A 71185-nucleotide genomic window follows, 5' to 3' on the forward strand; every position below is an offset into this window, starting at 1 on the left:
GGTCATCCACTTGAGGGAAATTTTCTACTGTCCTAAAAACCTCTGCACTTGGAGGCTCAGCAACGTCTACAAGAAGAAGGTTGTGTAGTAGACATCAATTATATCTACTATATGATTCACGCTCGACCTTTCGGTCTCAGTGTTCCGAGGCCATATCTGCATATGCTAGGCTCGTCAAGTTTAACCTCAGTATTCTGCGTGTGCAAAACTGGCTTGCACCTATTGTAGATGGACGTAGAGCTTATTACACCTGATCATCACGTGGTGTCTGGGCACGACGAACTTTGGCAATGGTGCATACTCAGGGAGAACACTTTTATCTTGAAATTTAGTGAGAGATCATCTTATAATGCTACCGTCAATTAAAGCAAGATAAGATGCATAAAAGATAAACATCAAATGCAATCAATATAAGTGATATGATATGGCCATCATCATCTTGTGCTTGTGATCTCCATCTCCGAAGCACCGTCATGATCACCATCGTCACCGACGTGACACCTTGGTATCCATCGTAGCATCGTTGTCGTCTCGCCAATCTTATGCTTCTACGACTATCGCTACCGCTTAGTGATAAAGTAAAGCATTACAGGGCGATTGCATTGCATACAATAAAGCGACAACCATATGGCTCCTGCCAGTTGCCGATAACTCGGTTACAAAACATGATCATCTCATACAATAAAATTTAGCATCATGCTTTGACCATATCACATCACAACATGCCCTGCAAAAACAAGTTAGACGTCCTCTACTTTGTTGTTGCAAGTTTTACGTGGCTGCTACGGACAGAGCAAGAACCGTTCTTACCTATGCATCAAAACCACAACGATAGTTTGTCACGTTGGTGCTGTTTTAACCTTTGCAAGGACCGGGCGTAGCCACACTCGGTTCAACTAAAGTTGGAGAAACTGACACACGCCAGCCACCTGTGTGCAAAGCACGTCGGTAGAACCAGTCTCGCGTAAGCGTACGCGTAATGTCGGTCCGGGCCGCTTCATCCAACAATACCGCCGAACCAAAGTATGACATGCTAGTAAGCAGCATGACTTATATCGCCCACAACTCACTTGTGTTCTACTCGTGCATATGACATCTACGCATAAAACCTGGCTCGGATGCCACTGTTGGAGAAGGAGTAATTTCAAAAAAAATCCTACGCACACGCAAGATCATGGTGATGCATAGCAACAAGAGGGGAGAGTGTTGTCCATGTACCCTCGTAGACCGAAAGCGGAAGCGTTAGCACAACGCGGTTGATGTAGTCGTACGTCTTCACGATCCGACAGATCAAGTACCGAACGCACGGCACCTCCGAGTTCAGCACACGTTCAGCCCGATGACGTCCCTCGAACTCCGATCCAGCGGAGTGTTGAGGGAGAGTTTCGTCAGCACGACGGCGTGGTGACGACGACGATGTTCTACCAACGCAGGGCTTCGCCTAAGCACCGCTACAGTATTATCAAGGTGGACTATGGTGGAGGGGGCACCGCACACAGCTAAAAGATCAAATCAATTGTTATGTCTATGGGGTGTCCCCCTGCCCCCGTATATGAAGGAGCAAGGGGGGAGGTGCGGCCGGCCAGGAGGAGGCGCGCCAGGAGGAGTCCTACTCCCACCGGGAGTAGGACTCCCTCCCTTCCTTGTTGGATTAGGAGAATGGGGGAAAGAGGAAGGAGAGAGGAAGGAAAGGGGGGGGCGCCGCCCCATTCTCCTTGTCCTATTCGGACTAGAGGGGGAGGGGCGCGCGGCCCTGCCCTAGCCGCCTCTCCTCTTCTCCACTAAGGCCCACTAAGCCCCCAGGGGGTTTCGGTAACCCCTCGGTACTCCGGTAAAATCCCGATTTCACCCGGAACATTTCCGATATCCGAATATAGGCTTCCAATATATCAATCTTCATGTCTCGATCATTTCGAGACTCCTCATCATGTCCATGATCACATCCAGGACTCCGAACAACCTTCGGTACATCAAAACTCATAATATAACCGTCATCGAAACTTTAAGCGTGCGGACCCTATGGGTTCGAGAACTATGTAGACATGACCGAGACACGTCTCCGGTCAATAACCAATAGCGGAACCTGGATGCTCATATTGGTTCCCACATATTCTACGAAGATCTTTATCGGTCAGACCGTATAACAACATACGTTGTTCCCTTTGTCATCGGTATGTTACTTGCCCGAGATTCGATCGTCGGTATCTCAATACCTAGTTCAATCTCGTTACCGGCAAGTCTCTTTACTCGTTAGGTAATACATCATCCCGCAACTAACTCATTAGTTGCAATGCTTGCAAGGCTTAAGTGATGTGCATTACCGAGTGGGCCCAGAGATACCTCTCTGACAATCGGAGTGACAAATCCTAATCTCGAAATACGCCAACCCAACAAGTACCTTCGGAGACACCTGTAGAACACCTTTATAATCACCCAGTTACGTTGTGACGTTCGGTAGCACACAAAGTGTTCCTCCGGTAAACGCGAGTTGCATAATCTCATAGTCATAGGAACACGTATAAGTCATGAAGAAAGCAATAACAACATACTAAACGATCGAGTGCTAAGCTAACGGAATGGGTCAAGTCAATCACATCATTCTCCTAATGATGTGATCCCGTTAATCAAATGACAACTCATGTCTATGGTTAAGAAACATAACCATCTTTGATCAACGAGCTAGTCAAGTAGAGACATACTAGTGACACTCTGTTTGTCTATGTATTCACACAAGTATTATGTTTCCAGTTAATACAATTCTAGCATGAACAATAAACATTTATCATGATATAAGGAAATAAATAATAACTTTATTATTGCCTCTAGGACATATTTCCTTCAGCGGCGTCTTCCACAGCCAGAATCGCAACCACGACGACGCGGCGTCTTCCATGGCCAGGACCGCAGCCACAGCGACGCGACGTCTTTCATGGCCAGGACCGCAACCACGTCGACCGCAAGAGAACGATGAGGGGAGCAGCGGCGGCAAATTTCTCAAGAAAGTGAAGAGAGATTGGTTCGGCAGCGATGGGGGGTGGTGGAGACGAAGGGTGGGATGTGTGTTTGTGGGTCTATTTTCTTTCTTTCTTTGGGCTGTTTTTTTGAGCGGTGATGGGAGGAGCGGTGGTGGTTTTTCTGATTTTTTTAATCATGCATACGAAGGGTGGAGGAAGAGATGGATCGATAGGAGGGGAGGTCGAACCATCACAACGACTGCAGATCCCCTTTTAATAGTAGAGATTTAACATTTGTGTTTAAAACCAAATCCAATCCTTCTTTTTCCCAACAAACTAATTATAAATATTACTTCATACGATCCAAATTAATTGACGCTAGTCAACTTTGCACTAGACAAAGCGTCAATTAGTTTGCATTGGAGGGGGTATTATTTTTCTTTGCAGGGTTCCTAAGTAGACACTGGGTGAAAAAAAGACGTGACTTATCATTGTCAAGAGTGCGATTCCATATTCCAGATGGACGGAACTGAAAAGCTATAAAAGGCCGGGGCTCCAGTATACAGGTCTTGTCAGATCGGACAAGGGCTTCAAAAGAGATCGTAGGAGAATATCTCCACATGGCCCGGCTAGTCCCAGCAATCCTTCGCCACTTTCCGGTCAAACGGCGTGACATATGGCCTCCGGGATCGACACACCACGAGTTGCGACCACTGGGCACAAAGTTAAGCCGCCCATTGACCGCCCCGCACACGCCGTTTCGGTGCATGAAAACCCATACCGGACTGGCTCTGTTTCTTGCACAATCCTATTTACAACACTGATGCATTCAAGAGTCGAAGCAAAAAATCAAAATTAAATCCATGCATTCCATTCTCAATACTATTTTCTTTGGGAGAAAGCCGATCGGGCTGCTGCTGCTGCCGCCGTTGGCATGTGCTAAAGCAGCAGTAGTCCAGTACGAGTACTAGCTTGCCCAAAATGGCCCGTCAACCTTTCCAGCTGCTCCTGCGACCGGTCCACACCACACACACGCGAAGAGACGAAAGAATGGCAGGGCACTTCTGCCGCAACAACGCTCACAAACACCCCAAGATCAGTACTCTAGATCAGTGCTCGTTGCCGATTCGCCCCGCCAAATGTCAATCAAGCGTCAAATTAACCACGCAAAGCCACCGCCAATCGATGCATTACAATCATCAGCTACCACGAGTTCCAACGAAGTCAATTAATTAAAACGGCCCGGGCCGGCGAAGCGCACGGCGGGAGATCACCGACGAACGCGCCCCGGCGGTTAGCTAAAGCTACGGCTTGGTGGGCTGGGGGCCGGCGGCGGCGTCCGCCTCGGCGAGCGCCGTCTCCAGGGCGGCGATCTCCTCCTTGGTGCTCGCGATCTTCCTCTCCAGCTCTGCCTTCTCCGCCTCCCGCCTGGCGCGCGCCTCCTCTGTCGCCTCCTCGCCGGCGCCGGCGAATCTTGTTGGGCGGCCGCACGGCGACCCTCCGGCCGCCGCGTCGCTGCCGTCTTCTCCGCCGGCCGCCGGGACCGCCGGGAATTTTCCCGTGGAGACCGACATGGTTGAGTAGCGCTAGGGTGTGTGGGTGCGCGGCGAGCGAGAAGAAGGTGGTAGTGCTGTGTGGCGTTTGCTGTTTCGCAAGGGATGTCGCGGCCGCGGGGTTGCCAGGTTTTCAGCTTCCACCGTGTATTTGTAGACTCTAGTGTAGGCGCTTCCGCTTCTTCTTTGGCCGCCTGTGCCGCCTTGTGATCCTCTTTAACAGATGGTCCTCATTTTTTGGTGCCGCTGGTTAGGGTTCATCATGCTGGACGCGCTGATCATGGTTAAATTTTGAATGCAGGTATGGAGTCACCTAATTTCAGTGTTGAAATGCTATTTGGATGAGAGATTGCTTGGTTTGACAATTTGAACATAAAAATTAGCTTAAAATTACATAATAGACTATACTAAACGTTATCTCGCAAAAAAAGACTATACTAAACGCTAACGTGGGCTTTGCCATTCCGTTCTTCACTTGTGGGACCTTTTTTTTTCTCTACCAGGTTATTGCGGCCGGCCTTGGGTTTTAACTATGTTGTGAACATGTGGTGTTGTTTGTTTTCGTTCATATATCATGCCGAGGTGCAGCTAGAGACGGGATTTATTCTCATAGGATAGGGGAATTGTTCGGTGCGTGGTTGTGGCGTCCTTGCAGATTTCGGTTTCGGTGTCAGCGGGTGGTCGCTCTTGTGAGCCCCTTGGGTTCCACTTTGAAACAGTGAAATTGTTGCAATAACGTTACATCGGTCGGCATGCAAAGGTCTCCCTCACGCAACTCAACTCCCTCCCACACTGTCTCGTTTAGATTTTTTTTTGCGCTTGCCCAGTGCTATATTATAAAGAGCTTACTATCATTTTTTAAGTTTGTTCAATCAAAAGATGTTCATGGATTTTAAAAATCTTGAAATTTTAAGAAGTTTCAAATTAAAAAATGTGTTTAATTTTTTTGGAAAAATAAAAAATAGTCATGGGTTCTAACGCCCTAAGACCGGAGCTTCAGACGCCTTTCATGTTTTCCGAGTTTCGTCATGTGAGTCGTTGGTTTGTTGCATTCATCATTGCATCATGTGCATTGCATCATATCATCATGCCATCATGCCCATTTCACTTGTTATGCCATGTGTTGCATTGTACCCCTTGTTTCCTCTCTCAACCTATCAATGCACTATCACCTCCTCCTTCCTTCTTCTTTCTTTCTTTTTTTGGCAAGTGACATTTTTATTCCTCCATAAATGTTCAATATTTTTCCTATCTATTTTAGACCATGTCCTCAACCCCTCTGCCAAATCTGATCCCATTTGGGACTTGTTTTGGTTGGATTTAAAGATGGCTCAAGTTTGAATTTAATCCAAACATGAATTATTTTTGTAAAAATTCCCAAAGCATTTTTTAAAAACCTTCATAAATCCAGGACCTCAGATTTATCCTTATATCATTCTACTTATCTGCCAAACCCTCCGAGCATTTCTGAAAGGATCGATATGGTTGACTAGAGGGGGGTGAATAGGCAACTACCAATTTTTAATTTTTCTTAATCAAATTAAACTTTGCATCAAGGTAGGTTGTCTAGATGTGCAACTAGGTGAGCAACCTATATGATGCAATACCAACAAGCAAACAAGCAAGCAAGAGAAGTAACACTAAAGAGCTTGCACAAGTAAAGGTAAGAGATAACCAAGAGTGGATCCGGTGAAGACGAGGATGTGTTACCGAAGTTCCTTCCCTTTGAGGGGAAGTACGTCTCCGTTGGAGCGGTGTGGAGGCACGATGCTCCCCAAGAAGCCACTAGGGCCACCGTATTCTCCTCACGCCCTCACACAATGCGAGATGCCGTGATTCCACTATTGGTGCCCTTGAAGGCGGCGACCGAACCTTTACAAACAAGGTTGGGGCAATCTCCACAACTTAATCGGAGGCTCCCAACAAAACCACGAAGCTTCACCACAATGGACTATGGCTCCGTGGTGACCTCAACCGTCTAGGGTGCTCAAACACCCAAGAGTAACAAGATCCGCTAGGGATGAGTGGAGGAATCGAAAATCCCTTGGTGGAAGTGTAGATCGGGGCCTTCTCAACCACTCCCGAGCAAATCAACAAGTTTGATTGGCTAGAGAGATAGATCGGGCGAAAATGGAGCTTGGAGCATTTAATGGAGCTTGAGCAATAAATGGTGCTTGGGGGAGGAAGAGGTAGGTCAAAGAGAAGAGGGGACTCCCTTTTATAGTGGGGGCAACAATCCAACCGTTGCCCCCCCCCCCACCAATCAGCCCCGCACAGGGCGGTACTACCGCTGAGGGGGCGGTACTACGGCCAGGACAGCGGTACTGCCGTGCCAGCCAGCGGCACTGCCGCGCTTAGGAGACTAGGGGGAATAGGACCCACACGCGGTACTACCGTGGTGGTAGGGGCGGTACTACCGCTCCTGGAACGGTACTACCGCCTCTACAACCGCAACTAGTGCCGCAAAACCCGACACGAGAAAAAGACCCCTCGAGTCGAGGCGGTAGGAGCCACACAGCCCAGCGGTACTACGGCAGTGGGGTCACGAGCGATACTACCGCCGTGGAGCGGTACTGCCGCTTGTGACCCTTCGGTCGTACTACCGCTGGCAGTGCGGTACTACCGCTGGGGCACATAAGAGAGAGAGAGAGAGAGAGAGAATCTCTCCAAAGATGCTGAGAACGAGGCGGAGGTGCCAGGCACCCCGGCGGTACTACTGCTGTGGAGCCACGGGCGGTACTACCGCTGTGGAGCGGTACTGCCGCTTGTGGCTCCTCAGCGGTACTACCGCTGGGTTGCGCGGTACTACCGCTTGGACCCAGACAGGACAAGGAAGAGAGGAGAGAACTCTACAATGGAATGGAAAAGCTCGGAGGGTGAGGAGCTGATGTGTACGTGATGATTCCACCCATGCAATACCCCAGCGGACCCCCTCTTGATAGTACGGTGCCCTCTACGCAACTAGTCCACCGAGAAAGAAACGAAAGAACTACACCGTCTTGAAATACACTCCGAGGGGAAGAAAGCGTCTCGTGCCAGGGGAGAATCTGTGAATTATTCAAAGCACAAGATTAGTCCGCAAACATGTTGTCATCAATCATCAAAACTACCTTGAGAGAGATATGCCGTAACAATCTCCCCCTTTTTGGTGGATTGATGACAACTAGGGATTTGCGCAAGGAAAAGAAATAAACGAAGAAAACTAAGAACTACAAAATATAGACGGGCTCCCCCAGAATGTGTGCACCTAGATAGGGCAAGACACACACATTCGGATCAACACTTCCCCTATATTTTATAGTCCAACAATACTAAGCACAAGATATATGAGAGAAGAGAATAAACAGGACAAGCATGCATCTCATAATGAACTACAGTACTCTGAATAGACATAAGTAATAAGGTAGCGATAGGGAGCATATGTCTCACACCATATGTCTAGAACTTAGGTCTTACAGGCACCAAACCAAACCAAATAAAGACACCGAGAGAACACACAAGAAACCACAAGACGACTCAAAGCACGACAACAACACAAATCCCTAAACTCTCTCCCCTTTGGCAGCGAGACACCAAAAAGGGGAAAGAGTGACGCTACGACTCTAGGTGATGGGAAGAAGAAGATCTCGAACATCACATCTCTACATCTTCATCGTGGGTCGAAAACTACTCGGCATCGGAGTCGGTCCAAGGGCAATGCTGATGAATTCATTCCTCCTCTTCAGTGATCTGACCCTCAGACTCACTGGCAACTGTTGCTCCCATCTGACGCATGAGCTCCTTGCGGCGCGTCCTGGCATGCTTCTCCGCCACATGAGTCATGTACTGACCATGAGACTCCATGCAGAAAAGCTTTTTCATCTTGCGTTTAAGCTTCTGTGCCCACGGCGGTTCTGTACTAGAGGGCCCAAAGTCCTCATGATCATCAGTAGCAGCCCCACCCTCGGTCCCCATGGCAGCAGCAGCAGACGGATTGTAACGCCCGGATAATCTTGCTACAGAAATCCCACGCTAATCATGCCATGTCATCCCGATTACTGTTGCTAAACGCCCGTTAGTTCAAACCGCGTCAACTTCAAGTTTAAAATTAAAATTAATGTCGGCAATAAAAGTTTTCAAAATTTGAAACAAAAATGTTCGGTGGTTGCCAAATATTACACCGGTAATTATGGTGAGGTAAACACCTTTTTATAAAATGCCTAAATACTTTTAGATGAATTAAACAGGAAAGAAATAATAAAAGAAAGTACAAAAGGGGAAAACAAAAGAAAAGGAAAAGAGAGAGAAATCCCCCCCCTCCCTGGGCCGTGGCCCAACTGGGCCAACCCAACCGGCCCAGCCGGCCACCCCACCAGGCCGGCCCACCTCCCCTCCTACTATCCCTCCCACCGTGACCTAACCCATCCCACGATCCCCACTTCCTCTCCCCACGTCTCCCTCATCCTCCCACTCCGCCGCCACACACACGCACGCACGCACACTCGGTGGTGCGGGCACCCGAGCCGCCGCACCCCTGAGGCCGCCGCCCGCCGGCGCCGGGAACCGCCACCCACTCGCCCCCCCCTCGCTCTTCCCCCTCCTCCCCGATCCAGATCGGATCGGGGGAACGGACCCTGCGGCGACGACTGCGCCGCCCCCACGCCGCCTGGGCCGCGCCGGCACGCTCCCCCGCCGGACTGCCTCCCGCTCCGCCGCTCGTCCCCGTCGTTCCCCCCCGAACTTCTCCGAGCCCGCTGCCAGTTTCCCGGCACCCGACGTGAGGCCCTCCCTCCTTCTCCTATGCCCCACCCCGTACTGCATCACCGTGCACGCCGCTCGGGGCCGCGCCTCGCGCCCCGCCCGCTGCGCCGTTGCTGCCTTTCCCCGCACGCGCCGTCCCGCGTGCTCCGCTGGCCTCCTTGTCGCGAGCCTCGTGCGCCTCCCCCCCTGGTTGTTGCTGCTCCGGCGCGGCTCCGCCCGCGCCACCGCGCAGCCACGGCGCTCCCCGCCTCTGCTGCTCCTTCCCCGTGCGACGCGCTATCGCCTCTCCCCCTCCTGTGCCTTGTCCGCCTTGGCCTCGCCACCACTGCCTGCAGCTACTGCTGCTCCGCTGCCGTGTGCCATCTACCGCGATGGCCCGCCGCGCTACTGGTCTCGCCGCTCGTTGCCGCCCGAACGGCCTCCGGTGGCCGCCCGCGCATCGCCGCGGCCTCGCCCCGCTGCCTCACGAGCGGGCTCGACCCCGTACGGGTTGCGCCCGCTGCCCGCCCGCCTGTCGCCCGCTATTGGCCCCTGTGCCTATGGCGAACGGGGCCCACCCTGAGAACGAAAAAAAAGAGAAAAGGAATTAAAAATAAATAATAAATAAAATTATTAAGTTAATTAATTAATTAAAGGATTAATTAACTTAATTAATCTTGCTTAATTAACCTAATTAATTAACTAAACTAATCAAACCTGTTTAGTTAGCCTGAGACTATGACAGGTGGGTCCCACTGGACCCACAGACCAGCTTGACTTTGGTCAGCTGGGTTTGACCTGCTGACGTCATGGTGATGTCATGCTGACATCACCTTTCACTGTTCTGGATAATGTTCATTTTAAATAATTAAATAAATTTCAAAAATGCCTAAAACTTTGATAAATCATAGAAAATAAACCGTAGCTCAGATGAAAAAACTTTGTACATGAAAGTTGCTCAGAACGACGAGGCGAATCCGGATACGCAGCCCGTTTATCCACCACACATCCCTAGCATAGCAAACACGAAACTTTCCCCCTCCGGTTCACCGGTCCGAAAACACGAAACACCGGGGATACTTTCCCGGATGTCATCCCCCTTCACCGGTATCGCCTACTACCGCGTTAGGGCACCTCTAACGCCGTTACTTGTCATGTCATGCATCACTATGCATATGCTTGCATTATATTTATTGTTTCTTCCCCCTTTTCTCTCGCTAGACACCGGGACCGACGCCGCTGCTACCAAGTACGACTACGGAGTTGACGACCCCTCTCTCTTGCCAGAGCAACCAGGCAAGCCCCCCCCTTTGATCACCAGATATTGCCTACTCTTCTCTATACTGCTTGCATTAGAGTAGTGTAGCATGTTACTGCTTCCCGTTAATCCTATATTGATGCATAGCCTGTCCTTGCTACTACTGTTGTTACCTTTACCCGCAATCCTAATGCTTAGTATAGGATGCTAGTTTATCATCAGTGGCCCTACATTCTTGTCCGTCTGCCATGCTATACTATCGGGCCGTGATCACTCGGGAGGTGATCACGGGTATATACTATATACTTTATACATGATACATGTGGTGATTAAAGACGGGTCGGCTCGTAGGAGCACCCGCGAGTGGATCTTTGAGGCGGAGCGACAGGGCAGGTTCCGACCACCTAGGAGAGAGGTGGGCCTGGCCCTGGTCGGCGTTCGCGGATACTTAACACGCTTAACGAGTTCTGGGTATTTGATCTGAGTCTGGCCATTTGGTCTATACGCACTAACCATCTACGCGGGAGTAGTTATGGGTATCCCGGCGTCGTGGTATCAGCCGAAGCCTTCGTGACGTCAGCGACTGAGTGGCGCGCGCCGGATTGGAACGTAAGCCTGCTCTTGTATTAAGGGGGCTAGTTCTGCTTCCGGCCGCGTTCGCAACGTGCAGGTGTGCTAAGGGCGATGGGCCCAGACCCCTGTGCGCTTAGGTTTAGACCGGCGTGCTGACCTCTCTGTTGGTCTAGGTGGGGCTGCGACGTGTTGATCTTCCGAGGCCGGGCATGACCCAGGAAAGTGTGTCCGGCCAAATGGGATCGAGCGTGTTGGGGTATGTGGTGCACCCCTGCAGGGAAGTTAATCTATTCGAATAGCCGTGATCTTCGGTAACAGGACGACTTGGAGTTGTATCTTGACCTTATGACAACTAGAACCGGATACTTAATAAAACACACCCTTCCAAGTGCCAGATACAACCGGTGGTCGCTCTCTCACAGGGCGACGAGGGGAGGATCATCGGTTAGGATTATGCTATACGATGCTGCTTGGAGGACTTCAGTCTACTCTCTTCTACATGCTGCAAGACGGAGGCTGCCAGAAGCGTAGTCTTCGAAAGGACTAGCTATCCCCCTCTTATTCCGGCTTTCTGCAGTCCAGCCCACATATAATAGCCTTATTCCAGTTGATACCAATGCATACATATGTAGTGTAGCTCCTTGCTTGCGAGTACTTTGGATGAGTACTCACGGTTGCTTTCTCCCCCTTTTTCCCCCTTTCCTTTCTTCCTGTTTGTCGCAACCAGATGTTGGAGCCCAGGAGCCAGACGCCACCGTCGACGACGACTCCTACTACACCGGAGGTGCCTACTACTACGTGATGCCCGCTAACGACGACCAGGAGTAGTTAGGAGGATCCCAGGCAGGAGGCCTGCGCCTCTTTCGATCTGTATCCCAGTTTGTGCTAGCCTTCTTAAGGCAAACTTGTTTAACTTATGTCTGTACTCAGATATTGTTGCTTCCGCTGACTCGTCTATGATCGAGCTCTTGTATTCGAGCCCTCGAGGCCCCTGGCTTGTAATATGATGCTTGTATGACTTATTTTATTTGTAGAGTTGTGTTGTGATATCTTCCCGTGAGTCCTTGATCTTGATCGTACACATTTGCGTGCATGATTAGTGTACGGTCAAATCGGGGGCGTCACAAGTTGGTATCAGAGCCGACTGCCTGTAGGAACCCCCTTCCACGCTCCTTTGCCGAAGTCGAGTCTAGACATTGCAAAAACTTTTACTAACTTGTCTGTGTGCCTTACGGGCCCACGTCGCCATCGGGTGGTACTAGGATCTTTTACTCCTCGACCTTTACTCTGGGACTCTGAACTCTCTTCTACTCGGGTTAAACGAATTTACTAACTCTGACACTAGGATCCCATTACGACATTCACCCCAAAGTTGGATAAGCCCTAGTTATTCTTTAGAATTGTATTTGAACATTATCCACATTGTCATTTGACTCCTGTGAAAACATCTATGTTTCCAGATGGAACCCACGAGGCAGGTCGTGCGCCACACGACGGCCATTGGTGCCTCAGGATCACCTGCTGTGTTGGTTGAGATGATGACCTATCTGGGTTATCGCTGGCACCCTGAGTACACCGTCTATGAGGAGTATCAGGACTTCAACCAGGAGCAGTACCGTGCCATCGTCCACCTCTACTCTCGGGAGTATGACTCCACTACCGTGCTGCACACTGCTCATGGTGTTGGAGTTACTATCGATATGGCGGTCCACGATGCTGCTTATGCTGCTCTGACACGTCTTCGTGGAGAGTATCAGGAGTTGGATACCTCCCCCTTCAGGCACATTGCTATCGCATCCGATGTTGGTGCGGAGGGTTACTACACTGCTGCCTACTCCACTGTCACCCGAGAGCCCTTCTACCATCAGAACCTGGTTCTGCATGCTGATGGGCTGGATCGAGCTAACCGAGCTCTTCGCCACGGGTTGTACACCACTCGTCAGCACCTCTACCGTGCTCTGACGATGTTGCACCCCTTCGTCGGATCTGGGGAGCTGTCGCGTTCTGCTATCTACCCAGCCAGGACCGTGATGCCCCAGGGCGTCGGCTGGCCAGATGTGGGAGGCTACTCTCCTGCATTGGGTCCTCTCCTGCCACCTGCGCATCGGGTTCCGCACCAGAGTATCCGTGGGCCCCAGGCTACTCGCGTGGAGGTCTTCCCTTCGCGTCACTGCCAGCTGTCGGGCTACACCTACCTCCGCAGTACAGCATGGGACTGACGTAGACTTGCTTATTAGTGTTAGCTGCATTCGCCGCGAGCCTGTGTGCCGCCTATGATGACTTAGCCTATGTACCGAACTCCGCGTAACGAACTCTATGCTGATCTCTTTTGTAAGATATGCCGACTACTATGTAGTATCTATCATGCTACGTTCGTTGTGCATGTTTCATCATGAATGATTCTTGTTTTTACGATTCCTCAATGCTGAACTACCCCTGTTAAATATTAGCAGGATGGTTAGACCAGGTGGTCGTGGTCGTGGTGGCAACGCCCCACCACCACCTGAGTACATGGCTGGGATGATGCAACAGTTTGAGCTGAATCGTCAGTTCATGGAGAATATTATGGCTCAGTTTCCCCGCCCCAATATGAACCATCAGCCAACCCAAGTGACCCTGCAGGATTTCATGCGCCTGAACCCAACTGTGTACCGCAGCTCAACTCAGCCTCTGGATGCTGATGACTGGCTCCGTGACATCACCTATGAGATGGAGTCTGCTGATGTAGCCCCTGCCAGCTATGTCACCTTTGCTTCCTTCTTCCTGAAAGGACCCACAGCTCAGTGGTGGGATAGCCACAGGCGTACTCTGCCAGCTGGAACAATCATCACCTGGCCAGACTTCCAAACTGCCTTCCGTGCTCGCTTCATTCCTCAGGGAGTTATGGACCGGAAGAAGCGTGAGTTCCGCAACCTCACCCAAGGCAATAAAACTGTGGAAGCTTACCAGCGGGAGTTTCTGGACTTGTCCCGCTATGCTGAAGAGGACATTGCAACCGATGCACGCAGACAGGAGAAGTTCCATGATGGCCTTCAAGCTGACATCAAGCTCGCACTTTTAGTGCATGACTTTGCTGATTTCGCCACCCTGGTGAACAAGGCCATCAATGTCGAAACTGGTCTGCAAGAATACCAGGGCTCTCACAGGAGCAACCGTGACACGGGCTCATCTTCGGGCCCACCTTCACAGAAGCGTAAGATATGGATTCCCAACAGTATGTACCAGCCAAATGCACCTGCCCCAAGGCAGACGTATGCTGCACCTCGTCTGCCTGCTCCTCCAACTAGGCACACAAGAATTCCAGCTCCACCGCCACAAGCTCCTGTTCCCACTCCCAATAATGGTCTCTGCTACAAGTGTGGACAACCAGGTCACCGAGCTAGGGATTGCAATCAGAACCAGAATCAACTGGCCCTCCCAGCAACTGGCCGTGGAAGCAACCAGCCTCGTAACAACAGTGCCAAGTCTTATGGTCGTGTTCATGCCAACCATGTTGATCTCAATGAAGTTCTAGACCAGCCTGCTACCCTGATGGGTACACTCCTCGTAAATTCAGTACCAGCATCTGTTTTATTTGATACGGGAGCATCACATTCTTTCATATCAGCTGAGTTTGCATTCATGCATGGCATTAAATACGAAGAGATGAACACTGCGATTGTGGTACACACCCCTGCGGGCCAGTGTCAAACCTCTATGGTTAGTCACAACGTTCCCGTTGAAATTGAAGGACTGGAATTCCTTGCCTCCCCCATCGTACTAAAATCCTGTAGCATCGACCTCATTCTGGGAATGGATTGGTTGAAAGCGCATACTGCTTCTATAGTTTGCGCCACTAAGGTCGTCCATCTGCTACACCCTTCTGACGAAATAATAGCTTACCAAGCTCATCTAGTTCAGAACGCCGAGGCACGACTTTATGCCTTGAACGCGTTGAACGCTGCACCACTCGAGGGCATTGAAAACATTCCCGTCGTTCGTGAATTCCAAGACGTCTTCCCAGAAGAACTTCCAGGGATTCCTCCTGCTAGAGCTGTCGAATTCATCATCGACTTGAAACCCGGCACTACCCCTATAGCTAAACGACCCTACAAGATGCCGCCGCATGAACTCATTGAGCTTAAGGAGGAAATCGACAAATCTCTTGTCAAAGGTTTCATTCGCCCAAGTTGCTCTCCTTGGGGAGCACCTTCTCTCTTTGTTAAGACGAAGGACGGGACAAACCGATTGGTCCAAGACTACCGTCCTATAAACCAAGCTACCATTCAGAATAAATACCCTCTCCCTCGGATCAATGATCTTTATGATCAACTGGCTGGCTCATCAGTGTTCTCCAAACTCGACTTGAGGTTGGGTTACCACCAGATCCGTGTTCGTGAGGAGGACATCCCAAAAACCGCCTTCGTGACTCGGTATGGATCATACGAGTACACCGTCATGTCATTCGGCTTAACGAATGCTCCAGCCACCTTCTCTCGTCTGATGAATTATATATTCATGGATTACCTCGACAAGTTTGTCGTGGTTTATCTGGACGATATCCTTGATTTTCCAAGAACGAGGAAGAACATGCTGGACATCTGCGTCTTGTGCTGGAGAAGCTTCGAGAACATCAACTGTATGCCAAGTATTCCAAGTGTGAATTCTGGCTCCCCGAAGTAACCTATCTTGGGCATGTCATCTCCAAGGATGGTATTGCCGTCAACCCTGAACGAGTTCAGGCTATTCTCGATTGGACTCCTCCGAAGAACGTCAAGCAAGTCCGAAGTTTTCTCGGTCTCGCCAGCTATTGCCGTCGATTCGTCGAGAACTTCTCCAAGATTGCCAGGCCCCTGACTAGTCTGTTGCATAAGGGTGTCAAGTTTGACTGGACAGACAAGTGTCAGGAAAGTTTCCAGGCGCTCAAAGACAAGTTGACTTCTGCCCCCGTACTTGCTCCACCTGATACTAAGAAGGACTTCGTCATTTACTGCGATGCTTCCCGCCAAGGATTAGGCTGTGTCCTAATGCAAGAGCGCAGAGTGATTGCTTATGCCTCTCGTCAATTGCGCCCTCACGAAGAAAACTACCCAGTTCATGACCTCGAGCTTGCTGCTGTCATTCATGCACTGAAGCAGTGGCGACATTACCTTCTCGGTAATCGTTGCGAGATCTTCACCGACCATCAAAGTCTGAAGTATCTGTTTACTCAGCCAGATTTGAACCTACGCCAGCAAAGATGGATGGAGACTATTGCAGACTTTGACGTGGGTATATCCTATACCCCCGGCAAGGCTAATGTAATGGCTGATGCCTTGAGCCGCAAGTCTTACTGCAAACACCTCCAGGTCCACAAAGTTCAGCCCTCGCTTACCGAAGAATTTAGAAGGCTGAACCTCCATATTGTTCCCCCGGGATCACTCGCTCCCCCTCCCGAAGGTTTCCCCAAACAGAACCTCCATGTTGTTTCCAAGGGTTCTCTCAATACCCTGGTTGCGAAATCAGATCTTGTGGACACCATCAAATGGATACAGAAGTGTGACGATGAAGTCCTCAAGATTAAGCGCGACCTCAAAAGAGGAAAGCCCTCATTCTTCGCTATCGCCGACGATGGCGCCTTGTATTTCAAAGGCCGCCTAGTGGTACCATGTTCGAAGAAAAACCTGGATAAGACTAAAAGGGTTATGCAAGAAGCTCATGATACGCCTCTGTCCATCCATCCTGGTAGTACAAAGATGTACCAGGATATTCGTCAAAGATTCTGGTGGTCTAATATGAAGCAGGATATTGCTCGTTATGTTGCTGAGTGTGACGTTTGTCGCCGAATCAAAGCAGAGCATCAAAGGCCTGCTGGAACTCTGCAACCTATCTCTATTCCTGAATGGAAATGGGACCATGTTGAAATGGACTTCGTCACTGGATTTCCCAAATCGCAGAAAGGTAATGATGCTATTCTTGTCGTCATTGACCGGCTTTCCAAAGTCGCCCATTTTCTGGCGGTCAAAGAGACAATCACTGCTAGTCAGCTTGCTACTCTCTACATGGCCAGAATTGTTTCACTTCACGGTATTCCACTGGTTATCAGTTCAGACCGTGGCAGCTTATTCACTTCAAGGTTTTGGGAGAGTTTCCAAGGAGCTATGGGAACTCATCTGTCGTTCAGTACTGCATTTCATCCTCAGTCGCAAGGACAGGTTGAACGTGTCAACCAAGTTCTCGAAGACATGCTTCGAGCTTGTGTAATATCATTCGGCAAGAAATGGGAGGAATCTCTTCCATATGCCGAGTTCTCTTATAATAATAGCTATCAAGCTAGTCTGAAGATGTCCCCCTTCGAAGTGCTATATGGACGAAAGTGTCGAACCCCTCTGAACTGGTCAGAAACTGGGGAATGTCCACTCTTCGGTCCGGATATTATCCAAGAGGCCGAAGAACAAGTTCGCATTATTCGCGAGAATCTCAAGACTGCTCAGTCACGTCAGAAAAGTCAGTATGACCGTCATCACCAAGACATGGTCTATCAACCTGGCGAAAAGGCTTATCTTCGAGTTACACCAATGAAGGGTGCACACCGCTTCGGGATCAAAGGAAAGCTAGCTCCCCGCTATATTGGTCCTTTCACTATTCTCGAAAGGCGTGGAAAGGTGGCATATCAACTGGAGCCTCCGCCGAACCTTTCTCAGGTTCACGATGTGTTCCACGTGTCGCAACTTCGACGCTGCTTCAAGGACCCAATCCGAGCAGTGGATCATGAAGTGCTTGAATTGCAACAAGACCTCTCCTATAAAGAGCATCCGGTCCGCATTCTCGACCAAGCTGAACGCCGCACCCGTCAGAAGGCGATCAAGTTCCTCAAGGTCCAGTGGTCGAATCACTCTGAAGACGAAGCCACCTGGGAACGCGAGGATCGTCTTCGCGATGAATACCCTGCACTGTTTCCTTCTACCTCCTAAATCTCGGGACGAGATTTCTTGTAGTGGAGGAGATTTGTAACGCCCGGATAATCTTGCTACAGAAATCCCACGCTAATCATGCCATGTCATCCCGATTACTATTGCTAAACGCCTGTTAGTTCAAACCGCGTCAACTTCAAGTTTAAAATTAAAATTAATGTCGGCAATAAAAGTTTTCAAAATTTGAAACAAAAATGTTCGGTGGTTGCCAAATATTACACCGGTAATTATGGTGAGGTAAACACCTTTTTATAAAATGCCTAAATACTTTTAGATGAATTAAACAGGAAAGAAATAATAAAAGAAAATACAAAAGGGGAAAACAAAAGAAAAGGAAAAGAGAGAGAAAGCCCCCCCTCCCTGGGCCGTGGCCCAACTGGGCCAACCCAACCGGCCTAGCCGGCCACCCCACCAGGCCGGCCCACCTCCCCTCCTACTATCCCTCCCACCGTGACCTAACCCATCCCACGATCCCCACTTCCTCTCCCCACGTCTCCCTCATCCTCCCACTCCGCCGCCACACACACGCACGCACGCACACTCGGTGGTGCGGGCACCCGAGCCGCCGCACCCCTGAGGCCGCCGCCCGCCGGCGCCGGGAACCGCCACCCACTCGCGCCCCCCCTCGCTCTTCCCCCTCCTCCCTGATCCAGATCGGATCGGGGGAACGGACCCTGCGGCGACGACTGCGCCGCCCCCACGCCGCCTGGGCCGCGCCGGCATGCTCCCCCGCCGGACTGCCTCCCGCTCTGCCGCTCGTCCCCGTCGTCCCCCCCCCCCCGAACTTCTCCGAGCCCGCTGCCAGTTTCCCGGCACCCGACGTGAGGCCCTCCCTCCTTCTCCTATGCCCCACCCCGTACTGCATCACCATGCACGCCGCTCGGGGCCGCGCCTCGCACCCCGCCCGCTGCGCCGTTGCTGCCTTACCCCGCACGCGCCGTCCCGCGTGCTCCGCTGGCCTCCTTGTCGCGAGCCTCGTGCGCCTCCCCCCCTGCTTGTTGCTGCTCCGGCGCGGCTCCGCCCGCGCCACCGCGCAGCCACGGCGCTCCCCGCCTCTGCTGCTCCTTCCCCGTGCGACGCGCTATCGCCTCTCCCCCTCCTGTGCCTTGTCCGCCTTGGCCTCGCCACCACTGCCTGCAGCTACTGCTGCTCCGCTGCCGTGTGCCATCTACCGCGATGGCCCGCCGCGCTACTGGTCTCGCCGCTCGTTGCCGCCCGAAAGGCCTCCGGTGGCCGCCCGCGCATCGCCGCGGCCTCGCCCCGCTGCCTCACGAGCGGGCTCGACCCCGTACGGGTTGCGCCCGCTGCCCGCCTGCCTGTCGCCCGCTATTGGCCCCTGTGCCTATGGCGAACGGGGCCCACCCTGAGAACGAAAAAAAAGAGAAAAGGAATTAAAAATAAATAATAAATAAAATTATTAAGTTAATTAATTAATTAAAGGATTAATTAACTTAATTAATCTTGCTTAATTAACCTAATTAATTAACTAAACTAATCAAACCTGTTTAGTTAGCCTGAGACTATGACAGGTGGGTCCCACTGGACCCACAGACCAGCTTGACTTTGGTCAGCTGGGTTTGACCTGCTGACGTCATGGTGATGTCATGCTGACATCACCTTTCACTGTTCTGGATAATGTTCATTTTAAATAATTAAATAAATTTCAAAAATGCCTAAAACTTTGATAAATCATAGAAAATAAACCGTAGCTCAGATGAAAAAACTTTGTACATGAAAGTTGCTCAGAACGACGAGGCGAATCCGGATACGCAGCCCGTTTATCCACCACACATCCCTAGCATAGCAAACACGCAACTTTCCCCCTCCGGTTCACCGGTCCGAAAACGCGAAACACCGGGGATACTTTCCCGGATGTCATCCCCCTTCACCGGTATCGCCTACTACCGCGTTAGGGCACCTCTAACGCCGTTACTTGTCATGTCATGCATCACTATGCATATGCTTGCATTATATTTATTGTTTCTTCCCCCTCTTCTCTCGCTAGACACCGGGACCGACGCCGCTGCTACCCAGTACGACTACGGAGTTGACGACCCCTCTCTCTTGCCAGAGCAACCAGGCAAGCCCCCCCCCCTTTGATCACCAGATATTGCCTACTCTTCTCTATACTGCTTGCATTAGAGTAGTGTAGCATGTTACTGCTTCCCGTTAATCCTATATTGATGCATAGCCTGTCCTTGCTACTACTGTTGTTACCTTTACCCGCAATCCTAATGCTTAGTATAGGATGCTAGTTTATCATCAGTGGCCCTACATTCTTGTCCGTCTGCCATGCTATACTATCGGGCCGTGATCACTCGGGAGGTGATCACGGGTATATACTATATACTTTATACATGATACATGTGGTGATTAAAGACGGGTCGGCTCGTAGGAGCACCCGCGAGTGGATCTTTGAGGCGGAGCGACAGGGCAGGTTCCAACCACCTAGGAGAGAGGTGGGCCTGGCCCTGGTCGGCGTTCGCGGATACTTAACACGCTTAACGAGTTCTAGGTATTTGATCTGAGTCTGGCCATTTGGTCTATACGCACTAACCATCTACGCGGGAGTAGTTATGGGTATCCCGGCGTCGTGGTATCAGCCGAAGCCTTCGTGACGTCAGCGACTGAGTGGCGCGCGCCGGATTGGAACGTAAGCCTGCTCTTGTATTAAGGGGGCTAGTTCTGCTTCCGGCCACGTTCGCAACGTGCAGGTGTGCTAAGGGCGATGGGCCCAGACCCCTGTGCGCTTAGGTTTAGACCGGCGTGCTGACCTCTCTGTTGGTCTAGGTGGGGCTGCGACGTGTTGATCTTCCGAGGCCGGGCATGACCCAGGAAAGTGTGTCCGGCCAAATGGGATCGAGCGTGTTGGGGTATGTGGTGCACCCCTGCAGGGAAGTTAATCTATTCGAATAGCCGTGATCTTCGGTAACAGGACGACTTGGAGTTGTATCTTGACCTTATGACAACTAGAACCGAATACTTAATAAAACACACCCTTCCAAGTGCCAGATACAACCGGTGGTCGCTCTCTCACAGGGCGACGAGGGGAGGATCATCGGTTAGGATTATGCCATACGATGCTGCTTGGAGGACTTCAGTCTACTCTCTTCTACATGCTGCAAGACGGAGGCTGCCAGAAGCGTAGTCTTCGAAAGGACTAGCTATCCCCCTCTTATTCCGGCTTTCTGCAGTCCAGCCCACATATAATAGCCTTATTCCAGTTGATACCAATGCATACATATGTAGTGTAGCTCCTTGCTTGCGAGTACTTTGGATGAGTACTCACGGTTGCTTTCTCCCCCTTTTTCCCCCTTTCCTTTCTTCCTGGTTGTCGCAACCAGATGTTGGAGCCCAGGAGCCAGACGCCACCGTCGACGACGACTCCTACTACACCGGAGGTGCCTACTACTACGTGATGCCCGCTGACGACGACCAGGAGTAGTTAGGAGGATCCCAGGCAGGAGGCCTGCGCCTCTTTCGATCTGTATCCCAGTTTGTGCTAGCCTTCTTAAGGCAAACTTGTTTAACTTATGTCTGTACTCAGATATTGTTGCTTCCGCTGACTCGTCTATGATCGAGCTCTTGTATTCGAGCCCTCGAGGCCCCTGGCTTGTAATATGATGCTTGTATGACTTATTTTATTTGTAGAGTTGTGTTGTGATATCTTCCCATGAGTCCTTGATCTTGATCGTACACATTTGCGTGCATGATTAGTGTACGGTCAAATCGGGGGCGTCACACGGATCCCCCATGGCAGCAGCAGCAGACGGACCCCTGTGTGAGGTGCTAGGGTGGTCCAATTGTCCTTCTTCTTCAGACGCTTGATCTCATGAGAAACCAAGTCTCCAGTTTCTAGCAACACTCTGGGATAAGTCTGTGCCCATGCCCTCTCAATGAGCCTCATGATGAATGGACCATATATAGGGCACTTGCGCTCAGACACGGCAGAGAGAAGTTCAAACCACATGACATGAGAAATATCCAGGCTCTCTCCAGTGCTTGCTTCCTTCTCATGCTGACAGAAAAGGAGCATGTCCACGAGGTAAGAGTGGACCATATCCAGATTCCTGATCCGAGGGAAGAGAGTCTCACGGAAGATGCGATGAAGAATGTCCAGATATGGAGACAGCTCATAGGTCTTCTTCTCAGTTACTGGGTGAACTTTCACAGTGCATTAGGGCCAAAGGGCTTGCTTGTGGGTGGACGTTGCATTGCGGTGAGGGCGGAAACCGACAGGAGTCCCAAGCCTGTGATCCACCACATCAAGTAACTCCATGAAAGCCTTTCACTTGACGGAAAGCAGCTTGCCATTGGTCATCCATGTCAGAGTCCTGTCGACATCCGTCCCAAGATGGACGGTGGCATAGAATTGAGCCACCAAATCCGCATCGAAATCCTTGTTGAATTGCATGATCCTGAGAATGTTCAGCTGAGTGCACATCTGAAGGGCTTCGCCAAAGTACTCCGGGTCCTTCTCCATAGCATCAGTGTCAATGGAGCGAACATCAACAAAAAGATTCTTCTTGGCCTTGATCACATCAAAGTAGATGGCAAACTGAAAACGGTTCCAGAACGGGCGGTTGACCAAAGTGGGTTCTTGGTCCACCGCATAGGGGTTGCGGCGACGCTTCTCCCAAAACTCCTTGTTGGTCATCTCAGTCACAGTCTTCCCCTTTGTCTTGTTGGCGGATCGCTTCGATTGCTGAGGAGGTGGAGGAACACTTGCATATGCACTTGCTGAAGGCGGTTGGGTGCTCGAGGAACCACCGGCTGGCTCTGAGGTGTGGTAGCATTTGGATGTAGCACGCCCGGGGTTGATACGGCGACCTTGCTGCTCGGAATGGTCATCACCTGGAGCCAAACACAAGAACACGCAAAACAACCAGAAATAACGAGCATAAGCCACAACAAAAATGATCAAGGTAAAGCAGGAATATGATGGAATTTGACATGCAGCGGTAGTACCGTGACATGCCCGCGGTAGTACCGCCTCAAGCGGTAGTACCGCCCCAAAGAGAGCGGTATTACCGCTCGAGGTCAAGCAGTAGTACCGCTCCAACGAGAGCGGTAGTACTGCTTGAGGAGAAGAAACAGCAGTTTCCTACCGCACGAGGCGGAGAAACAGCGGTTTCCTACTACAGTGGTCAGATCCGGCACTACCAGCCTACCAAGTTCAAAAATATTCCTACCAAACTCTAATCGAGATAGTCTAGTTGCCTTCTCCAACCAACTCAAGCGTAGATTTAGCCAAAAATCTAGAGATGCAACCACCATTGCCCCTAAGAAACAAGATCTGAAAATGAGACAAAAGAAAAGAAGGAACGGGGGCAATACCGGCATCCATGGCAAGAGAACGAGGTGGGGATCGACTCCACCAAAGGAAATGGAGAGGGACGCCCCGGAGACGGAGATCCGCCGGAGCCCTCCTGCGGCGAGTGGAGGCTGGAGAGAGGAAGAGGAAAGAGGGGGCGAAGTGAATGGGTATGGGGGAGAAGAAACCTCCCCCTGCCCCGACTTAACCCCCTGGTCCCGTCCCTCAGCGGTAGTACCGTGCTGGGGGGGCGGTAGTACCGCGCACCACCAGCGGTAGTACCGCCCAGCACGCCACGGCAACCAAACAAACAAGGCTTTTGCTCGAAGGAAAGACAAAAACGGCAAGAAAAAGAGCACACCAGCAAACGATCAAGACACACCTCTTCAAAAGAGGGCGGTGGCCGAGGCCACCTATGTTTGAGTCAAGAGGTATGGCACCGCGAAGATTTTAACCTTGGGCCCATGACCAAAACTCGTCTTTGAAGCACAAGTACCATCAACAATGGCTAAAGTGAAAGACTTGATCAATTTATGCATTATGGGGGGAGGGAGAGTTCATTGAGAGAACAACACTCCCCCTATGTCCATGCCTACACCTAAACTAGACAACAAAATGAGCGTGGTGGGGTGTGCAAGGGTTCAAGCCACATTGCTCGAATCAATGATATTTAGCTCATGCCTTAACTCGCGAAATCTTGCTTCATCCAAGGGCTTCGTGAAAATATCTGCAAGGTTGTGATGAGTGTTGACATAGTTGAGCTCGATCTCTCCTCGCCTAATGTGATCCCGGATGAAGTGATACCGAATCTCAATATGCTTCGTCTTGAAGTGTTGCACCGGGTTGAGAGAGATCTTGATGGCACTTTCATTGTCACACCAAAGAGGCACTTTGTCACAAGTGACACCATAATCCTTTAAAGTTTGCCTCATCCATAGGAGTTGTGCACAACAACTACCGGCGGCAACATACTCCGCCTCAGTAGATGAGAGAGACACACAACTTTGCTTTTTGGAAGACCAACTTACCAAAGAGCAATTAAGGAATTGGCACCCTCCGGAAGTGGACTTCCTATCCACTTTGTCCCCCGCCCAATCGGAATCCGAGTACCCTACAAGCTTGAAGTTTGATCCTCTTGGGTACCATAAGCCAAAGTTTGGGGTATGAGCCAAATATCGAAAGATTCGTTTAACCACCACATAGTGACTTTCCTTAGGTGCGGCTTGAAACTGTGCACAAATTCCCACACTCAATATGATGTCCGGTCTAGATGCACAAAGGTAAAGCAAGAATCCAATCATGGAACGATATACCTTTTGATCCACCACTTTACCATTGGGATCTAAGTCAAGTTGGCACTTGGTGGGCATTGGAGTGGAAGCCGGCTTGACATCACTTAGCTTGAATCTCTTGAGCATGTCTTGAGTGTATTTGGATTGATTGATGAAGGTTCCTTCTCTTCTTTGCTTCACTTCGAAATCTAGAAAGAACTTCAACTCTCCCATGGAGGACATCTCGAACTTTGAGGTCATGAGAGCGGCAAATTCTTCATTGAAAGCTTTGTTAGGAGAACCAAAGATAATATCATCAACATATAATTGGCACACAAACAACTCCCCTTTGACCTTCTTAGTAAAAAGAGTGGGGTCGATTAGCCCAACTTCAAAACCACGGTCTTGTAACAACTCGGTAAGGTGGTCATACCACGCATGTGGGGCTTGTTTAAGGCCATAGAGTGCCTTATCGATTTGATACACATGATCGGGAAAGTAGGGATCCTCGAACCCGGGGGGTTGCTTGACGTAAACCAATTCATTAATAGAACCATTAAGAAAAGCACTCTTCACATCCATTTGTTGTAACTTAAAGTTATGATGAGAAGCATATGCAATCAACATGTGAATGGATTCAAGACGAGCAACGGGAGCAAAGGTTTCACCATAGTCGATACCCTCGACTTGGGAGTAGCCTTGTGCTACCAAACGAGCCTTGTTGCGAATGATAATCCCATGGGCATCTTGCTTGTTCTTAAATATCCACTTGGTTCCTATGACATTGTGATTCTCGGTTGGTCTTGGCACCAATCTCCACACTTTGTTGCGCTCAAAGTTGTTGAGTTCTTCATGCATGGCATTGAGCCAATCCGGATCTTCTAGCGCTTCATAGACCTTGTGGGGTTCCGCACAAGAGACAAACGCGTGATGCTCACAATAATTTGCTAATTGTCTACGAGTGCTTACCCCCTTTCTTAAGCTTCCAAGCACATTCGTCATGAGATGATCCTTGGTGGAGAGCTTGGAAGCAACCTTGGCGGCACGACGCTCTAATTCCTCCTCGGGGGAGAGACGAGGAGTGGTCACTTGATCATCTTGAGCGTCGTCTTGGGCTTGTTCTTGTTCTTGAACTTGCTCAGAGGAGAGAACTTGACCTTGGGCATCACTTGATGTGTCAACACCGTCTTGAGCGTGATCTTGCCCTTGGTCATGTTCTTGAAGATGAGGGCCTTCATGTTGAACCTCGGAAGCGTGTGGGACTTGGGTTGGTGATGGCTCCACTTGAGTGGAGCTTTGTCCTTCTCCTTCGGCCAAAAGGGGTTCCTCAATGGGTAGGATAAAGCCAACACCCATTCTTCTTATGGCTTGGGGAGGAATTTCATCACCTACATCACAAGTGCCACTTTGCTCCACTTGGGAGCCGTTATTCTCATCAAACTCCACGTTACACGTCTCCTCAATAAGTCCCATGGATTTATTGGGGACACGGTAAGCATGAGAGTTTGTAGCATAGCCAACAAATATGCCCTCATAAGCTCTAGTCTCAAATTTAGACAACCAAACACCTTTCTTGAGAATGAAACACTTACACCCGAATACCTGGAAGTACTTGAGGTTGGGCTTGTTACCGGTGAGTATCTCGTATGGAGTCTTGTTCAAGCCCTTGCAGAGGTAGAGCCGATTGGATGCATGACACGCGGTGTTGATGGCTTCGGCCCAAAAGTTGTACAAAGACTTGAAATCCGCCATCATGGTCCTTGCCGCATCCATCAACGTACGGTTCTTCCTCTCTGCAACACCGTTCTGTTGAGGGGTGTAGGGTGCAGAATATTGATGCTTGATTCCCTCATCACTAAGAAACTCATCCAAGGTGTAATTCTTGAACTCGGTGCCGTTGTCACTTCTTATTGTCAAGATCTTTGCATTGTGTTGACGTTGTGCTTCATTTGCAAAGTCAATGATGGTTTGTTGGGTCTCGCTCTTCCTCTTGAAGAAAAACACCCACGTGTACCTTGAGTAGTCATCCACAATCACCAAGCAATACTTCCTACCTCCAAGACTATCGAAGGATGGAGGCCCAAAGAGATCCATGTGAAGGAGCTCCAAAGGCCTCTTTGAATAAATGATAGTCGTGGGAGGGTGAGCCTTCTCATGTAGCTTTCCTTCGATACAGGCACTGCAAGCACGATCTTTAGCAAAACTAGCATTCGTTAGTCCACGGACATGGTCCCCCTTGAGGAGACTTTGCAAAGATCTCATATTGACATGGGCTAAACGGCGATGCCAAAGCCATCCCACATCAATAGCCATTAGGCATGTCGCGGTCTTAGTGGGTCGCTCCGAAAAGTTAATCACATATAGACCGTTCTCGACATGCCCAACAAAAGCTACTTTAAGAGTCTTGCTCCACAAGAGGGCCACGGTATCGATATCAAAGAAAGTGGCAAAGCCCATGATTGCAAGTTGACGAACGGAAAGTAAATTGTATGCAAGGGACTCAACAAGCATGACCTTCTCGATCGTGAGATCATGAGAGATGACCACCTTGCCAAGTCCCAATACCTTAGAAGATGAGGCATCGCCCCACTCGACATTGGTGGGCATAGATGGAACCTTGTGCACGTCCACCACCCAGTCCTTGCTTCCAGTCATATGATTTGTAGCTCCGCTATCGAGCAACCATGATCCCCCACCGGAAGCAAACACCTACAAGAGATCAATGCTTGGTTTTAGGTACCCATTTTGTAATGGATCCTTTGATGTTAGTGACAAGGGTTTTTGGAACCCAAATAGACCATTCAATGTATTCATGAGGAGAACCAACAAATTTGGCATAAACATGCCCATCACTAGCACGGCATAACACATAAGAAGGATTAAAATCGCCGGCTTTATTGGGAGGGGTGACATTGCCCTTCTTGACATTGTTCTTCTTATTCTCCTCGGAGGCACTCTCTCCCTCCTTCACAAAGGTTTGCATGAGAGGAGGAGGTCGTTTGGTCTTGTCATTCTTCTTCTTGTTCTTGGAGTCGGGCACGTACCCAACCCCTTCCTTGGCCACAACTCCCTTTTGGTTGATCAAGAGATCGTTGAGGTTCTTATTGCCTTGTATGCAAGTCGCAAGACCTCTCTCAAGTTGCCCCTTTAGCTTAGCGTTCTCCTCAATGAGATGCACATGCTCACAACACGGGTTAGTAGCATTTGCATTATCAATTAACATCATACAAGGGAAAGTGGCTTTTTCCTTGGTTAGCTTTACTTGAAGTTGATCATGAGACTCTTTGAGGCTAGCATGAGCACCCTTCAAGACCTTGTGAGCCTTGTCAAGTAGATCAAACTCCTCTTTGAGTCTAGCAAGATCAACCTCAAGTTCGGCCTTCTCGGAGTTTAGCACATGAGAAACTATGAGGACATGATCATAATCTTTCTTTAACTTAACATGATCAACGTTGTGTGACTCCTCAAGAGCCAAACGAAGACCACGCTCTTCCTCAAGAGCATTGGAAAGATCCGAAATCTCATCGGCATAGTCACGACTATGCCCTTCCATCTTAGTGACGGTGTCTTCGTGAGCCTCGATCATGTCATTGGCTTCACCAAGTTGTTCCAAGAGAGCAACAAAGTGCTTCTTGGACTTTCCCTTGAGTTTTCCCATAAAGGCCTCAAACTCGTTAGCCTGCACATTAGCTCCCTCAAGTTCATTAATGCTATCCATCGGAGAAGGATGATTAATGATGGTAGTTTTGATATTGGGGGTTACCTTGTTGGTGGCTTTAGCCATGAGGCACTTGGCGGTGATGCTCTTATTGGGTGAGTCGAAGAGAGACACCCGTGAAGTCGTCGCAATGGCAACGGAGTCCATGGCAATCGACTCATCATCTTCATCATCGTCATCATCCTCATTGTACTCTTCTTGTACAACCAATGCCTTGGAAGGAGTCTTCTTGGTGAAGTTGTTCTTGTTGGGGAACGACTTGGCCTTGTCCTTTCGGATGAGCTTGCCACCATTGTTTTCCCTCTTCTCATACGGGCATTCCGCAACAAAATGACTCACATTGCCGCAATTGTAGCAAGTCCTTACACGTTGCTTGCCCCTCGTGCCACTTGAGTTGTTTTTGCTAAAGTTTGGCCTCGAGTTTTTCTTGCTCCAAAATTGCCTTGAAGCAAGTGCCATGTGTTCATGATATGCATACTTCGTGTCTTCGGGGTTGCTCTCCTCTTCTTCCTCTTCTTCTTCTTCAACGGTGAGCTTGGCCTTCAATGCAAGGTTAGGCTTCTTTGCCTGCTGAGAAAGGAGCACCGCATTGTCGGCGGTCTTGTCCAAAATGTTCATGGCCACAAACTCATCCAACACTTCGCTTGAGGTCAAAGTGTGGAAGTCCGGTCTTTGACGAATGACGGAGGACATGGCCTTGTGATGGGGCATCATTGCCTTGAGGAATTTGCGCTTGATCCAATTGTCATCCATGTCCTTGCTCCCGTGATCTCGTAGTGAGACCGCGAGTTTGGTTACTCTCCGATAAAGCTCACGAGGTTCTTCATCTTCTTTCATTGCAAACTCATCGGCCCCATCTTGTACCACTTCATAGTTGGAGCGTTGAATGCTTGCGCTTCCCCGGTAGAGAGAGACAACACAATGCCATGCATCTTTGGCAAAGGCGAAGGGACAAAGATGAGGTAGGTCTTCGGGTGGAATTGCATCTTGAATGATGAAGAGAGCATTCTCATTGAATTGATTGTCCGCGGCTTCTCGAGAAGTGAAGTTGCTTGGATCATGTGGATAGAAACCTTCTTCAATTATTCTCCAAAGGTTAGTGTTCACATGATTTAAATGACATTTAAAGCGGTAAACCCAAGAATCAAAATCCTCATTTTTCACAATCTTAGGGGGAGGACCGGCATGATTCAAATGAGTGGAAGGAACCGGTCCACCATAAACAAGTGGTGGTTCCACATGGGCAAAGATGCCGGTGCCATTCTTACCACTAGAAGAAGGAGCCTTTTCACTACTAGCTTCCCCCTTGTCGGGGATAGCATCCGTCACCTTGTTGGCGGGGTCACCCACTTCCAACGGTGCGGTGGATAGTTTAAGCCCCTCAAGAAATTTAGTAAACATGCTTTCAACTTCAGGCGTCATGGAGGTTTTCAATGTCTCCAAGGCCACATTGAACTCCTCACGAGAGATCGAGGTTCCCCCATCTCCCGTAGACGAGATCGGATTCACACCGGAGTGTTCCTCCACACCATCTACGGTATCAACCATACTCTTTGGACGGTAAAGTCCTTAATAAAGAGACGAGGCTCTGATACCAATTGAAAGGATCGATATGGTTGACTAGAGGGGGGTTGAATAGGCAACTACCAATTTTTAACTTATCTTAATCAAATTAAACTTTGCATCAAGGTAGGTTGTCTAGATGTGCAACTAGGTGAGCAACCTATATGATGCAATACCAACAAGCAAACAAGCAAGCAAGAGAAGTAACACTAAAGAGCTTGCACAAGTAAAGGTAAGAGATAACCAAGAGTGGATCCGGTGAAGACGAGGATGTGTTACCGAAGTTCCTTCCCTTTGAGGGGAAGTACGTCTCCGTTGGAGCGGTGTGGAGGCACGATGCTCCCCAAGAAGCCACTAGGGCCACCGTATTCTCCTCACGCCCTCACACAATGCGAGATGCCGTGATTCCACTATTGGTGCCCTTGAAGGCGGCGACCGAACCTTTACAAACAAGGTTGGGGCAATCTCCACAACTTAATCGGAGGCTCCCAACAAAACCACGAAGCTTCACCACAATGGACTATGGTTCCGTGGTGACCTCAACCGTCTAGGGTGCTCAAACACCCAAGAGTAACAAGATCCGCTAGGGATGAGTGGGGGAATCGAAAATCCCTTGGTGGAAGTGTAGATCGGGGCCTTCTCAACCACTCCCGAGCAAATCAACAAGTTTGATTGGCTAGAGAGATAGATCGGGCGAAAATGGAGCTTGGAGCATTTAATGGAGCTTGAGCAATAAATGGAGCTTGGGGGAGGAAGAGGTAGGTCAAAGAGAAGAAGGGGACTCCCTTTTATAGTGGGGGCAACAATCCAACCGTTGCCCCCCCACCAACCAGCCCCGCACAGGGTGGTCCTACCGCTGAGGGGGCGGTACTACCGCCAGGACAGCGGTACTGCCGTGTCAGCCAGCGGCACTGCCGCGCAGAGGAGACTAGGGGGAATAGGACCCACACGCGGTACTACTGCGGTGGTAGGGGCGGTACTACCGCTCCTGGAACGGTACTACCGCCTCTACAACCGCAACTAGTGCCGCAAAACCCGATACGAGAAAAAGACCCCTCGAGTCGAGGCGGTAGGAGCCACACAGCCCAGCGGTACTACGGCAGCGGGGTCACGGGCGATACTACCGCCGTGGAGCGGTACTGCCGCTTGTGACCCTTCGGTCGTACTACCGCTGGCAGTGCGGTACTACCGCTGGGGCACATAAGAGAGAGAGAGAGAATCTCTCCAAAGATGCTGAGAACGAGGAGGAGGTGCCAGGCACCCCAGCGGTACTATTGTTGTGGAGCCACGGGCGGTACTACCGCTGTGGAGCGGTACTGCCGCTTGTGGCTCCTCAGCGGTACTACCGCTGGGTTGCGCGGTACTACCGCTTGGACCCAGACAGGACAAGGAAGAGAGGAGAGAACTCTACAATGGAATGGAAAAGCTCGGAGGGTGAGAAGCTGATGTGTACATGATGATTCCACCCATGCAATACCCCAGCGGACCCCCTCTTGATAGTACGGTGTCCTCTACGCAACTAGTCCACCGAGAAAGAAACGAAAGAGCTACACCGTCTTGAAATACACTCTGAGGGGAAGAAAGCGTCTCGTGCCACGGGAGAATCTGTGAATTATTCAAAGCACAAGATTAGTCCGCAAACATGTTGTCATCAATCACCAAAACTACCTTGAGAGAGATATGCCGTAACAATTTCTTCCAATGTTCTATTCATATTATATATGGATAAGAAGAAGAAATATGGGGGGGAGAGAAGCCCAGCTGGCCACTTGGGCCTTAGAGCCAGGCCGGCCTGCTTCCCCACTATTCCACCGAGGCCAGCTGACCCCATCCTATCCTAAACCTGGGCCGGCCCACCTGAACCATTCCTAACCCTAGCCCCGACCCTCTTCTCTCTATCTCTCCCTTCCGTTTCCCCTCGCGTCGCCAGGAGGCAGTGAGCGCGTGACAGCGCCCGATCCCATCGCCTCATCTCCCTCGATCCCCTCTGCCTCCTTACGCCACCGACGCCCCAAGCTATCCGCTCTGCGTGCCTCCTCCCCTCCGCAGGCCCCATCTCAGGGCGCCCCTCCACCTTGTGCGAACCGCATGGCCGCGGGCCATGGAGGCCACCGTGCCGACCCTCAAGCGCGTCGCCCTGCGCCCTCGTCCCCGCTGCCAACTCTCCTCGCCGAAGGAGCATCGGGAGGAGTGGAGAACCGCCGTCGTTGCCTCGTTCCCTGCTTCCTCGGGGTCTTCATCGCGAGATCCAGCAAGTCCGGCGCCTCCCCAAGCACAGCGACCGTCTCGGTTACCTCCCGCCGCCAGGACCCTCCAGCAAGCCGTCGTTGCCTCTGCTTAATGGAACGACGCCGCGGCACCCCAGTCACCTGCGACCTCGGGTCGTCTCTGCTTCCTCCTCGCCTCATGTCATGCCTCTGCTCGTGTACGTGTTCACCGCGCCGCCGTCGCAGCGCCTCCCCAAGTTCTGCCCCCTGCCTCGTTCGAACACCTCCACCGGTGCCTCCTCGTACCTCCTCGAGTTTGGCCACATCACGACCCGCAGGACGCCTTCGTGGGTTCTTTTCGCCAAGTACCAACGCCCGCAGATTTTGGGACGCGCCAAGTTCCGGTTAAAGATGTTCAACTTCATCCGATGTGGATTTCGACAAGTACCACGACGCTCGGAGCCCTCAGATACGTCAAGTTTGACTACACTGCGAGACGAAGAACGCCAAGTAACTCTCCGAAAACGAACATGTACCACTACGTCCGGAGGCATCAGATCCGTCAAGTCCAACAACGACTGTTTACAACTATCGGCGACCCCGAATGACTACGAAACGTGAACCTCTACTTCCCCTCCAAAACGTGTCCCACTACCGCCGCCCGAACGTTTACGAAACATGTACCACGACCATCTCTAAAGACCCCATGGACGTCAAGTCCCGTGTCGTGACCCCGAACATCTACGGACATGAACCACTACTTCCCTCAACGACCCGTGAACGACTACTTCCTCTACGAACTGATACGCTTCGAAACGCACGCTTCGAAGGTATAACCCCGAGATGACCGTCCGAGAACGATTGCATGTGTTGTATGAGATGCATGTTTGGATGTTGTATCCGCCCATGAACGCTAGTTGTTCCCTCGTTGACACCGCCATCGAACCGTGGAACCCGGTAACCGGGAGCACCCCACCGTTCATCGCATGACACGCTCCCGTCGCTTCTTCTTTTACACCGGCATCTCAATCGAGTTACCGGAACCGATATGTTGCCGTGGCATCATTTTTAGATTCGTTGCCGTGGCACCCCTTTCGTTTCCGTCATGATGACAAATGCTTCATAATATGCTCGTTATCATCTTCATGTCAACTTTTTCATAAAATTGCATCCAACTTAGTGTATTCTGGATGATGTATGTTTAACTTGTAGTTAGACCTTGATTGTATTCCGTAGTCGGACCTTGATTGTATTTTGGATGATGTATGTTTAACTTGTATTTCTGTGAAGTGGCGATTGTAAGCCAACTCTGTATCCCTTTCTTATTCAGTACATGGTATTGTGTGAAGATTACCCCTCTTGCGACAAACCTACCATGCGGCTATGCCTCTAAGTCGTGCCCCGGCACGTGGGAGATATAGCCGCATCGTGGGTGTTACAAGTTGGTAATCAGAGCCTTCCCCGACTTAGGAGCCCCCTGCTTGATCGAATCGCTAACGTTGTTGAGTCTAGAACAAAATGTTTTGAGTCTTAGGATTATATATATATATATATATATCGGAGAGTAGGATTCTTTTTACTTCTCAGTCCCTTCGTCGCTCTGGTGAGGCCTCCTAACGTAGAGTTTTGACTCTTCTCTCCTCAAATTTCACTAAAAAAATTTAGGATCACGCGGGTATCTTGGAATCATTCCGATAGTTTTATGAAGAGAACATTGTTCTTGGTGCCTCCTGACATTTAGGGGTTGTGGCAGTGTCCCGGGGAGTTGAGCTCCAAGGTGTTGTCGTCACAATTTTATCGTTGCAGTTCTGGAATACCTGAATTCGCCGACATCGAAAATCTCTTCTATGCAGTTGTTGGTGAGATAACCTCGACGCCACCCAGTACTGGGGCGGGAGTTCGGGAATATTGCCATAACTCATATAACGGATGCTTTTCGAAGGTTGAGGTACACAATTTCTGAAGGTTTCTTGGTTATGTGTTGAAGGATGGATACAGCTGGATGTAGGAATTGTTAGTTTGGGTGAGATATTATGATTCCCCTATATCCCCAACACCTGATTGCATAACCAGAAAGTTTCGGGAGTTTATAAGTGGGAATTCAAGTATCACGTAGGATATATTTCCAACAGACACATGATACGATATGGGATCTATCATATGTTTGTTTCCAGCTTATTCTGCAAGCCAATCCTTTGTTTTGTTTGCTTCGAAGTCAAATGTGGATTCCATACCTTTTCTAAGCAATGTTCTCATATTTCTAGGTGAATACTAATCCTTCTTGATCATCGGGGTTGTCATGTCAATTCTTTCCAACCGGTGTGATTTCTCTTCAAGATAATCCTATCATTTTCCCATCCGCAAGATCAACTCAAAGTCTTCTCAACGTTATTTGTTTCATCTGTCCCAAGTTGCCTTTGTTTTCCCTTCCTCCCCTCCCCTTGTTTCTTCAAGGACTCAGATTACTTAATCAAGTATTTATTTTATGGATGTGAAGTCCCTTTATTCTTTTCCGTCAATGTTCTTATCCGGTGATTCTCAGGAAGATACTAACGGAGCTTCAAGCTTATTATTCTTCGTTCTCTTTGTTGGGAACGTAGTAATTTCAAAATTTTCCTACGCACACGCAAGATCATGGTGATGCATAGCAACAAGAGGGGAGAGTGTAGTCTACGTACCCTCGTAGACCGACAGCGGAAGCGTTATGACAACACGGTTGATGTAGTCGTACGTCTTCACGGCCCGACCGATCAAGCACCGAAACTACGGCACCTCCGAGTTTTAGCACACGTTCAGCTCGATGACGATCCCCGGACTCCAATCCAGCAAAGTGTCGGGGAAGAGTTCCGTCAGCACGACGGCGTGGTGACGATCTTGATGTTCTACCGTCGCAGGGCTTCGCCTAAGCACCGCTACAATATTATCGAGGAGTATGGTGGAGGGGGGGCACCGCACACGGCTAAGAGAACGATCACGAAGACCAACTTGTGTGTCTAGAGATGCCCCCCTGCCCCCGTATATAAAGGAGCAAGGGGGAGGCCGGCCGGCCCTTGGGCGCGCCAAGGAGGAGGAGTCCTCCTCCTAGTAGGAGTAGGACTCCCCTCTTTCCTACTCCTACTAGGAGGGGGAAAGGAAGGGGGAGAGGGAGAAGGAAAGGGGGGCGCCGCCCCCCTCTCCTAGTCCAATTCGGACCAGAGGGGGAGGGGGCGCGCGGCCCACCCTGGCCACCCCTCTCTCTCTCCACTAGGGCCCATAAGGCCCATTACTTCTCCCGGGGGGTTTCCGGTAACCCTCCGGCACTCCGGTTTTCTCCGAAATCACCCGGAACACTTCCGGTGTCCGAATATAGCCGTCCAATATATCAATCTTTATGTCTCGACCATTTCGAGACTCCTCGTCATGTACATGATCACATCCGGGACTCCGAACAAACTTCGGCACATCAAAATATATAAACTCATAATGAAACTGTCATCGTAATGTTAAGCGTGCGGACCCTACGGGTTCGAGAACAATGTAGACATGACCGAGACATGTCTCCGGTCAATAACCAATAGCGGAACCTGGATGCTCATATTGGCTCCCACATATTCTACGAAGATCTTTATCGGTCAGACCGCATAACAACATACTTTGTTCCCTTTGTCATCGGTATGTTACTTGCCCGAGATTCGATCGTCGGTATCTCAATACCTAGTTCAATCTCATTACCGGTAAGTCTCTTTACTCGTTTCGTAATACATCATCTCGCAACTAACTCATTAGTTGCAATGCTTGCAAGGCTTATGTGATGTGCATTACCGAGAGGGCCCAGAGATACCTCTCCGACAATCAGAGTGACAAATCCTAATCTCGAAATACGCCAACCCAACATGTACCTTTGGAGACACCTGTAGAGCTCCTTTATAATCACCCAGTTACGTTGTGACGTTTGGTAGCACACAAAGTGTTCCTCCGGCAAACGGGAGTTGCATAATCTCATAGTTATAGGAACATGTATAAGTCATGAAGAAAGCAATAGCAACATACTAAACGATCGGGTGCTAAGCTAATGGAATGGGTCATGTCAATCACATCATTCTCCTAATGATGTGATCCCGTTAATAAAATGACAACACATGTCTATGATTAGGAAACATAACCATCTTTGATTAATGAGCTAGTCAAGTAGAGGCACACTAGTGACGTTTAGTTTGTCTATGTATTCACACAAGTATTATGTTTCCGGATAATACAATTCTAGCATGAATAATAAAACATTTATCATGGTATAAGGAAATAAATAATAACTTTATTATGGGAAAACTTTGTTTCTGCCACTCCAATTTTTGCCAACTTTGCTTATGCCACTCTAGAATTTGACATTTCACTCTTGTCACTCTTAGCTTTTGATAATATATCACTTTTGCCATTCCGTGGCAAAAGCAAAAAATTTAGAGTGGCAATTGTGATACATGTCAAAAGCTAAGAGTGGCAAAAGTGAAATGAAAAATTATCGTTTTTGCCATGGAATGGCATTTGTGATGTATTGTCAAAAGCTAAGAGTGGCAAAAGTGAGATGTCAAATTCTAGAGTGGCATAAGCAAAGTTGGCAAAAACTAGAGTGGAAAAAACAAAGTTTTCCCCTTTATTATTGCCTCTAGGGCATATTTCCTTCACTCTTTTCTTCTCCGGTGGATTAAATTCAAGCTTTGTCGGTCATATCTTTTCCTCGTTTCAAACATTTTATCATGCTGGTGCACCTCTTAATTGTTCATCTCTCTCTATTCATATCCGAAGTGCCGAAGATATCTCAGAAGATTTGTGTCTGCACTATCAATCCGTTCAAACTATTTCGAGGTTGTTACCTCATTCAAGACATTTAATTCAACCGGTGCAATCTTTCTTTTAAATTGTTCAATGGTGTATTTTTGAGTGGCCCCTAACCCATAGGTTTTTTCCCCCAGGATCTTACCTGACTTTTCTAATTTTTCCAGAGCTTTTCAAATTCATTTCAAAGTTTGACATAAGAATGAATTATCATCAGTCATATGTATTTCTCCAAGATCTGTCAAATTCTTTTCATCGTTGGCTCAACCTCTTCGCTTTTGATTCTTCCGGAGTGTCTAAATAATTCATGGTGGTGTTTCTCATCATCATTCTCAACATTTGAAGACCGAAGAAGAGTTCCTCTTAAATCCTTACCCGTTCTTCCAAAGATTCGTGGTTCTAGCTTCATGCCATCCTCTCATAATTGGTTGCGATTGTGAGAATTCTTTTCGCCCATCCGGAGCATTTCAGGAGCCTTTTCAGTTTGTTTCTCCGGAGCCCATCATCTCAGAATTATGCATTCCAGCTTTCAGCTCTCGTTCTTCAAATCTTACCGGTGCATCGCTCAAATATCCTCTAATCAACTCGGGATCTCTTCGTTCACTTGCATCTAAATCCTAGCAAGTATCTTCATTCATTTTCCAATTCTTCCCGGTGAATTGTGCTTTTGCTACTTTCTTGTTCAGTTCTTACGATGGTTCGTTCAAGAGTTCTCTTCCTTCATTATCATACAGATTCATTCGTTGTTTCAATCCTACTGGTGGTTCGTTGAAGACCTTCCCAATTTTGCGCTATATCTCTTTTAATCCTTTCTATGAGAATAAGTAGTATGCCAAATCCGTTGCTGGTCATCAATTTATATTGGTGAAGGATGAGCATAACATAATTCTTATTCTTGTTTCACCCAAATGATTAATTCCTTATTCCGGAGGTTCATCAAAATTCTTGATTTCATTTGTTCATCTTTCTTTCCGGAGTTCCAAGTTTTTTCTCGGTTACATCATCACAAAGCTCCATCTAATCATTGCAAGGCTTCAATCTTGTTCGCTTCAAACCTTCAATTCTTTGATGTTATCTTTTCCTATCTGGAGTTCTTCGTGGAGGCTCAACATGGTGGTTCGGCAAGGATTCTTTTCATTCTTTAATTGTTCTTCAAGATACCTCTCGAAACTAAGATCCGCCAAGCTATACTCTAAAATAAACATGTTGTTCAGCACATGTCTTGTTTTGAGGAGTTCATGTATTCTTCATCTTGCATCCTGAAGTGCAATTCTTTCTATCTTATCTTTTTCAGGTGGTGTTATGTCATTCTTGACAATTTACCTTCGTGTTTCATGATTCGCAAGTTGTGAGGAATGAGATATTTAAACCCATCATTTTCTTCCTTGGAGTTATCTTGGTATAGATTTCACCTAAAGCCTTCCATTGGGAATGTTGCCATTATGGTGCTTATCTATTATCTAAATTTTCGCTTCTCATATCGATCCAATTGATTGATTTCGTTAGTGGCTGGTCTTCACCTCATAATTTGGGGATGTTTTCCTTAAGACCATTGGAAATCATATCTTTTGTTATCGATTTCCAACAACTCCGTTCAACCCTTCATAAGAGTGCTCTCTTAAGTTCAGTTGTGAGAGATGTTGGTTCTCTCATCTCCGTTCTTTTCATTCCAGTCTTACATTCATTCCAGAGGCACTGTGATGTTGCTCTCTTCGACTCATCATCTCATTTTGTAATATCATGTTCTTTTCCTTGCTTATCCGTTTAGCAGGAATGTTGTGTCCTCTGCTCAAATTCTTTTCATCTTATCAAGTCTCGCATCTCGTTTCAACCGGAGTGCTTGCATGTACTTCTTGTCCATTGTAACACTTTTCTTAGAGAGAATTCCTTATTTGACACTGCCTTAAAATGTGATTCCCTATTTGACCCTAGAAACTTTTTTCTTCCCTATTTGGCAGCAGGTTTGAATTTACTTCCTTATTTGACATTGCCCTGCACCCCGTTACAGTCTGCCGTCAATTTTTTTTCCTCCGTGACCAAACTACCCCTCTGTTAGTGCACTGGAAAAAACACCTAACCCAATCATCCCGTCCCTATCCCCAAAGCCCTAACGGCGGCGCGACACATAGTGGCGGCGACGAGAGCTATGAGAGCCAGAGGGTGGCTGCGGAGGGTAGGCAAGGCATGGTGGCGGAGGGAAGGAATGGCACGGGAGCAGAGCACCCGTCGGCGAGCACAGATGCTAGCTCTGACCATGGCGGGGCTGCAGAGAGCGCGTCCGTGAGCTCTGCTGCGGTCTGGGCCATGGCGCGGCTGTGAGAAAGGGCCATGGCGGAGACGCTGCCGCGGCTGCAGGGTTGGGCGTGGATGCGAGCTCAAGCTGATGCTGGGATCCGAGGCTTAGTTGATTGACTAGGTTGTGCTGATACTAGGTAACGACTAGATTATTTTGGAGTGTTAAAAGTTCTTCCATCCCTTGATTTAATTAGTCAACGGTACAGACTATCTGCTTTTAGTGTGTTGCGTGCAGTAGTACCAATTTATCGTGCTTGATTTTAGTGGGGAATTTGTTGCGCGACGAGAGGGTAGAAGCCCATGATTTTTTTCTAGAGATTTCTGTTATCATCATATAATATCTGTCATCGTATCTGCATGGATTTCTCAGTTTGCGTTCTTTAATTTGCATCTGCTGATATGCAGGTACAAGGACTTTCAAGAATCAAGTGATATCTCTATAGTCTCAGTTTGTGCTTGGCGCCGTGGTAGGTGAACCCGATGAGCGAGCATCGTCCATTTGATTAGCTTGATGGAGGCTGAGATGCACTGGATATACATGAGAAAGAGATCAGGTTGACAACGATCAAGCCGGATGGCACCGCAACTGTGACTCTAGGCATGCAACTCTTCAATCACAGCATCACGATCTCCATTTTTTTGACCATTAGTTTCTTTTCATTGCGAGTCAGCTTGTTAGCTGTTGACTCAAGTGTACAAAAAAGGAGCAGCCATGGGCTTTCTTTTTCACACTGTTTTCTTATCATCATTATTATCCGTAGGTTTTTAAACTTGTACTAAAGAATGACAACGTTTTGTGTTAGATAATTATGACATAGGAAGGGTGGCGCGAAACTGACGATTATATATGTGTTACTTGATTAAGGCTCATTTGGTCATTTAATCTTTGACTAAATATGTCACAGTAATGTTGCTTTTGTCTTGCACAAAATTTTGGTCACATAATGCACTAGGGGCAAAAGTGTCTTTTCATATCCTTATTTAACACCGTTAGTGCACAAAATGAACTAGAGTGTCAAATAAGGAAAGAAATTTAGATCAAGTGTCAAATAAGGAAGAAAAACTTTTCCAGGGCCAAATAAGGAATCACATTTTTGAGTAGTGTCAAATAAGGAATTCTCTCCTTTTCGTATGTCTTTCAACCTATAAGGTTCTAATAATGTTCCTTGTTCCTCTTTTCTAACGGAGTGTATTCAACTTTCAACATCTTCGTCGTTTTCTTTCTTTCAATTTGTTCAACCTCGCAAGGTTCTTTGGTTTCACTCATTTGTCAAAGAAGCAACTTAGTTTTACCTGTTCTCTTCCTCTTCCATTTTCCCTCCGGTGCCATTCTAGATTTCGGGACGAGATCCTCTTGTAGTGGTGGAGTGTTGTAACGTCCCAAGACCGGAGCTTCAGACGCCTTCCATGTTTTCCGAGTTTCGTCATGTGAGTTGTTGGTTTGTTGCATTCATCATTGCATCATGTGCATTGCATCATGTCATCATGCCATCATGCCCATTTCACTTGTTATGCCATGTGTTGCATTGTACCCCTTGTTTCCTCTCTCAACCTATCAATGCACTATCATCTCCTCCTTCCTTCTTCTTTCTTTCTTATTTTGGCAAGTGACATTTTTATTCCTCCATAAATGTTCAATATTTTTCCTATCTATTTTAGACCATGTCCTCAACCCCTCTCCCAAATCTGATCCCATTTGGGACTTGTTTTGGTTGGATTTAAAAATGGCTCAAGTTTGAATTTAATTCAAACATGAATTATTTTTCCATCCTTAAAAATGCCCAAACCATTTTTAAAATCCTTCATAAATCCAGGACCTCATATTTATCCTTATATGATTCTACTTATATGCCAAACCCTCCGAGCATTTCTTCCAATGTTCTATTCATATTATATATGGATAAGAAGAAGAAATATGAGGGAGAGAGAGAAGCCCAGCTAGCCACTTGGGCCTTAGAGCCAGGCCGGCCTGCTTCCCCACTATTCCACCGAGGCCAGCTAACCCCCTCCTATCCTAACCCTCGGTCGGCCCACCTGAACCATTCCTAACCCTAGCCCCGACCCTCTTCTCTCTATCTCTCCCTTCCGTTTCCCCTCGCGCCGCCAGGAGGCAGCGAGCGCGTGCCCGCGCCCGATCCCATCGCCTCATCTCCCTCGATCCCCTCTACCTCCTTCTTACGCCACCGGCGCCCCAAGCTCTCCGCTCTGCGTGCCTCCTCCCCTCCGCAGGCCCCATCTCAGGGCGCCCCTCCACCTTACGCGAACCACGGCCATGGAGGCCACCGTGCCGGCCCTCAAGCGTGTTGCCCTGCACCCTCGTCCCCGCTGCCAACTCTCCTCGCCGAAGGAGCACCGGGAGGAGTGGAGCACCGCCATCGTCGCCTCGTTCCCTGCTTCCCCGGGGTCTTCATCGCGAGATCCAGCAAGTCCGGCGCCTCCCCAAGCCCAGCGACCGTCCCGGTCACCTCCGGCCGCCAGGACCCTCCAGCAAGCCGCCGTTGCCTCTGCTTCACGGAACCACGCCGCGGCGCCCCAGTCACCTGCGACCTCGGGTCGTCTCTGCTTCGCCCTCGCCTCACGTCATGCATCTGCTCGCGCACGTGTTCACCGCGCCGTCGTCGCAGCGCCTCCCCAAGTTCTGCCCCTGCCTCGTTCGAACACCTCCACCGGTGCCTCCTCGTACCTCCTCGAGTTTGGCCACATCACGACCCGCAGGACGCCTTCGTGGGTTCTTTTCGCCAAGTACCGACGCCCGCAGATTTTGGGTCGCGCCAAGTTCCGGTTAAAGATGTTCAACTTCATCCGATGTGGATTTTGACAAGTACCACGACGCTCGGAGCCCTTGATACATCAAGTTTGACTACATTATGAGACGAAGAACGCCAAGTACCTCCGAAAACGAACATGTACCACTACGTCTGGGGGCATCGGATCCGTCAAGTCCAACAACGATTGTGTACAACTATCGGTGACCCCGAATGACTACGAAACGTGAACCTCTGCTTCCCCTTCAAAACGTGTCCCACTACCGCCGCCCGAACGTTTACAAAACATGTACCACGACCATCGCTAAAGACCCCGTGGATGTCAAGTTCCGTGTCGTGACCCCGAACATCTACGGACATGAACCACTACTTCCCTCGACGACCCGTGAACGACTACTTCCTCTACGAACCGATACGCTTCGAAACGCACGCTTCGAAGGTATAACCCCGAGACGACCGTCCGAGAACAATTGCATGTGTTGTATGAGATGCATGTTTGGATGTTGTATCCGCCCGTCTACGTTAGTTGTTCCCTCGTTGACACCGCCGTCGAACCGTGGGAGCCCGGTAACCGGGAGCACCCCACCGTTCATCGCATGACACGCTCCCGTCGCTTCTTCTTTTGCACCGGCATCTCAATCGAGTTACCAGAACCGATATGTTGCCGTGGCATCATTTTCGGATTCGTTGCCGTGGCACCCCTTTCGTTTCCGCCACAATGACAAATGCTTCATAATATGCTCGTTATCATCTTCATGTCAACTTTTTCATAAAATTGCATCCAACTTGCAAATGTCATTTGCATCATGATAACAACATTTAAAACGGTTAAAATTGTTGTTTGCATTATATTGCTAAATACACATGAGGATTTACCAGAATTGGTGTTTGATGTTTCCGGCCTTGTTTAAAATGCCTAACTGTGTATTTTACTCATGTTTCACCTCTTGCCATGTTTAACAACATTTAAAATTGTTGGGTACATAATCGGGAGTGAACTAAATAATAGAATGTGGTGTTTTGTCAATATGCATCCTGATGCATATTGAGCTCCACTTAACTTGTAGTGTTGTCTGTGCATTTTGCCATGCCACGCCTCTTTAAATCGGACATGCATCATACTTGGTTGTGCATCATGCCATGTTTAGGTGATGGTTGTTTACCATGTTGTTTGCTTCTTTCCGGTATTGCTTCTCCGGGTTAGTTCTGATAACGTCGTGTTTGTGAGGATTCATTCGACTACGTCCATTTGTCTTCTTCATGGACTCGTTCTTCTTCCTTGCAGGATTTCATGCAAGATGACCATACCCTCGATATCAGTTCTATCTTTGCTTGCTAGTTTTTCGCTCTATCGCTATGTCGCGCTACCTACCACTTGTTATATCATGCCTCCCATATTGCCATGTCAAGCCTCTAACCCACCTTCCTAGCAAACCGTTGTCTGGCTATGTTACCGCTTTTGCTCAGCCCCTCTTATAGCGTTCTAGTTGCAGGTGAAGATGAAGTTTGTTCCATGTTGGAACATGGATATGTTGGGATATCACAATATCTATTATTTTAATTAATGCACCTATATACTTGGTAAAGGGTGGAAGGCTCGGTCTTATGCCTGGTGTTTTGTTCCACTCTTGCCGCCCTAGTTTCCGTCATACCGGTGTTATGTTCCTTGATTTTGCGTTCCTTATGCGGTTGGGTGTTATGGGAATCCCTTGACAGTTCGCTTTGAATAAAACTCCTCCAGCAAGGCCCAACCTTTGTTTTACATTTGCCTAACAACCTAAGCCTTTGTCCCTTGAGTTTCCGGAGCCCGAGGGTCATCTTATTTTAACCCCCCGGGCCAGTGCTTCTCTAAGTGTTGGTCCGAACTAGAGCACCGTGCGGGACCGTCCCTTGGCAACTTGGGTTATGTTGGTATTTGTACGCTTAGCTTATCCGGTGTGCCCCGAGAACGAGATATGTGCAGCTCCTATCGGGATTTGTCGGCACATCAGGGCGGTCTTGCTGGTCTTGTTTTACTATTGTCGAAATGTCTTGTAACAGGGATTCCGAGTCTGATCGGGTCTTCCTGGGAGAAGGAATATCCTTCATTGACCGTGAGAGCTTGTGATGGGCTAAGTTGGGACACCCATGTAGGGTTTGAACTTTCGAAAGTCGTGCCCGCGGTTATGTGGCAGATGGGAATTTGTTAATGTCCGGTTGTAGAGAACTTGACACTTAACTTAATTAAAATGCATCAACCGCGTGTGTAGCCGTGATGATCTCTTCTCGGTGGAGTCCGGGAAGTGAACACGGTTTTGGTGTTATGTTTGAACGTAAGTAGTTTCAGGATCACTTCTTGATCACTTCTAGCTTCTCGACCGTTGCGTTGCTTCTCTTCTCGCTCTTATTTGCGTATGCTAGCCACCATATATGCTTAGTGCTTGCTGCAGCTCCACCTTATTACCTTATCCTACCCATAAGCTTAAATAGTCTTGATCTCGCGGGTGTGAGATTGCTGAGTCCTCGTGACCACAGATACTTCCAAACAGTTGCAGGTGCCAATGATGACAGTGCAGGTGACGCATCCAAGCTCAAGTAGGAGCTCGATGAAGATCTTGATCGTTGTTATGTCTTGTTTCCTGTTGTTCAGAGTGGAGCCCAGTTGGGACGATCGGGGACCTAGCATTTGGGTTGTCTTCTTTTATTTTGGTTCCGTAGTCGGACCTTGATTGTATTCTGGATGATGTATGTTTAACTTGTATTTGTGTGAAGTGGCGATTGTAAGCCAACTCTGTATCCCTTTCTTATTCAGTACATGGAATTATGTGAAGATTACCCCTCTTGCGACAAACCTACCATGCGGCTATGCCTCTAAGTCATGCCCCGACATGTGGGAGATATAGCCACATCGTGGGTGTTACATGGGTTTCAAAAAATGCTTTGCAAATTTGAAATAAAGTTTAAAAATCTAAAAATATCACAATCTTTAAAAATGCTCATGAACTTAAATATTTTCAATTAAAAATATTTGTTAATTTTAAAAAAATGTTCATGAATTAAAATGTAAAAACGAAAAAGAGAAGAAGAATTGAAAAAGAACAATAATAATAATAAACAAACATGAATCCTCAACCAACGACCCACACCATTATAGGTGGGCCCAACGAGCACACAACCTTCGAGGCATCAGGATGCTCCAAATCTAAGGAACATAGTATCTTAATTATTAGATAATTAGGAAGTTTAGGATATCTAGATGATGAGATGAGGCTTATTCTCTGATGCCCACGAGGGAAAACCATTGATGACCCGATGCCAATTAATTTTGAGAAGGGTCGTGACATGTTGTCAAGGGCATATGTAGGGAACAAAGTGCTTGTTTTGTTTGTAAAACATGTGGAAAAAACTACATGAGGAGGATGCAGCTTTATGGTGGATCCCCTTGAAGGAAATATGCCCTAGAGGCAATAATAAAGTTGTTATTTATATTTCCTTATATCATGATAAATGTTTATTATTCATGCTAGAATGTATTAACCGGAAACTTAGTACATGTGTGAATATATAGACAAACTAAGTGTCACTAGTATGCCTCTACTTGACTAGCTCGCTGAATCAAAGATGGTTAAGTTTCCTAGCCATAGACATGAGTTGTCATTTGATTAACGGGATCACATCATTAGAGAATGATGTGATTGAGTTGACCCATTCTGTTAGCTTAGCATTTGATCGTTTAGTATATTGCTATTGCTTTCTTCATGACTTATACATGTTCCTACGACTATGAGATTATGCAACTCCCGAATACCGGAGGAACACTTTGTGTGCTACCAAATGTCACAACGTAACTGGGTGATTATAAAGGTGCTCTACAGGTGTCTCCGATGGTACTTGTTGAGTTGGCATAGATCGAGATTAGGATTTGTTACTCTGATTGTCGGAGAGGTATCTCTGGGCCCTCTCAGTAATGCACATCATTATAAGCCTTGCAAGCAATGCAACTAATGAGTTAGTTGCGGGAAGATGTATTACGGAACGAGTAAAGAGACTTGACGGTAACGAGATTGAACTAAGTATTGAGATACCGACGATCGAATATCGGGCAAGTAACATACCGATGACAAAGAGAACAATGTATGTTGTTATGCGGTTTGACCGATAAGGATCTTTGTAGAATATGTAGGAGCCAATATGAGCATCCAAGTTCCGATATTGGTTATTGACCGGAGATGAGTCTCGGTCATGTCTATATAGTTCTCGAACCCGTAGGGTCCGCACGCTTAACGTTCTGTGACAATTTGTATTATGAGTTATGTGATTTGATGACCGAAGTTTGTTCGGAGTCCCGGATGAGATCGGGGACATGACGAGGAGTCTCGAAATGGTCGAGACGTAAAGATCGATATATTGGAAGGCTATATTCGGACATCGAAAAGGTTCCGAGTGATTCGGGTATTTATTGAAGTACTGGAGAGTTACGGGAATTCGTCGGGAGAAGTATTGGGCCTTATTGGGCCATACGGGAATGGAGGAGGAAGGACAAAGGGAAGGAGGCGCCCCCTGGGTCCGAATTGGACTAGGGGAAAGGGGGCGGCACCCCCCTTGCCCTTTCCTACTCCCTCTCTCTTTCCTTCTTTCTTCTCTCCTACTCCGGAAAGGAAAAGGGGAATCCTACTAGGACTTGGGAGTCCTACTTGGGAGTCCTAGTAGGACTCCCCACACTTGGCGCGCCCCCTTTAGGGCCGGCCTCCTCCTCCTCCCTCCTTTATATACGGGGGCAGGGGGACACCCCATGGACACACAAGTTGATCAGTTGATCTTTTAGCCGTGTGCGGTGCCCCCTCCATCATAATCCACCTCGGTCATATCGTAGCGGTGCTTAGGCGAAGCCCTGCGTCGGTAGCATCATCATCACCGTCATCACGCCGTCATGCTGACGGAACTCTCCCTCGAAGCTCTGCTGGATTGGAGTTCGTGGGACGTCACCGAGCTGAACGTGTGCTGAACTCGGCGGTGCCGTATGTTCGGTACTTGGATCGGTCGGATCGTGAAGACGTACGACTACATCAACCGCGTTCTCATAACGCTTCCGCTTACAGTCTACGAGGGTACGTGGACGAAACTCTCCCCTCTCGTTGCTATGCATCATCATGATCTTGCGTGTGCGTAGGAATTTTTTTGAAATTGCTACGTTCCCTAACACCCCTGATCTGGGTGAAGTGATATCCAGCCCTATCAACAAGGAGAAGCTCAGGAGAATGAAGGCAAAGAGGAAACAGTCAACTAAGGAATTGCTCCTTCAGCATAGCCATCCCCGTCGTGCGTGCGAGGACAATACACCCGCCCTCCGACCGCATGTCGGGCTCGCCATGCTGCCACACTTGTTGGGGAAAAGCCCAATCATCGTGGATGCAGGTCCAAGCCAACACAGACGCCGTCGAGCTACCTCTCGCGATGGCAGCTCTCTCGTGATGTTGCCGCCACTCCATCCAAAAGCCACACTACCATCCTCGTCCCATGCTGATGTCTCGCTGCCGTCCACGCCACCTCCCATTATCTCCGATTTGGGAACGAGGGAGCTAGAGTTAGGACAATGCACCCGCCCTCCGACCGCATGTCGGGCTCGCCATGCTGCCACACCTGTTGGGGGAAAAGCCCAATCACCGTGGACGCAGGGCCAAGCCGACACGGACGTCGTCGAGCTACCTCTCGCGATAACAACACCACTACCTCTCGTGATGTTGCTGCCACTCCATCCAAAAGCCACACTACCGTCGTCGCCCCCTGCAGATGTCTCGCTGCCGTCCACGCCACCTCCCATTATCTCCGATTTGGGAACAAGGGAGCTAGAGTTAGGGATTTGGAAATGATAGATGGAGAATTTTTGTTTGCTCTGTGTCGATATGACAGTCGAAGGCACTTTTACAATACGCTCCCTAAAAAAATACAACAGTGTCCTTTGTGCAAAAGCACCAATCCTCAACGACGTCACGTGACCCTTTCCAACAAAATGGCTAGCTGGCCAGTCCAGTAGTTGATGCGGCTGCTTTGTGACCAATATGCGCCCATGTCGCAAGTTTAGTGATGGGTTTTTCTGCTTTTCAGAGTTTTGTGAGTTAAGTGCACCCACCGAAACAGGTTGTATGACCGCCAGTGCCATTTACTCATCTTTTACCACGTTTATCAGAATTAGTTTTGTTTGACAACCAAGTCGATCGCTATCTTCAGTCGTTGATTTGAATGTTAAGATAAGGTTGGTGAAATACGATTAGTTATCATGCTACCATATTACCTCCGCACTCCTGTTAGTATTAGCTAGACGTTTACACGTGCATAGATGAGATTCATGACTTGGAACGTTTGGTCTCGTGACGACGTTTGGGATGACTTTTGTTTTTTGTCAAATAAGCTCTTTGCGATGACATGATGTCAACCACCAGGCCGATCCGTCCACCAATGCCATTCCGGTGCAGGAAAACCACATTATTAGGGCTCCTTTGATTTAAAAGATTTTTATAGAAATTTTAGAGGGTTAGAATCCTTGGAATTTTTTTCTTATGTTAGTTGTTTGATTCAAAGGATTGAATCATATATGATTTTTTCATATATATTTCTTTGTACTATACTTCTCATAGGATTTTTTTTCCATGATGCAATCAAACAACCCAAAATAATGTATGGTTGCGATGAGCATGCCATTCAAATTCTATGTTTTTCTATTCCTACATTTTTAGAATCATGTGAATTAAAGAGGCCCTTCTTAATCTTACAAACCAGATGAATTTTATCAAAACACTAACATTTTCTCCCTCCGTCTCATAATATAAAAGCATTTTTGACACTTAATGTAAAAAACGCTTTTATATTATGGGACGGAGAGAGTACCGTCGAACTGCCGTGAATGAATGCCGCGGGCCTAAAGTAATGCTACAGTGCTTACTTTCCCAAAAATGGGCCGGCAACCTTTTGGAGCTGCTCTGAGCGATCAATTCCCCCTGCTGAATGCGAACAGGACGGCCATAATGGCATTTGGGCCAGACGAGTTCACAAACACACCAAAGAAGGCAAGATTTTGCTCCTCGTTGATTCATTCGTCCCACCAAAATACAAGTACTAGCATAATCATTCATCAATTTACTACTCTACTAGCAAAATTAAGCCACTGTCAGTCTGCCAGTGCCAGCCAGTGCATTACATTCAGACAACCAAACTTCGTACCGCTCCTAGTTCGAATGAATGAAGGCTACCAGCTACCTCGAACGTACGGCCGGCGAAGCGCACGGAGATCACCGGGGAACGTGCGGCGGCGTTACCAGTCGGTAGATTACGGCTTGGAGGGCTCAGGGCCGGCAACGGCGTCCGTCTCGGCCAGCGCCGCCTCCAGGGCGGCGATCTCCTCCTTGGTGCTCGCGATCTTCTTCTCCAGCTCCGCTTTCTCCGCCTCCCGCCCGGCGCGCGCCTCCTCCGTCTTCTCCTCGGCGACGCCCACGGCCACGGGTCTGGCGCCGCAGGACGACGACCCTCCGGCCGCGGAGTCGCCGCCGGCTGCCGCGATTTCCCCCTTGGAGGGCGACATGGTTGCTAGCTCAGCTGCTACGGTGCGTGTGCGTGCGCGCGCAGGGGGCAAGAAGGAGGTGGTTGAGTTGTGTCTGTGTGTCCCTTGCTGTTCTGCTGTGGATGTTGAAGCCTGGGGCTGAGAGATTAGCAGCTCTCGCCGTCTATAAATAGGCGGTTCCCCTTTGGCCACTTGTTGCTTGTCATCCTTCTATCCTTCTTGGATCGGAAAGGTGCGATGGCACCCGGGAGTCCCGACACCCCCTTATCTGGTCCGTTCAGCGATGGTAAGATTCGTGTTGTGCTTTGTCCAGAAGCAGACCACTTGCTGTGTCAGTTGATTAAGCAGGCTATTTACCCGGATGCATGCGAGCCGGCAGAGTAGGCCTGCCAGGTCACGCGGTGCATGCGCCTGGTCAGACCACAGTTCACATCAGCGTCTGTTTTCACACAGCTTTTCTTTTTTGAGCCCGTGTGTGAGAGAGAGAGGCTGTCAGAGAGAAGAGAAAAAAGGCTGTTTTCCATGACAAAGGGATAGCGACGGAAGTCCTAGAAGGAGAGAGAAGCTGTGATGAAGGGAGAGAGAAGAAAGGTGAGGATATCCTATCTTTTGTTAGCCCATGAGAGAGAGAAACTCAGAAAAAAGAGGCCCTGTAAGGGAGAGAGAGAAGTAAGAGATTTTCTTTGGAGACATTAGAAGTCAAATCAGACGAGATAGCATGTGGAATCTGCTACGGTGCCCTATGAGGCGCAGCTCCTGCTGTTACTGTTTCAATAGACTGCTAAACAAACAATGTTTCAGTAGCGATAGATGGGTGCCGGGACACCCGGGACCTAAAAGGCCTGTCTCTTCTTGGATTCTCCTTGAATGACCCCCCTATCTATTTTTCTTTTTTTGCGGGTGACCTCCATCCATTTTTCATCGGACACAATATCAGGTGAAAATCAAGTTTTGAACAAAACTTGAAAACCAGGTTTTAGAGTTTTGAAATAATCTGAAAATAATATAGGATGTTAAAAAGGCGATGCTCTACTGCCGTATGAAAAAAACACATTAACATTTACCGTTGTTTCGTAAAATGATCTGCAATATTTTTTCATCTAAAAATTCTGTAGTACTAGGTAACAGTTTTTACGAATGTTTTGGTTTTAGAAAAAAAACACCGAATCCAACACCTTGATTCTTTTTTTTCTTTTTGCGTGTACAACCGTTACATACAAATACAAGGGCGTAGTCAAACCCCATGCTACCAGGGGCGTGGCCTGGGGCGTGCTGGCTTGCTCCTTTGTTGTCTGTAGCTACATGATCACTGTTTGACACTGTTTACTAGTGTAGCAATGATGTTGGCCCGGGGCGTGTCTCTAACCTGGCTACGCCACTGATTACATAGATCTGGATTTACGCCACTGATTACATAGATCTGGATTTACGCCACTAATTACATAGATCTGGATTTAGCATCATATGTCTCAGCAACTCTTGCACCACACAATCATTTTATATGTTTGTTTGAGGTTGAATGTTATCTCATTTTTCCGCTTTGTGTTTTCCCTCTAGTGTAAGTTAAGCAACTTTTGTTACTCATTCATATTTTTATTCATATAGAAAACGCCGTGTGTTGACTTGTGTGGATCAAACTGACTTGAAATTGATGGCACTTTAAATTTGCATTGTCTAACTACTGTTGTATTATTCCGACCGGGTTGCTTCCGCTCGATTATATTTAGTTCGTCGTGAAATCCGAAGAGCGTATTTTGTAAACTAAAGTTATAATTATTATGAAACCGTGGTTGTTCGGTCGCACTTGCCAGCCACACCATTGAATGAAGAGCACATTGCACAATCATGACAAGGAGAACAATGATCACAAAAACTTGAAAACTTTCTCATTGTTGATGTTTGGTGGACCCTTCTATAAGATCAAACAAGATACTATGCCTACTTTAACTATCTATTTCTTAGCTCATAAGCAATCTCACTTCACAAGTTTTCTTGGCGGACCCTTGTAGAAAGCCAAACAAGATACTATGCCTACTTTAAGCATCTACTTTTTTTTGCTCATAAGCAATCTCACTTCACAAGTTTTCTTGGTGGACACTTGTATAGGATCATACAAGATACTATGCCTACTTTAACCATTCATTTCTTAGCTCATAAGCAATCTCACTTCACAAGTTTTTTTGGTGGACCCATGTATAAGATCAAACAAGATACTATGCCTAATTTAACCATCCATTTGTTAGCTCATAAGCAATCTCACTTCACAAGTTTTCTTGGTGGACCCTTGTATCAAAGAAGATACTATGCCTACTTTAACTTATCCATTTCTTAGCTCATAAGCAATCTCACTTCACAAGCTTTCTTGATGGACCCTTGTATAAGATCAAATAAGATACTATATGGCTACTTTAATCATCCATTTCTTAGCTAATAAGCAATCTCATTTCACAAGTTTGCTTGACTTTTTGGTCAACATGTTTACTTTGTTACTCAAATCTGAGCCTACAATGTAGCTTCATTGAGAAGGAAACTTGTACGCGAAAGAGCCATTCTGCTCCCATGTGCAAATGCACCACGATGGACAATAAACTCCGACCGTCTAAATCGAGGCAGTGTCATGACCATCTAACGCCATCCATTCGTGCGTACCACGTCAGCCCGACAGATGGGCTCCACCTGTGGGTTTCACTGTTTTTGTGAGCTCAGCCTTAAGATCATGCTATGTGCTACTCGTTTGACGCATAGTTGATGGTTCTGCGTGAGTTGTCCCGAATGTGGTATCAGATTGTTACTCTAGCCCGTTATATGGTGGTTATATGTAATTTGCTCTTTGGTCTATTATATATTTAGTAAATCAATATGTTGGTAACCAAATTTCTTAAGAACCCCGCAGTGTTTAGCATGTAGGTTTACTGCTCCTTTCCAATGTGTTTTGCAAATTTTGGTGCACACTCCCTTGGATTCCTTGACAACTCCCATAAATGTGATCAAGACAAGACTACTTCGTCAGAAGTGAGACCCATCACAACCATACACTCTGCATCAAGCCGCTGTCCATGTATTGCATCTCAACGCCGAAGATAAAACTAGCCAAAGTGAGAGTTGTCAAAACCCACAAATAAGCCTACTTGGGCGTAAGAGATGATTTTTTTTGTACGACAGGGAATTTTATTCACCATTGTAGATGTAGACTCGCGTTATTCGGCTCCGCGAATCATTTGTAAGTAGGAGACGGGGAGAAAGAAATTGGTCATCCTTAGCTGAGTAGGAAATTTCACTAGTTATTAGAAACCGGTTCTTGGAGCTAGTTATTTTTTTAACACAGTATAATCGTAGAAACCCATATACACGCACATACACTCATCCCCGACATCACATCTTGAGATTGACGAAATTATCACATGCGTCTCGTAGTCCACGAAAACGTCTCCTTCAACTGAACGAACATTGCTGGAAAAACTGAAATAAATCTAGAAAAATGCGAACATCAGTGGCAAGCGCAGAACTTAGATCCCGGTAGGCTAGTTTCACCATAAGAAACCTAACCATCAAAGCTAGCTGATGTATCAATTCGATTGTAAAAAAAAAGTCGATGTATCAATCGCATTTGCACTCCAGCTTCTACCCAAAAAAAAATCACGTCTAAAATTTAAATTCATTTACAGTGTATTTGTTCTGCAAATGCTTACGAACACTGGGCGTCTGAAATTATTACGCAAACATTTGCTGGGACTTTTCTAAAAATAATACTGTACTACCTGCACGAACCTGAACTGCCTGAGTCCAACCTGGAGCAGTGGAGCGGCTGCAGAGCCAACTCAAACGTGCGGAGTCGAGCGCGGGCGGGCACGATCCAAATCCGGCGCCCGGAGTCAACTCCACCGCCTCGGCGCGACTCGAATCCGCCGCTCTGCTGCCTGCTTGCCCGCCGGACGGGACGCTCTGCTCCTCCTCTCAGGGCACCTGCCGCTTGGTCGCCACCGGCGGCGATTGTGCGAGGGGGATCCATGGACGTGGAACCCTCCCGCCCCGGGGGCCGCGGCGAGCCCGGCGCGGCGGCGTGGGTGACGGTCGAGGAGTGGGGCGGCTCCTCCGGCTCCGCGCTCTCCCGCACCGCCGTCCTCACCGCCTCCGCCTCCTCCCTCACCTCCAACAGGTGACGCCTCCACCCTCCCTCCCGCTCGGTTCCTTCGTTTCGGCCCGCTCCCGTCTCACGCGCGCGCGCGCACCACCGTCCCAGGTTCGGCAGCCGGTGGGGGCGGATCGGCAGCCGCGTGCTCGGCGCCTTCGTGCCCGAGGTGAGTCAGCCAGCCTGACGCTCTCCACGATCGCCATTAGAGGTTTAGAACACTGTTCTCTGTTCATGTCAGTGACAACCGTTACAGCTGTGAATTATGACTAAGCTGGTGCCTCTGAATTTCGGTCCTGGTGGAGCATTCTTCTCCGTTTCACCTGTGGCAACTCATGAGCGATGACTTTCTGATTGGCAGGGTTTTCCTGGTAGCGTCACTCCTGACTACGTCCCATTCCAGATGTGGGATACCTTACAGGTAGATCCTAAACCCTTCGTTTTTACAGTTACCGTTTGCAAGCTTGTTGGACACCAAAGCTACCTTGGTCTTTAGTTCTGACGCCTTATCCATGGCTGCTTTGCTATAGGGGCTCTCGACATACATCCGTGCAATGTTGTCTACTCAAGTAAGCCTGGCAGTCCAGTGGTTGTTCATCTTTGCTTTGTTTTTGCGTCTTATTGTTTTGCCGGTCTAAATGGAATGCCACCTGAACTGGCTTCAGGCCCTTTTAGGTGCCATTGGCGTAGGTGAGAAATCTGCAACAGTCATAGGTGCCACTTTTCAGGTATTTTTCCTCCACCAATCTCCATATAGGCTTGCGCAAATGCCTGAGCTTGCACTCTTTCCTAGGTGCTAGCACATAACTTACGAATTATCTCATGAACGTGTATGGATGTGCATATACGGACAATATTACTTCTACTATTATTTTGGATCGATATGCCCCTAGTGGCTGTTGCTGTGTGATCCATCATTCGAAGGGGTGTTTTGATTGGCCAACAACCTAGCGATGATTCAGGCCTTTCTCAATTGCATGAGCTGTGTGTTTGATCTGGCCATAAACTCAGCAGCATGACCTGCACCTTTGTTCTCAATTCTCTCCTTTTATTGGGTTTATTGTTGCATTTTCTCCCTTTTTTTCTGAATACATTCTATTCTGCCAGTGGTTTCTCAGGGATTTGACTGGTATGCTCGGAGGTATATTGTTCGCTTTCTATCAGGTACCAAGTTTTCTAACTAATTAGAGTAGTAAACATTATCATCTTACCACTGGAAATGATATTTTCCTTATGAGATAATCGTGGTTTGCTGAGATAATTTGTTTGGCCAGTTCGTCATTTGTCTGTACTCTGTATTCATTATTACTTTTCTTTCTTTTCCACCAGGGATCCAACCTTGATAGCAATGCAAAAATGTGGCGTCTAGTTGCAGACTTTATGAATGACCTTGGTAATGCTCAACTAAATTCACATTAAATACTATACTTCTGTTTCTTCCCTCCCTCTGCATTTCTCTTCTTGCGTCATATAGCCAAGTTAGGTTGGGTGCTAGCACCTTTTGAGTGTGACTTACTGTTCTTATCCCTCATTGCTTACCCAATCCAAGGTTTCTACTATCATTTTGAACTGTGAATGAGTAGGACGTATTTAACTCTTTACAGTATTCTGCTATATTAGGCAGATGGTATGATTCAATGTGCTACATGTTCCTGAAACTACATCTTACATGAAAGCTGGGTCATACGAAGAACACTTTTCCTATACACATGAAACTATAGTAACACCGTTTTGTTGTTGTTTACAGGAATGTTGATGGATCTTTTAAGCCCTTTGTTTCCTTCATCATTGATAGTTATAATGTGCTTAGGCAGTCTATCTCGGTCATTCAGTAAGCCAGTTTACATGTTGAATTTCTACAAACTTTTAAGAGGAATTTTTGGAATGGTTCTTTTCTTAGCTAATTTTTTGCTCATGATGTATAGCCGGTGTTGCCAGTGGAGCAACTAGGGCGGCATTAACACAACATTTTGCACTTGCAAATAATGCCGCTGATATATCTGCAAAGGTACCTTTGAACAATCTCAACATTTCTTGTAGACATATATTAGATGGTAAATTATCACTGAAATGTATCTAAAGGAACACACCCAACTTTTCAGGAAGGCAGCCAGGAGACACTTGCAACAATGTCTGGAATGGGACTGGGTATGCTGTTGGCACATGTTACCAGGGGGCATGATTTGGTTGTATGGGTTTCGTTCCTTTCTCTCACAGTATTCCATATGTACGGTGAGTGTTATTAACTAGTTAGACATTGCCGATTACATTGTTTTCAAAAGAGGACATTATAATCGAAACATCTGTATAATCATGGCTGTTGTTGCCTTACTGTTCCTGTCAAAAACAATTATGGTCTATGGGGTGAAAGGAAGAAAGGCACCCAAAAGAAGAGGAATTAGCAGATGGAAACTAAAGTAATAGAAATATTTGAAGCTGTCCAGTATATGGTGTGCTGCATGAATTCCAGATTCCATTGGGTCCTGTCAATTTGATATAGCAAGATATCCAAACAAGGCAGTAACTTTAGTTTAGCTAAATAATTTTGAATTTGAAATTAAGACCCCCAACCCCAGTCTCCTGTTGGGTTTTAGTCCCACCAGAATTTATTGTCATGAGAAATATCCAGTAACAAAATGTTGACGCAATAGTATAATACATTACCCACTTTCTACTTAGACTCGTTTGAACTGAGATAATATATTCAATTAGTAGCAGAACTGAGTTTTGAACGCACTTCTTGTTTACAAACTTTTGCTTGTTCTATCTATGTGTGTCAATTCAGCAAATTACAAGGCAGTGCAGTCACTTTCACTCAGTACACTAAATTATGAGAGAACATCCATCTTGCTGCAGTATTTTATGGAACATGGTGAAGGTGCGTGTATTGCTTTTCCTTTTCCTGGTTTCATGAAATCCATTCTGTTGTGAATTGCTGTTACTGTAACCATGCAGGATCAGTTAGCATCTAAGAAACTTAGTGGGGTTAAGTTTGTGGTTAGCGGGCCATTACTAGCTGCACAGCCACACCTTTTTTTTGCATGTTGTGAATCTTCATTAATTGTATTGCCCAATATGGTGTGTGTTCCAAGTTCGAGGCTATGCATTTCTAAGGGGCATTTCTTTATTTTGTCATATCTCACATGCGGAATTTAGGTAGATCTGTCTGTGGCATTTTAATTATTGCCTCAAGAATAAGTTTGACTGGTTCATTTTATGAAGCTGCAAAAAATTGATGCAAGAAGTTCCATTATTTGATTATCATACTTTTTGCATGGAATTTTCCTAGTTCTTACACCACAACAGGTTTCCAAGCAAGAGCATATTCTTCCGTTCTGGTCTAGCTGGCGGAAATTACTTAGAGTTAAACTTCCACATGAGCTTGTACACTTAGGTGCTAAAGCCTCAATGCTTACGCACTCCGACATGTAAGTTCTATCTTCTCAACTATGCTTTTATGTGTGACATTGCCTAGGAATTAAAGGGTGAATTATATTTTTTTGTCAAATTTAACAGGATGCTGATTGCAAAAACAAGATCCTACTATACAAATGGTATGATTCTTTTGTTGCTCATGCGGCAGTATAGTGATTGCTGCTGACTTTCTTTACCTCCCGCTTTTGTTCAGCCAACTATTTTTTGCTGGACAAGGACGGCAGTGTTTGTATTTTCATCCACAAGCAGGCAGTGGCAACTGATGTCTTGAAGTCCTTCATACATGGACTCGTCTTAGCACGTTTCATGCAGAAGAGCAAATCTTGTCATACAGAGGCTCACCAATGGATGGATGAGAAATACAACACCTTCATCTCAAAGGTAAAATACTGTCACATTTGCTAAGATCTCCATCTAGTGAACTTGTTGTATGGTTGGTATAGTAGTACTTCACTGGGTTGGAGCCTAGCCTCTCAGTGCCCCTTTATAGGGTTAAAACATTGAAACAGGCGCTCCAGATCAAAGAATCTATTACTGATAATCGTGCATACAGTATTGATGGTAGGCTTACGGAGCTATACTATACCCTCTCTGTGCTTTAACTAAGCACCAAATGGCGTTTTTCCTTTTTATACGGGGAAACAAATTGGTCTCCATGGAATCCATCCATATAGAATCTGAGAATTGCCCTGATGGCATTCCATAATGCTGTTTTCACCACAAACGTACTAATATTTGGCTATTCAAACACCCACAGCGCAGCCATGAGCAGGTTTGTAGGATGGGGCTCTAAATGGCAAAATTTAGTGCCATGAAAGTTTTTCGTTGTAATCTAGTGAATATTCTTTGCAATTAGTTTTGTGTATCTGTTTTATTCTACTATGATGCGTGATGATGGTTCATTTACCCCCAAAATTTTACAGCTGAAAGTGGAAGGCTACTCAACGGAACGACTTCTGTCGCATTCGATTGTTTGGAAGGCACACTGGGTTTATGGTCCCTTGGGTGAGAAGACCAAGTAGGAGGAAAGAGCTGGAGATGGCCATATCCACTTGACTAAGTAGTTGGTTATGCTAGTGGTAAATTTTGTGAGAAGGTGCATGCGAACTGCTGTGTAAACGGAGATCACCAAATCATATCAAAGTTGAAACGGACATACAGATAACCTGCGTCATCAGAGCATCTACATATCCGCCCTAAACGTCCATGCGGTCTGTTCGGTCTACCCAAACCGGACCTGGCAAGCTTGGCCCAAACGTCCAAGCCGACTGGCACCTATACCCAGTACATATGTGAGGTGGATATGGGGACACTCGGATGCGCCCATCACGTCGGACCGACGGCAGGGCCCACGTCAAATCTCTTGAAGACGTCCCTGGCCTGATCTGCCCTCTTCCTCCTCTTTTCTGCTTCGTCCGCACAGCCATCACCATTGTTGCTCCGTGGTTGTCCCCAACCCACAACATCGCTGTTCATGTCGCCAGTGGACAAGTTCGCTTCCTCGGACATACACCTCGTGCTCTGTATTTGATGAAATTTTCGAGCAATTTTTTTGTTCTTTTGGTCATTTGTGGGTCACCGATGAATTCATCATCGAATGCTGTGTATGGAAACACAAACCTTGACGGATTCATATACAAAGAGTTCATTGATTCGTCGGATTCGAATGACGAAGATGCTGAAATGATGATGATGAGCATCCGGAAAGAATTGGAGAAGCAAAAGGAGCATGTATTGAACCTCAAGGGTTCGATAAATGGCAGAAGAGTTGCTCCCTGAGATAGGATCGATGGTGCAAGGCTTCTCTACAATGACTACTTCAAACCGAGCCCAACATACTATGAAGATTTTTTCCGAGTCGCTTCCGGATGAGCAGAGATTTGTTCTTGCGTGTAGTGAATGTCATGGAGGAGGCTGATGACAACTTCAAGTTTGAGGAAGGATTGTTGCGAGAAACTTTCTTTCTCTCCTCTGTAGAAATGCACGACTGCTCTCAGGATGCTTATCAAGATGGGAGAGACCACATGCTTGAACACCGCGGTGCAATTTGTACACATCGTGGTGAAGGTGCTTGGACCAGAGTATCTGAGAGAACCAATTGTGGAGGACACATCAAAATTGTTGGCAATTGGACCATCAAGAGGTTTCTCAGGTATACTCGGTTCAGTTGATTTCATCCATTGACAATAGAAGAATTGCCCCAAAGGTTTGCATGGGCAGTATCAAGGTCACACCAAAGAGACCATAATCATACTTGAAGAAGTGGCATCAAAGGACTTGGATTTGGCATGCTTTCTTTGACACGCTTGGTTCTAACGATGACATCAATATGCTCCAACGATCTCCTTTGTCCAAGAGACTTTGTGATGGGGAGGCTTCAGAGTGCAACTACATTGTCAACGGGCACAACTGCAACATGGGGTACTACCTTGCTGATGGTATCTATCCTTAATGGGCGACGTTTGTGAAGACTATATACGATCCTCATGGTAGAAAATAATCTGTCTTTGCACAAGCGCAAAAAGATGCTAGAAAGGATGTGGAGAGGTCATTCGAAGTGCTCCAAGTTTGTTGGGGTATTGTTCATGGAGCTGCAATGATGTGGGAACCAAGAGACGTTTTGACAACTCATGACATGTTTTGTAATCTTGCACAACATGATTGTGGAGGATGAGGGTGAAGGGGCAACTCACATACTTTGACAACTCACGACATGTTTTGTAATCTTGTACAACATGATTGTGGAGAATGAGGGCGAAGAGTTGCCCACATGATTTGAGAAGTCCGGAGTTCAAGTCCGCCAAGAGGTGGAGCATGTTGCCAACTTTCTTGAGATGCATCGATAACTTAAAGATCAACAAACGCACATGCAACTTCTCAATGATCATATGGAGCATATATGGATCCACGACGGAATCAGCTAACTATGAATTTTATGTTTGAATTATGCACTGTGAGCAAATTTTATATGTATTTTAATGTACAAGTAATTTTTATTTGTGTGCACAATTCATTGTTTCTGTGTGATGATAAAGGCGCATGTGTTTCTGCTAACCATGTTGTCCCTTGTTACTCGAAAGATCAAGAATGGTATATTTGTTTTGACATAACACTAGGCCCACCTAGTACATACATAGAATTATATCCGACTGACTATTCGACTTTGTACCTGTTTTCAGCTTCGAGCCAATACACTGAATACATACATATATGACATGATAATCACCGTCTGTTTTCATAGCCGATTAGTTGGGTAGCAGTTGAGACGACACGCACGCACACAAGACAAGAGCACTTGCGTCGGGTCGGGAGACGAAGGACGGCCTCGGCTATGTTGGTGAAGTTTTGGGTTGCGCTTGGTTGGAGTTGAGGGCAGGACAACCATTGAGCGCGATGCGGCCGTTGACCTTGAGCCTTTTGGTGGCCTCGACAGCAGCATCGGATTCGGATGCTTCCTGCTGCCCTCTCTTCCTGCAATGCCGATGCTGCTGCTTTTGTTCCTCAAACTTGCTCGCAGTCGCAGGCCTGAAAACTTCAGAGCAGTTTCGAGGTGCGGCTGAGGTACTAGCGTTGTTCCTCCAAGACGAAGAGGCACAAGAACCCAGGATATCTGAGAGCCTCTTGGTCTTGGGAAACTCTCGCTCCTCCGAGCTGTCATCCGATTCCACTTCCACGTTGACCTGCTGCACACGTATCAGTTAATTTGATTGATTCATCCCCCCAATGGAAAAAAAAAACATGTCGTGCAGATAGCTTAGGATTCTTTGGTAAACTATGCATTTCTTATTTCAATACATATTTCTGCTGATAAGCTAAGTAGTCACAGAAAAAAAATGTGGATAGGAAAATCAGAGGCATTGATGTTGCTACTGAAAAGAGTCTGTAGTAATCATTTTAGTTAGATAGTAAAAGGCAAAAACAGTCCCTTGCCTTTTACTATTTCTTAAACGAGGGTCCGAAACTTCATTGTAACACAACAAAGCCAAAAGATAAGGGTTCAATTCGGGGAGCAGACCAACAACTACCAAGAAAGAAAACCAGTATGTTTAAAACATCAGAGGGGGTACAAGAGTTTCTTCTTATCGGAAGTACTAGCATACGCGGAGTTGAAATAATTAATGCACAAGCAGAGCATGCATGGAGACCCAGAGATCCAAAATAAATAAATAACCGGACTCCTAACCAGCCAAGGAACAGAGAAATAAAGACCACTGGAGAAAATGGGAATACTGAAACAAGGACAGGGATAATGTTGCACCTTATCATGCTTGATATCCTTTTCATTTGCTTTTCCAATTGGTGGTGTTTTCTCCGTAGCCTTAAAGAATGCTGGTAACCCAGGCTCTTTTTTCACCTCAGCCAATTTAGCAAATCCAGGAGGCCTTGTAATGTTGAGAGAGAACTTGATTGGGGACTTTCTCTCAGAGAAAAGAGTGGAAGCACCGTTTTCTGATCCACCATGTGCTTTTGTAAATCCTGGAGGAGCATCAAGTCTCGGTCCTGGAGTGTCGAAAGCAAGGCTGGGAGAAGAGTTGATATGTGATTCTGCAGTTTTTCCTCTACGAAGCCCACAACGAGCTCTTGTGAAGCCAGGAGGGACATCAAGAGGAAATCGTGAAGGTGGGTCCAAAACAAGGTCTCCGCAAGCAGGAGCTCTCCTAGCAGATTTACATAGAGAATCTGTAGTCCCTGGAAAATACAACGAAAAAACATGAATCAGCAAAAGCAAGTACAGGGGCTGCATCGCTGAGATAGCAAGATCTACCACCCAAACAGCAAAAAAAGGTTGTTACCTGCGGAGTCAGGACTACAAGACCCAGTGAAGAAAGAAACAGCGGGAGCTGCATTACCTTTTGTGTATTTGCCTCCTATCATATCCAGGTCCAAGCCAATATCCTCAGATATATTACAGTCTCCCTTTGAAAGGCCAACATTGCTGATATCTGTATGACTGTCGACTCGGTGCTGCCTCTTTCTGGTACGCTTCTGGAAAACTCCAAAAAGGTAAAGTTCTCCGTCTTTCGCTGTTACAACAGATTCTGCGGAAGTTAGATGATGCTAAATGAATATGAACCTGCATACTAGTTTTTCAAACATTCCAGAAATCATTTAGCAGGTATTGCCTAACTTAACAAAACATCCAGATTGCAGAAACAAAATAGAAGAGAACAGTTTCAAGCATAACATGTCCAATGGAAAACTTCACAAGATATGAATATCAGCTGCATGTCGTGCAATCGGTAAACTCTACCATAGCTATTGCGTATCAGTGGCCTTCGTAAGAGTCAAGTGGACATACTTTGATCATCTTCCGTAAGCAGCTTGGACGAAAATATAAGCAACTCCACGGTGCCGATGTCAGTCCGCAAGCCAATATGTGAAGAAACATTTTCCAGGAGATGGTAAGAGTCCCTATTTGGCCTGTATAAATAGGCAAAATTTAAGCTTATAAGGCAAGCTCATATGCACACACACACACACACACACACACACACACACACACACAGACTGTATACGATGCAAGATCTTTTTATATGGCACCTGGCATGGCTGCAAGTAAGTCTACCATTGCTAATCCTTCTTTAATGTAAGTGGAAGCTAAGATGATGAGTGTACCTTTGACAAGAACTTATGAAGCACAGTCCAATATCTTGAGCAAGAGGTGGTTCCATCTTGAATTTTTTTGGTAACAGGCCAGAAAGAGGTAGAGCCTCTAGCTTCAAGATTTCAGGCATCTGTTTTGAAGCTTCATAAACTTTGCTAGAAATTTCACAAGGGAAATAGGCTTCAAGTCCATCACAAGTGTGTGTTAGCTCTCCAGTTATTTCAAATTTGCCCCTAAAGAAAGCAAATAATGATCCTGAGTGTTCGGCTGAAATAGAATAGACCACAGGGTCCTCTAGTAGGATTCACATCTTTGGAATCGCAGAAGACCTCAGTAAGCATAAACCGTCATCACTTGCCACATGAACATTCTTATCTTATATTCCCTCCATTCACAAATACAAGATATTTTAACTTTTTTCTGAATCGGGTGTATATAGACACGTTTTAGTGTGTGTGTTCACTCATTTCAGTCCGTATGTAGCCCATATTGAAATATCCAAAACATCTTATAGTATTTGTCAACAGAGGGAGTATAATATAGCTTATCGCACAAGTAATTGCTGCCTATACAGCTAATTAACCGCAACACCTAGCAGCCAAGGTTCAAAGCTTATAGCAGGTAGTATAAATGGAGTTTCAAACCCCACACATGAGTTGTGTTTTCTCCTTTTCGTGCTTCTACTTGGGAAGGTAACCTTCTAGTATCGAGTTTGCGCTTGCACAATGAGCCTACAACAATCTTCTATTCTTCTTAGTCGGTAAAATTTCCAAATCATTAAACTCATGCAGCAAACAAATTGCACTGACCCTTCAAATTAGAAGATTCTAATGCGTAAAAGCAAAGTACTTACTTCCAGCAGGCCTCTGGTTGGTATGTCTCCTTGCACAGTGGTGTATGTAGAATTAATTGGGCACCTGTATCCATATCAAAACGTCATAACAACGAATTTTCTCAGAAGAAATATTATAAGATTGCACATAAGGAATAATATGATATTCTCTGTTATATCATTCTGTCCTTGCAAATGCGTGCACTGAACTGTAAAACATCGCTACAGAAATATGGGAAACATAATGTACAATTTTAAAAAGGCTAAAAGTTGGGTTTTCCTATTTAATTCTTCTCTTTTCCTGTATCTAATGTTAGGGCAAAAAGCAAGCAATACTCTCGAGCCCTTTCATGAGGACTGAAGGAATATTCAACATGGTAAACAAAATAAGTTTGAAAACAAAAGGTCCAATTATTGGAACCAAGTGAAGCAAATATCATGCATGCCATTTGTTTTATATACGTAGACTATGAAAAATACAGCTAAATCATGCATCAGGATTTTTTTTTTTGGGTTGAATATGTTACTTTCAGGATAATAACCATACCTGAAGACATGTTACGACTAATTGATGGTTCCTGGTTCGTTTGTTTCTCGACATGGCTCTTAGTGGAAGAAACAACTCTCAAATCATTGGAAAGTTGAGCACATGGGGTTGGAGTTGTAGACTCTGGGCTTTTTGCTTGAGGTATGTTTGTTTCAGGCTGCAGTGAGTCCAGCTTGGATTTTCGATCAAACAAATTTAGTCTGGACGAAGACCTTCCAGTATCTGGACATACCTCGGTGGAACTTGAACTAAGCACAGATGTTGGGCTCAGTAATGGAAGCTTCACAGTAGTTTCTTTTTCCACAATAGGATCTGCGTCTCTTTTTGTGGGCTGACATTTAAGTGCAGATTGATTGCTTGTAGAGCATAACTTTTTGTTGTCAAGTGTGATGACACTCTTAGGAGGTTCTGCCTTTGTATTAAGAGGAACCTTCCTTGAATATGCAGGAGGAACATGCACAGAACTAGGGTTGATGGGATTCATCTCTGACTCTTTCTGCGAAACAGATGGAGGAAATGCACCTCCCTGGACAGCCTTGTAGAGTGGTGATGGCCGATTGAGAGAGAAAAATTGCCTGTTTTCAACTGTCTCAACTCTCTCAGGAGAAAGACACGATGCAACAGGCAGGGGTGGTGTTGTGGGCTTGGGACTAAGAGGTCCCGAGGCCTTGTGAGCTGTCTCAATTCTCTTAGGAGAAAGACACGATGCAACAGGCAGGGGTGGTATAGTGGGCTTTGGACTAAGAGGTCCCGAGGCCTTGTGAGCTGTCTCAACTCTCTTAGGAGAAAGACACGACCCAACAGGATGGGGTGGTGTCGTGGGCTTGTGAGTAAGAGGTGTCGCGGCCTTGTGAGTAAGAGGTGCTGTGGCCTTGTGGGTAAGAGGCGTCGAAGCCTTGTGATTAAGCGGTGGCATGGCCTTGGGAGTAAACGGTGTCGTAGACTTGTGAGTAAGCGGTGTCGATCTCGCAAGAGAAATTTTACGCGAACTCGGAGGAGGAGTGACACTTCGTCTGCAGTGTCTTTTCTGCAGTTTTGCTGAGCCAACTGTTCTACCAAAAGGCTTTCCATGCCGTACATAAGTGATGTCTTCTGCCGGAATCAACTTCACTCTTGCATCAGGTTTTGTATATGTACCGCCAGACGGCTTATGCATGCTGTAAAATAGAGAGGAAGTTACTATACATTTTAAAATAAATAGATTCAGAAATAACATACTGGAATGTGAATTTTGCAAGACATGAATGATATTTAAGTGCAATCCAGGCAACAGAAATGACTTACTGGTATGCCAAGAACCTAAACAATGAAAGATGTAGCTTCCCGAAAAAAATAGAAGTGATATATCATGCTTTAAATAATGTCACTTCACTAACAAGCTTTACAAAATGAAGAAGGCAGTATACCATGCCTCAATGCTCACTACACTTACGCATAACCAAATTATAGAGTGGAATTAAACCGTGAGGCATAAAGCAACATACCAAGAAGCAATATAAATATATTTCTTCTTACATTTTCCCTTTTATTTTATTGCGAGGACGCATGTTTGGTTGGTGTACAAAACTAACCTTACCAATTTTTTGCTCATAGCCAAAAATTTGGTCCTTGTTTGGATGGGTTGCCCGAAATTGGTTGGTATGCCCATATGCAAACTTGCTAACTCTAGTTCATTTTTCTTGCTAACATTAGCCAATCATTGGCAAGCAAAACATTCACTAAAATTTTGGCTACCATTTTTTAGGATGGTGAATTTGGGCTCAAACTAAACATACCCTGTCCTCAGAATCATTCTAATGGTGTAGGACTGAATACGCACTTCTGGATAACAGAGTATTTGTCAGCTTACTACATATAAGATTATCAAATATCATGTTACTGGATCATGCACATTCATATTGAACTCAACCTGAGTTCCCCCGTGCAATTTCTTTAAATGGTCTAGGGAAACCAGATAGCCATGTTTAATCATGCAAACTCAGTCTCACGTGATACATGCATTAGATAAAAGAACTGATTAGATTCAAGTGGGTATTAATAAGGTGTGAGCCTTAAAATATGAAAGGCTATTACGAGATTTATCCAAGATGGGGCCCTTAAATTCCTCCAAATGTGATCCATTGATCACTCATCAGCCCAACATAAAATGGTCAATGTGTGTAGTTCGCACAATTACACCTAGCCAGTGGTTTGCAACTTTGCACTGATATGCTCCTGATCTCCATATTCACGAATGCACGGGTCATTTTTTTAGGTTAAATACAAAAGTGAGGATAAAACCTGATGCAGCATGAGTTTACCAAGTAATAGCTACGAATATTATGAATCTTACAGTCAATTGTTATTTGAACCATAATGGGCCCATGACACAGACAAGGTAGAGTAGTTGACAATCCCCATGACATGATATTTTGGTTCCTAGACTAGGGATATGCTTCACAGAAACATAAGGCATTCACTACAGATAACAATTGTCACGAAGCTCCTGCTATTTAGTCTCAAAAATAAAAACAAGGCGTTTACTAGAACAGTGAAACCAAAGCAGGATGACAAATGTAGAAACAATGACATGATTCCATCATATATAATGCTGTATGTTGGCGGACATAAGCATGAGGAACGTACCCATGCTCTGGAGGCTTTTTGGACTGCCCAGAAAGACCTCTATCGCCATTAGAGGTAGGACAAGGTGCATCCTGCAACAGTAAAACGAAACAAATTGATGTTAAACGATTTCCTCGGCCTCTGTACAAAATTAATTAACCAGGAAAGGCGTGACAAGCATGCTTATCCTAATCCAAGTGCGGAAGTTGGTAATCTAGGCATAGGAAGTTGGATCTTGGATCTATATACCAGCCCAGCCCAGACGGACAAGATGAACAATCATGCGCGAGTGGTAAGAAGACGTAGTAAGAAGAGAATCAAAATCAACCTCAACTTGGGCGATGTTGGCCCCCTGGGGAACAAGCGTTGTCACAATGGTAACAAATTAAGTAGTACTACTCCATATCTATACTCTACCTAATAAAGAAGATAAAATGGAAGTAGAGCGAGCGAATCTCGCACCGGCTGCACCACGCGGTAGCTAACGCAGAACCGAGCGCCGCGATCTATGACAGGCGACTCGTTCAGTACAGGGCAGCCGACGAGCACAAGGAAGCAGAGGGCAAAATCAACCTCGGAATGAAGAAAAGAAAAAGAAAAAGGCATTCGATGGTCGACAAAAACCCCCGTCCCGTCCCGTCCCGGCCCTCCCTCCCTCCATTCCACGCCGCCGCCGCGAGTCCGTACCGTACGCGGGAAACCCTAGGCGGCCCCCGTCCGCGATCGCGCGGGGGATTTGGGGGTGGGGGAAAAGAGGCGGCATGCGCCAATCAATCAAGCAAAGAAATGGAAAAGGGGGGCGATCGTCAGCTCGTCACCTTGGGCCTCGGTGCGGCGTCGGCGCGGCGCGCGGGCAGCGGCGGCGGGACCGAGCGGAAGGCCGCGCAGGGGTTCGGCCTCGCCGCCATTGGATTCCTCTGCTCCATCCTCACGCTCCCCACGCACGCACGCAGGCAGAGCGAGGCAGGGGCAGGGGAGAGTGAATGGACGGGGGTTTTTGGTTGTTGAGTGGAGCGAGGGGGAGGCGGTTGCGAGCAAATAGGCAAGCCTCTTCCCCTTCCGTGCCCCCCTCGCGGTACCCGTTTCGGCAACCCGCCTACCCAACCCGCGTGGCCTGCACCGCGCGACACTGACGGGCCGGCCCCGCGCTAGCCGGCCCCAGGTGTCATGCAGCGAGGATGCTGTGCTCCGCGGTGCGTGCGGCGGAGGGCCACGCTCGGGGTTCGATGGCGGGGGACCGGGGTGGACTGGCTGGCAGCTGCCACTTTTGACCGGGCGCATCCGGCGGTACGCGTGGGCGATCGGACGGCTGGCGGGCGAGCCTGCGTGCGACAAGCCCCTGCTGCGCCCAGGTACGCGCTGCGCCGGCCGCGTCGCGTATGGTCGCTGACGTGTGGGGCCGCGTTTCGGCGGGGCCGGCGTGTCATGGGTAGCGAGGTGTGATTTCGTTGGTGTGGAGTGCGGAGGCGTCGGCTTTTGCCCGGTGGATTTTGCCGGTCACCGAAGCCAGGAGACGGTACGCTGCGCTTTGGGTTTGGGGGCCAATGGGATGGCGGAACGGGAGGATCGTTCCTTCCTTAGTTGATTCCCCGCAGTCGTCTGTGTGGACGCACCGCTGCATGCATTGCGTGGATAAGACAAAGGTTGGTTGGGTGCACACAGTACACACTGGTTAAGTGGTTTATTGACTGACCACACTAATGGAAGCGTAGTTACCCTGCTTTTAGTGCCGGGCACCTAACCACCTCCTTCCTCAGCGTGTAGGCGAAAAATATGTGAATTGATTTAAAAAAAATCTTTCTAAAAATACTCGTACTCCTAGTTTATCTGTTTTTTTCGGATCGCGGATACGGCGCGACGAAGCCCCCCTTGTCCCGGTAGCCGCCGCATGAAATGGACACGTTTGACAGTGCTTCCGCGTGATGAGGGTGAGTGCATGGTAACAAGCGAGTTGTCACGCGTTGGGATTCCTTCTGTAACGAGCACAAGCTGGAGCCGTAACATGCAAGATGACACGCGTTGGGATTCACTCCCCAGCGAGCGCAAGCTGGAGCCATAATGTGCAAGGCGTCACGTGCCCCATTCACTTCCCAGAGAGCGCAAACTGTCACGCGAACGTGCAAGCTGCCACGTGCTGGGATTCACTCCCCAGCGAGCGCAAGCTGGAGCCATAACGTGCAAGCTCCCACGCGAACGTGCAAGTTGTCATGTGTTGGGATTCACTCCCCAGCGAGCGCAAACTGGAGCCATAACATGCAAGCTACCATGTGTCGGGATTCACTCCCCAGCGAGCGCAAGCTCGAGCCATAACGTGCAAGTTGTCACGTGTCGGGATTCACTTCCCAGAGAGCACAAGCTGTCACGCGTCGGGATTCACTCTCCATCGAACGCAAAGTGGAGCCATAACGTGCAAGCTGTCACGCGCTGGGATTCACTCTCCAACGAGCGCAATCTGGAGCCATAAGGTGCAAGCTGTCACGCGTCGGGATTCACTCTCCAGCGAGCGCAAGCTAGAGCCTTAACGCGCAAGCTGTCACGCGTCGGGATTCACTCTCCAGTGAGCGCAAGCTGGAGCCTTAGCGCGTAAGATGTCACACGTCGGGATTCACTCTCCAGCGAGCAAGTTGGAGCCTTAAGGGGCAAGCTATCATGCGTCGGGGTTTACTCTCCAGCAAGCGCAAGCTGGAGCCTTAACGTGCAAGTTGTCACGCGTCGGGGTTCACTCTCCAGCGAGCGCAAGCTGGAGCCTTAACGTGCAAGCTGTCACGCGTCAGGATTCACTCTCCAGCGAGCGCAAGCTAGAGCCTTAACGTGCAAGCTGTCACGCCTCGGGATTCACTCTCGAACGAGCGCAAGCTGGAGCCATAGCGTGCAAGCTGTCACGCGTCGGGATTCACTCTCCAGCGAACGCAAGCTGGAGCCATAACGTTCGAGCTGTCACGCGCCGGGGTTCACTCTCCAATGAGCGCAAGCTGGAGCCATAACGTCCGAGTTGTCATGCGTCGGGATTCACTCTCAAGCAAGCACAAGTTGGAGCCATAACGTGGAAGCTGTCACGCATCGGGATTCAATCTCTAGTGAGCGCAAACTGGAGCCATAGCGTGCAAGCTGTCACGCGTCCGGATTCACTCTCCAGCAAGCGCAAGCTGGAGCCATAACTTCCGAGCTGTCACGCGTCGGGATTCACTCTCCAGCGAGGGCAAGCTGGAGCCTTAGCGCGTAAGATGTCACGCGTCGGGATTCACTCTCCAGCGAGCGCAAGCTGGAGCCTTAACAGGCAAATTGTCACACGTCGGGGTTTACTCTCCAGCGAGCGCAAGCTGGAGCCTTAACGTGCAAGTTGTCACGCGTCGTGGTTCACTCTCCAGGAGCGCAAGCTGGAGCCTTAACGTGCAAGTTGTCACGCGTCATGATTCACTCTCCAGTGAGCATAAGTTGGAGCCTTAACATCCAAGCTGTCACGCGTCAGGATTCACTCTCCAGCGAGCGCAAGCTGGAGCCTTAACGTGCAAGTTGTCACGCCTCGGGATTCACTCTCGAACAAGCGCAAGCTGGAGCCATAGCGTGCAAGCTGTCACGCGTCGGGATTCACTCTCTAGCGAACGCAAGCTGGAGCCACAACGTCCGAGCTGTCACGCGTCGGGATTCACTCTCCATCGAACGCAAAGTGGAGACATAAGGTGCAAGCTGTCACGCGCTGGGATTCACTCTCCAACGAGCGCAATCTGGAGCCATAAGGTGCAAGCTGTCACGCGTCGGGATTCACTCTCCAGCGAGCGCAAGCTAGAGCCTTAACGCGCAAGCTGTCACGCGTCGGGATTCACTCTCCAGTGAGCGCAAGCTGGAGCCTTAGCGCGTAAGATGTCACGCGTCGGGATTCACTCTCCAGCGAGCAAGCTGGAGCCTTAAGGGGCAAGCTATCATGCGTCGGGGTTTACTCTCCAGCAAGCGCAAGCTGGAGCCTTAACGTGCAAGTTGTCACACGTCGGGGTTCACTCTCCAGCGAGCGCAAGCTGGAGCCTTAACGTGCAAGCTGTCATGCGTCAGGATTCACTCTCCAGCGAGCGCAAGCTAGAGCCTTAACGTGCAAGCTGTCACGCCTCGGGATTCACTCTCAAACGAGCGCAAGCTGGAGCCATAGCGTGCAAGCTGTCACGCCTCGGGATTCACTCTCCAGCGAACGCAAGCTGGAGCCATAACGTTCGAGCTGTCACGCGCTGGGGTTCACTCTCCAATGAGCGCAAGCTGGAGCCATAACGTCCGAGTTGTCATGCGTCGGGATTCACTCTCAAGCAAGCACAAGTTGGAGCCATAACGTGGAAGCTGTCACGCATCGGGATTCAATCTCTAGTGAGCGCAAACTGGAGCCATAGCGTGCAAGCTGTCACGCGTCCGGATTCACTCTCCAGCAAGCGCAAGCTGGAGCCATAACTTCCGAGCTGTCACGCGTCGGGATTCACTCTCCAGCGAGGGCAAGCTGGAGCCTTAGCGCGTAAGATGTCACACGTCGGGATTCACTCTCCAGCGAGCGCAAGCTGGAGCCTTAACAGGCAAGTTGTCACACGTCG

General features: G+C 47.8%; 3 protein-coding genes across 6 annotated transcripts; 2 read left to right on the forward strand and 1 right to left on the reverse strand.

Moving 5' to 3' along the window:
• The first annotated feature begins 13646 nt into the window (after positions 1-13646).
• Positions 13647-39609, forward strand: LOC147976397 (uncharacterized). Its single transcript, XM_087520847.1, has 2 exons — positions 13647-14592; positions 39572-39609. Exons 1-2 carry the CDS (start codon positions 13647-13649, stop codon positions 39607-39609), a joined length of 984 nt encoding a protein of 327 aa, XP_087376973.1.
• A 13629-nt stretch (positions 39610-53238) lies between these two features.
• RUS3 (root UVB sensitive protein (Protein of unknown function, DUF647)) lies at positions 53239-58185 on the forward strand. 2 transcript variants are annotated; one of them, XM_087518767.1, is made up of 15 exons: positions 53239-53621; positions 53706-53763; positions 53956-54015; positions 54125-54163; positions 54260-54322; positions 54702-54758; positions 54924-54987; positions 55342-55425; positions 55520-55602; positions 55697-55826; positions 56380-56472; positions 56884-57022; positions 57111-57148; positions 57223-57410; positions 57953-58185. In XM_087518767.1, the coding sequence occupies exons 1-15, from the start codon at positions 53473-53475 to the stop codon at positions 58049-58051; spliced, it is 1344 nt and encodes a 447-aa protein (XP_087374893.1). In that variant the 5' UTR covers positions 53239-53472; the 3' UTR covers positions 58052-58185. The 2 variants fall into 2 exon arrangements, with proteins under 2 accessions (XP_087374893.1, XP_087374894.1); XM_087518768.1 differs by lacking the exon at positions 53239-53621 and having other exon boundaries at positions 53717-53805.
• Positions 58186-60069: 1884 nt separating this feature from the next.
• LOC147976399 (uncharacterized) lies at positions 60070-67632 on the reverse strand. Of its 3 annotated transcripts, none has more exons than XM_087518766.1 (9): positions 67436-67632; positions 66639-66709; positions 64014-65170; positions 63488-63551; positions 62646-62867; positions 62329-62450; positions 61880-62053; positions 61288-61718; positions 60070-60712 (listed from the first exon to the last, which is right to left on the reverse strand). In XM_087518766.1, exons 1-9 carry the CDS (start codon positions 67541-67543, stop codon positions 60359-60361), a joined length of 2703 nt encoding a protein of 900 aa, XP_087374892.1. In that variant the 5' UTR covers positions 67544-67632; the 3' UTR covers positions 60070-60358. The 3 variants fall into 3 exon arrangements, with proteins under 3 accessions (XP_087374892.1, XP_087374891.1, XP_087374890.1); XM_087518765.1 differs by having other exon boundaries at positions 60070-60709; positions 61823-62053; XM_087518764.1 differs by having other exon boundaries at positions 61823-62053.
• Between the last annotated feature and the right edge of the window lie 3553 nt (positions 67633-71185).

Source organism: Triticum urartu, chromosome 4A (genome assembly GCF_056163025.1).
Source record: "Triticum urartu cultivar PI428250 chromosome 4A, HENAU_Tu73, whole genome shotgun sequence".
Lineage (NCBI taxonomy): Eukaryota > Viridiplantae > Streptophyta > Magnoliopsida > Poales > Poaceae > Triticum > Triticum urartu.

Bases quoted from the DNA above. Each gene is read 5' to 3' on its own strand.
- LOC147976397 (XM_087520847.1), top strand. From the start codon at position 13,647: ATGAACCATCAGCCAACCCAAGTGACCCTGCAGGATTTCATGCGCCTG. The intron at 14,593-39,571 runs GTACACTCCTCG...GCTGATATGCAG, and splicing joins CCAGCCTGCTACCCTGATGG to GTACAAGGACTTTCAAGAAT.
- RUS3 (XM_087518767.1), top strand. From the start codon at position 53,473: ATGGACGTGGAACCCTCCCGCCCCGGGGGCCGCGGCGAGCCCGGCGCG. The intron at 55,426-55,519 runs GTAAGCCAGTTT...CATGATGTATAG, and splicing joins CAGTCTATCTCGGTCATTCA to CCGGTGTTGCCAGTGGAGCA. The intron at 56,473-56,883 runs GTGCGTGTATTG...GAATTTTCCTAG, and splicing joins TTTTATGGAACATGGTGAAG to TTCTTACACCACAACAGGTT.
- LOC147976399 (XM_087518764.1), bottom strand. From the start codon at position 67,543: ATGGAGCAGAGGAATCCAATGGCGGCGAGGCCGAACCCCTGCGCGGCC. The intron at 66,710-67,435 runs GTGACGAGCTGA...TTACTGTTGCAG, and splicing joins ACGCCGCACCGAGGCCCAAG to GATGCACCTTGTCCTACCTC. The intron at 62,451-62,645 runs GTACACTCATCA...CTATTTATACAG, and splicing joins TTCATAAGTTCTTGTCAAAG to GCCAAATAGGGACTCTTACC.